Source organism: Phoca vitulina, unplaced genomic scaffold (genome assembly GCF_004348235.1).
Source record: "Phoca vitulina isolate PV1807 unplaced genomic scaffold, GSC_HSeal_1.0 scaffold81, whole genome shotgun sequence".
NCBI classification, from domain to species: domain Eukaryota; kingdom Metazoa; phylum Chordata; class Mammalia; order Carnivora; family Phocidae; genus Phoca; species Phoca vitulina.
The window spans coordinates 1970239-2031197 of record NW_022589784.1 but is presented as its reverse complement, the minus strand read 5'-3'; the positions used below and the strand labels follow the sequence as shown (position 1 = coordinate 2031197).

Below are 60959 nucleotides of genomic sequence, written 5' to 3'. Positions count from 1 at the left end.
AAAAAGTGGATGGTGGGTCGTGGCAGGTCACCTTCCTTTCCGGGCCGGCAGGGGTCTAGCAGCCGGACGACCTCGCTGCTGCTGACCAGCTCATTCCTGATGGCCGGGCTTAAGATTCCATTGCTGGGAGAGGCCGAAACGGCAATTAAGTTAACTCTTGGTTTGGTGACGAGGAGCTGAGTATGAGGGACTCCATTTTGGTCTTGTCTTATTTTTAACAGCACCCAGGCCCTGGAGCAGGAACTCTTCCGACAACCACAGTCATGAGATGTATCTAAAGTGTTCAAGTAGGACATTTTACACTGGAAAGAAATTTATTTCAGATCACTTTTTTGAGTGTGTCCCTTAAGGACTTTGAAGTGTAAAAGGTATGCTATCCCTGTTAGGTGGGCCGGTGACATGGGTGGCAAAGAACTGTACAGAGAGAGGAGAGAAACACGGAAGAGTTGATTCACTCTGCAAGGGAGGAGAGAGAGGGGCCAGACATCTAGAGAAAGTCAGCCGAGTTCCTGTCGGGCTGGGCCAGGCCTTTTAAGGGTGTGACAGGATTGCAGCTGTGTCCATGGGGGGGGTTGGTTCTTGGCAGGGGGAGCAGGAGGGGGCAGGTTTCCCAGGGGCTCTGAACAGGGCTCCTCTGGGAAGCAGGTGTGCTCAGGCTAGAGAAGAGGAAGTTTTGTAGCTGGGGTCTACTTTCTGACTGAGAATGTCGGGCACCGTGACCTAGAAAAACACAGACTTAGCGCCAAGTGCAGACACCGCAGAGTTTTGCCTGTAAGCGCGGCTGGGGGTGGGGGGAGGGGAGTTTAAATAGATTCCTTTCGGCGCCTTCACTGCAGGTGGTGACATCACTTTTAATGTGTTGGTTTTAAACAAAGATGTTGAGGGAAATCATCCAAAAGACGTGACCTCCAGGGGCACCTGGGTGGCTCTGTGGTTAAGCGTCTGCCTTCGGCTTGGGGTCCTGGGATGCAGGGCTCCCTGCTCAGTGGGGAGTACTTCTCCCTCTCCCTCTGCCCCTCCCCACTGCTTGTGCTCTCTCTCTCAAATAAATAAGTACAATCTTAAAAAAAAAAAAAAAAAGACATGACCTCCAAATGGTCCATGAACCAGACGCAGGCACTCAGGCACCCCTTCTTCTGTCCTTGGAATGTGGGTTCTGCTTGCCTGCCCTGCTCCCAGAGGCTGCTCCAAGGGCCATTCTATAAACTTCTAAGATTTGGTGGGTGGGTGAGGGGACCCATTCACTTTGCTACCGCCCAACATAAGCCTTGTATGTAAGTTCCCTTTGCTTAGGAAAACAGCCACCTACCAAGCTGAGTGGCCTGCCTCTTTCTTGGGTCTCTCTCTGCCCTCTGCACACAGGGGCTGGTTTCAGATTACACCCAGGAAGCTCCCAATAAAAGAGCACAGATCCAGTGGTGGCCTCCCTCCCAGGCCAATCCCTGACCCCCTGGACACCAGGCCCTCCTGTCTCAGCCTGGACTGGCCTGGGTGCCCCTCTGCTCTGGACAAGGGGTTACTCCATAGGGAAACTGAGTCTGAAATTCCTGTGCACAGCTAAAGAACGCTTCTCTGAACCCGGGTGTATAAGTACCTCTCTTCAAAACCCTGTTTTCAGTTCTTTTGGGTATAGACTCAGAAGTGGAATTGCTGGGTCATATGATAAAAATTGTATATTGGTACATGCTTATGTAATTCGCTAAAGGTTATTGTTTTTTTTTTTTTTAAAGATTTTATTTATTTATTCATGAGAGACAGAGAGAGAGAGAGGCAGAGGGAGAAGCAGGGTCCCAAGGAGCAGAGAGCCCGATGCGGGACTCGATCCCAGGACCCTGGGATCATGACCTGAGCCGAAGGCAGATGCTTAACCATCTGAGCCACCCAGGCGCCCTCGCTAAAGGTTATTGTGACCTATGTCACTCTCAGAAAAGAATGTATTAGGTATTTTGTGCTTAATTTAATAAAAGTGGGTAACGTTCTTTAGACTGGGTCCCCCACATTTGTGAACAGACTCAGGCAGTTGTTAGTGTCCTGGTAGTGAGGGATAGAAGCAGAAAAATGTTCACCTATAGCCCAGAAGGCTGATATATGTAGCCTGCATCATTCTGATAAGGATCAAATAAGTGCTGGTTGCTATATTCTTAAAGGGTCTCATGATTACCTATACATCTCGAACTGAATGATAAGCACCATAGTTAATATCTAACTGAATGATAAGCACCAGAGAAATCTTGCAAAAGTAGTTTTAGGAGTAGAAATTCGAAGAAGGCATTCGTAATCTAATACTTCCTGCACATGACCTCCCCCTTGAGCTTTGGCTATATGAGGCTGGTGCCAACCTCATATAGCCAAAGCTCAGCTCTTTCTGCCCACGGGCCCTGTCCCTGTGCTAAAATAAAAGCACCTTTTTGCACTAAACACGCCTCAAGAACTCTTTCTTGACCGTTGGCTCATGGCCCCACATCATTTTGGCACCCAACGTGGGGCCTGTCTTCTCATTGGACTTTGAATCTTGGTGCAAAATTGGTGAGTTACTCCCTCTTCTCTTCTTTTACTCTCACTCCAGGGGCTCTTCAAAGAATACAGTCTTACTGGAACATGCTCATGACGATTGCTTAGCCTGTGATCCTCTAGCCCAGCGCTGTTCTATGGGGAGGAGAAAGCCTACCTTTTGGCTGGAAGTTAGTACCCAGGCTGGAATGGTAATAAGACCCAGAAACTTGACGCCCTCTCTTTATTCCTGTCCTTATACAAAGTTGTCTGTCTTGGGCACGGGACAGCCACCTACGTCACCAGCACGGCTGCCAATCTTAAGACTCCCATCTGAGGTTTCCTCCTCATTGGGCTAAAGTGATCCCCTCCACATCCCTGGTCTAGCCGCGTCTGGCTGGGAGACCTCCACTGAGAGGCAGCCGAAACTGGTACCTGACTGAACTAAAACCCCACTGGGGATGGTTTCCTAGGGAAGTTGGCTGTAAAGACTACATGTGTTGGAACATTGTTTAGACCATGATGGATTTCTTTCTTTACTATTTTTCATCAGTGCCCCCATTGACTACTTAAATTACAACATTGGGTAATTTCCCCTTGTAAAACTTTTCTGGTGTTTTCCATGGGTTAAAAACTGCAGGTTCTTCATGGCAGGGTCTTTCACTCTGTTCACCGGCACCCATTCTCTAGTCTAGAATGCAATAGAGAAACAGAGGGACACCAGCATCCCTCCTACAGGGCAAGGCAGTGTTCACAGCGGCTTCTTAGAGGGACGGCTCTGGTCACTTTGACACCAGGAACCTCTGACGTATCCTGCATGGGTTGCCACCTGGGATTCAGGGGGGATCTTCTTGATAATGGACCTTCTCTCAGTTCCCACAGATCTCCCTTGGAATGCCTTTTAACCCACTGGAAACAACTCAGATTGAAAGAAAGGACTGATTTTCTGTAACACTGCATGGCCTCACTAATCCTTAGGAGACAAGGAAAAATGGCCCATTAATGGAACGTTAAACTTCAATATGACCTATCCGCTAGATCACTTCTGCAGGAAACAGGGCAAATGGATGGAGGTACCTCATGTTCAGCCCAGCATGGCCCTAAATCAGGACCCTGGCCTTTGGGCCTCTTGCAGAATGTGTGCACTAACCAGGGCAGTAGAACCCCTCCTGATTTATTTGATGATTGTCTAAACAGGCCTCCTCCTCCTAATAAACCCAGGTTGCTGTAGAAAACACAGGCCATCCCTAATGAAGGGGACATTGACTCTCTGTTCCTCCTCCTAACAGACCCAGGTTACTCTTGTACATGGGGGCTTCTCCCTCATTCATGTCCTGGGTTAATGGCTATGATATTCAACCTTAGTCCTGACCACACATAAAATTCTTTTCCAAAGCTTTCCCTTCACAAACCTTCTACAACTTTCTTTTTTTTTTTTTTAAAGATTTTATTTATTTATTTGACAGAGAGAGAGATTGCAAGAGCAGGAACACAAGGAGGGGGAGTGGGAGAGGGAGAAGCAGGCTTCCTGCTGAGCAGGGAGCCCCATGCGGGGCTCGATCCCAGGACCCTGGGATCATGACCTGAACCGAAGGCAGATGCTTAACGACTGAGCCATCCAGGCGCCCCTACAACTTTCTTTCTCAATCAGATTTTGTTTATGCCTTTTCTCTCCAGACAACCAGTCTCATTTTAGGACAAAATTACTTTCTTTTTCCCTCAACAAAATGTATTCCAGTTTCTTATACCTTTCCTACACATCTACTTTCCTACATACAGAGTTGTTTTCCTCATCATTTCCATCAGGCTTAATGACATTTATTAGAATTTTAACTCTTGGAAACCTTAGTCTCTGGTGAAACCTAACCAATTGTGAGCAGTCGGTTACACCAGAATTCTTTAGATGGCAATGGCCTTTACAGCCAACTGTATCTGGTTGTTCTATCTGAGGATGGGGGCTTTAAGGAATATTCCCAAGCAGCTGCCAAAACTCCTTTTGTTTCAGGGAAGTTGCCTGTCTTCTCTGGCCTGACGTGGACTGCCTATTTTCACTTTGGGGGAAAAACATGGTGTCTGCTCATCTGTCTGAGCTGAGGAGCTTTGGGACAGGGAATTCTCTTTCTCTGCCCTCTGGGCTTTTAGGCACCTCACCTCTTCTGCCCTGCCCCCCCCCCCCCCCCATTCCCCTCCTGTTTCCGCACTACCCTGGGTGTGGCCTGGCTCTGGGACCATGCTCAGTGCTCCCTGCACCATTGGCTCTTGCTCCTTCCCTCGATGTCAAGGAGCCTAGAGCACCCCTCCCTGGACTTACATCCCCCAATTCAGATTTCCCCACTGGTGCCCCAGGTAAAAAATTGACAATGGGGAGCAGACTGATTTAAACTGATTTAAGTTTCTTAGTTTAATTAAGGTAGACCTGTCCATAGAGTTATCAGCATTAAACATAAAACTTATTCTACCAAGGTTTACTAAAGGTCAAATAAGCTCATGTTATCTCTGTTGCAATTGGTCAGCAAAAAGATGACTTGAAATAATGGTTAATTTTGTCTGTCTCATAGAGTTCTCATGGGTGATTGTTAGGATAGATTTCAAAGTCTTTGGTAACCTGGAACCTTGAAGTTTTGCTACGTTAGATGTCAAATTGGGTTAACTTGACTGGATATCTGCCTTTTCCAAATAACATAAAATACTAAAGCATTGATTATTGAACATAGGTTTGTGCATTTGGCTTCTTATTGTAGAGAACCTGAGTATACTTGGGTCTGTTAGTAAATATGCTTTGTGCTTGACTGAAAGATTGTACTATGGGAAAACATATGTTTTTAGAAATTATGAAATTTATTTATAAATTTGCCATCTAAAGAATTCTGGTGTAACCGACTGCTCACAATTGGTTAGGTTTCACCAGAGACTAAGGTTTCCAAGAGTTAAAATTCTAATAAATGTAATTAAGCCTGATGGAAATGATAAGGAAAACAACTCTGTATGTAGGAAAGTAGATGTGTAGGAAAGGTATAAGAAACTGGAATACATTTTGTTGAGGGAAAAAGAAAGTAATTTTGTCCTAAAATGAGACTGGTTGTCTGGAGAAAAAGGCATAAACAAAATCTGATTGAAAAAGAAAGTTGTAGAAGGTTTGTGAAGGGAAAGCTTTGGAAAAGAATTTTATGTGTGGTCAGGACTAAGGTTGAAATGAATGGATATTAAAAGTACACTGGTCTAGGGGCGCCTGGGTGGCTCAGTCGTTAAGCGTCTGCCTTCGGCTCAGGTCATGATCCCAGAGTCCTGGGATCGAGCCCCACATCGGGCTCCCTGCACCGTGGGAAGCCCGCTTCTCCCTCTCCCACTCCCCCTGCTTGTATTCCTGCTCTCTCTCTCTCTTTCTCTCTCTGTCAAAAATAAATAAATAAAAATAACCACCAGCCTCATACAGCAAAAGCACAGCTCTTCCTGCCCATGGGTCCTGTCCGTGTGCTATAACAAAAGCACCTTTTTTGCACAGAAAATGTCTCAAGAATTCTTTCTTGACCATTCACTTGTGGCCCCACCTCACGGGTGTTTCCCACCCTGAGCCCACCTCCCTCCTGCCGCTACCGGGGAGCACTCCCTTGCGTGTGGTGCCTATTTGTTATATCTTCACCACCTATTGATTATCAGGAAGTGGAGTTTGGTTTAATTTTGACTCTTGAACTCTCAGGAAAAGAGCCGAATTACACAAGGAAGTCTGTTCTGTGGCCCCTCAGCCTGGTCTGTCTTGCTAGTGTCTGAGGCCCTGGTCACCCACTGAACTCCTCCATCCCAGCTCTTTGGAGCATGTGCTCTTTCAAAAACTATTTTCACTTCTTGTGGACTCTTGCTGCGACAATCATTCTTGGTTTTGTCTCCAAGTGTGAACGATTTAAAAATTTTCCACATCCTGGAGAAAAACTGCTGTGCTGCAGGTATTGATAATTGATGAGGGAGCAGAAGGAAAGTTAGGGCAAAGCACAAGCTGACACCCCACAACAACCCTCCCCCACCCCACACCCCAACTCCTGACTCCCTCCCAGGTGGGATAAGTGTGACATTCCTCAGGCATTCCTGCCTGCCCTAAAACTAAGGGAAGGGGAAAAAAACCAAATGGTTAATGGACAGAGATCACAGTCCTGCAAGACATGAGTCTCCACCAGCTTACCAATGTCTTCCGTGACTTACAAGGAAAAAACATTCTTATCAATAGCCTAACTTCCAGAGACCCATAAACTCGATTTCCTGGAGCCCTAGCATCACCTTCCCCTCCGTAGCGATGTGGGAAACAAAAGCAGAGGGAATGTAAATAAAATCAAATTTCTTTATAACTTACAGCCCATTGACAAATACTTGAGATAGGCAGATTATAACATTCCTCCAGGAAGCTGCCAACTGTCTTAACGTTAATGTCTCACTAGAAGGAAAAACAACCTTAGCATGACAATAGTCAGGACTCCAGTATCTTGTGAGTCTTCTTTGGCATATCAAAGTCCTTTCGGAAACCTCCCTTTCTCCTTACCACCCCCAACTCCCAAGTATGTAATCAGTCACCCCTCATACTTATAATGCTGCTCTTTCTGCCCTCAGGTCCTGTCTGTGCTTTAATAAAATCACCTGTTTACCCCAAAGATGTCTCAAGAATTCTTTCTTGGCCGTCAGCTCTGGACCCCAACAACACTCCAAGCCACATCAATAATGTTCACATTTACTAAGAAATACCAATGGAGGGGCACCTGGGTGGCTCAGTCGTTAAGTGTCTGCCTTCGGCTCAGGTCATGATCCCAGGGTCCTGGGATCGAGCCCTGCATCCTCCCTCTCCCACTCCCCCTGCTTGTGTTCCCTCTTTCTCTGTGTCTCTCTCTGTCAAATAAATAAATAAAATCTTAAAAACACACAAAAAAAGAAATACCAATGGAATCTGTGATTTGACACCCTACCATTATGTATATGTCTTCATTAACTTCCTATGACCATCCACTTGCAGAGTTACCTAATTTGTGAATTTTTGCCCATGGAGCATGTGAAAAAGGATCTCTGTGATTTTACATTATTTTTAACTAATTACTAAAAAGATCAAACATTTTTCCTCGGTTGTCTTTCATCATCTGTTAAAGTTTTCAGTCATCTTTCCACCTTCATACTGTGCTTACATTCTCTGGAAGTGGATCCTTCTTCATTCGTTGATTCTGCAAATATCTCCTCTGAAACTGTGGCTTATCTTTTCATTCCTTTTATTCTACACGCTGATGGACTGGTCTTAACTTTAATAGCATTGAGTTGACCAATCTCTTTGTAGCTTACACTTTTTCTTCTTCTAAGAAGGAACTCCCAACTCAAGTTATAAAAGTGTTTCTTATAACTTCTTCTGAAACTATTCCACTTTTGTCTATCACACTTAAATCTGCAATGAAATGATTATCATACAGGACACTGATGATAGGAAGATCCCTTATTCCCCTGTAGTTAATCAGTCCTCACTGCCCCCACGTAAAATGTCATTTCTACCACTGCCTGGCAATGTCTGCTCTAGCATAGATTCACCTTCCAAAAATAGGTGGGCCTTCCAAAATATTCGGGGCTTTCTGTTCTATTCCACTAGCCTATTTGTCCATCCCTCTGACAATACCATCCTGTCCTAATTACAGCATTTTAAAAAGAATTGATGTGTGTTAAGGAAAGTCTACTACCTTGTTCTGTAGAAACGTCTCAGTATTCCTGGGTACTTATTCTGCCATGTAAATTTTAGAGAGTTTTTGTAAAGTACTACAAATCCCTGCTGGGGTTTTGATGAAATTTAATGAAAACTATAGATCTATTTGTTTGGAACTGATATCATGACAGCATTGAGTTCTCTTTTTTAAGAGCATTATTCATGTCTCTTTTTTTTTTTTTTCAGTTGGCTTTGTTGTCACGCATGATGATGCGGGAAACAAAGGCAGAAGAGAAATTATTAAATTTCCTTACTATTTACAGCCCCTTGACAAGTCCCTGAAACCGACAGAGTGACCTTCCTCTAGGGACTCAGCTGCCTCAATGTTAATACTTTGCTAAGGGCAAAAGGCAATCTTAGTCCAATCTCCAGGATATTGTAAGGCTACTTTAACATACTCCTTATTCCTGTCCTTATACAAAATTGTCTGTCTTGGGCAGGGGCAGCCACCTAAGTCACCAGGACGGCTGCCAATCTTAAGACTCCCATGTGAGGTTTCTTCCTCATTGGTCTAATGTGATCCCCTTCACATCCCTGGTCTAGCTGCGTCTGGCCATGGGACCTCCACTCAGAGCTGGCCAAAACCAGTACCTGATTGAATTAAAACCCAACCGTGGGCCATTTCCTAGGGAAGTTGGCTGTAAAGACTACATGTGTTGGAATGTCGCTTAGACCATGATGGATTTCTATCTTTACTACTGTCCATCAATATCCTCTGCTAACTACTTAAGTTAAAACTTAAATTAAAACTGGGTAATTTCCCCTTGTAAAACTTTTTTAGTGTTCTCCATGGGTTAAAAATGGCAAGGCAAAACACGACTTTCAGGGTATGGGACAGCACGATATGGTATTTCATCCCATTTACCAGGCAACCATCTGTAGCCTAGGATGCGGTGGGGAAGGGGAGGGACACCAGCAACCCTCCTACAGGGTCTTTTATGACAGGAATGCCTTCATGGTAAGGCAGGATGGTGATCAATAGTGAATTTTTAAAAAAGATTTTATTTATTTATTTGACAGAGAGAGACACAGCAAGAAAGGAACACAAGCAGGGGGGGTGGCAGAGGGAGAAGCAGGCTTCCCGCGGAGCAGGGAGCCCGATGCGGGGCTTGATCCCAGGACCCTGGGACCATGACCTGAGCCGAAAGCAGACGCTTCACCACCTGAGCCACCCAGGTGCCCCTCAATAGTGAATTTTTGTTTGAGAGACGCCTCTGATCGTTTTTGACATACGGAACCTCTGACATATCCTGTGTGGGATGCCACCCAGGAGTCAGGGGGAATTTTTGGTAAAGGACTTTCTCTACTTTTCCAGGAGCATGGCCTCAGTAGGCTTCTTCTTCAGTCCCCAAGGACCATCCCTTGGGATAACTTTTTAAACACTGGAAACAATTTGGATTGCAAAATTTAGGAAAGGACTGATCTGTAACACTGCATGGCCTCAGTAGGATCCGTCAGCTAGATCTCTTCTGCAGGAAACAGGGCAGAATGTCTTTGCCCGAATGTGTCTGTCTAGTAAACTCTCTCCTGACATATTGGATGATAATTGTCTAAATAGACCTCCTCCAAATAAACCCAGGTTGCCAGAGGAAACACAGGCCCTCCCTAGCAAAGGGGACGCTGACTCACTCTCTCACTGTTCTCTTCCTAAAAGATGTGGGGGCTTCTCCCTCACTCATTTCCCGGGTTAATGGCTATAATTGGAGCCAACTGTGGTTAGTCTACTTCGGGGTGGGGACTTTAAGGACTATTCCCCGAAACTCCATTTGTTTCAGGGAAATTCCCTGTCTTCTCTGGCCTGACATGGACTGCCTATTCCCCCTTGTTGGTGGGAAAACATGGCGTCTGCTCTTCTGTTGGAGCTGATGAGCTCTAGAACTGGGAACCCTTTCTCTGCCTTCTGGCAGCACTTGGCCTCCTCCTGTTTCTGCACCACCTTGGGGGCGGCCGGCATAACTTGCTTTGGTACCATCCTCGGTGCCTCAGGCACCAGGGCTCCTTCTCCCCTCACTGTCAAGGAGCAAGAAGAGCACGCCCTGGACCTAACACCACCACCCACTCCAGATTTCCCCACCAGTGTCTCAGGTAAAAATTGACAACGGGAAGGATCCAGGTGAAACAAAATTCAGTATTTAAACTAAGTTTGTTGGTTTAATTAAGATAGACATGTCTTTAAAGTTAACAGTAGTAAATGTGAAACTTTTATTCTATCAAGGTTTGCTGAGGGTCAAATAAGCTCATATTATCTCTGCTGCAATTTGTTAGCAAAAAGATGACTAAAATGATGGTTAATTGTCCGTCTCATCAAAGTTTTCATGGGTAATTGTTAAGCTAGCTTTCGAAGTCTTTGGTAACCTGAAACCTTAACGTTTTGCTTGGATGATAAGTGGGATCGAATTTGCTGGATAATGTAGGTCTTTTCCAAATAGGATACAGTGCCTAAGCATTGATTACTCATTGTAGGTTTGTGCTTTTGACTTTTTTTTTTTTTTTAGATTTTATTTATTTATTTGACAGGGAGAGACACAGCGAGAGAGGGAACACAAGCAGAGGGAGAGGGAGAGGGAGAAGCAGGCTCCCGGCTGAGCAGGGAGCCCAATGCAGGGCTCGATCCCGGGACCCTGGGATCATGACCTGAGCCGAAGGCAGAGGCTAAACTGACTGAGCCACCCAGGTGCCCAATATTTTATTATATTCTTGCAAGGACTTCTCTGTCTGTTGCAGAATTTCTCAACATTGGCATTATTCACGTTTTGGGTCAAATAATTCTTCTGGTGGGGGGCCGATCCTGTGTATTTTAAGATGTTTACAGCAACCCTGGTGTCTACTTACTAGTTGCTTTTATCACTCGCTCTTCCACATCCCCAGCAGTGACCCAAAAATGCCTCCAGATATTTCCATATGTCCCTGAGGGGCAAAATCAGCCCTGCTTGGGAACTATTGGTCTCTTATAATGGCAACAGACCATTTCAATTATTTGTACTTACTCATTATTTTAATTGGTACATCTGATCAGAAAATTCTTCATTCTTCATTTACAATATTTGCCTAGCTACTCCTTGCATTATTTTTCAGAGATTCTTTTATTTTTAAGATTTTATTTATTTATTTATTTGAGAGAGAGAGAGAATGAGCCAGGGGGAGGGGCAGAGGGAGAGGGAGAAGCAGGTGCAGGACTTGATCCCAGGACCCCAGGATCATGACCTGAGCCAAAGGCAGAGGCTTAACCGACTGAGCCACCCAGGTTCCCACACTTTTCAGAGATTCTTTTAGAATTATTTTATTATGAGGCACAGGGAAGTTCCTGATGAAAATTTCATTGGAAATTTCTCTAAATTTTATGGCTGTGTTTAGAGAGATGTGCATCTTTGCATTGAGAAGTCTTCAATCCCACAAAGTTGCTTATGTATCATGAAAATGACACCTCTGTCACTTCATCGGGAAACACTTGTAATTGTTCTTACACAGATCCTGCACGTGGTTAAGCCTGTTTCTCAATATTTTATACATACATACATATGCGTGTATATATCAGGAAAATGCAATTTTAGTCCAATAATACATCATCTATTGTAAATATTTAACATTATCTACTAAATTGACTTTTTAAAATTTTATTTATTTATTTGAGAGAGTGAGAGAGAGAGAGACCACGAGCAGGGGGAGGGGCAGAGGGAGAAGCAGCCTCCCTGCCGAGCAAGGAGCCCAATATGGGACTCAGTCCCAGGACCCCCGGATCATGACCCGAGCAGAGGACAGACGCTTCACCAACTGAGCCACCCAGACATCCCTACTAAATTGACTCTTTCATCAGTTCTAACAGTTTTTTTTTTAAAGAATTAACTTTTTAATTTTTAAAAAAAAATTTATTCATTTGAGACACAGAGATACAGAGAGAGAGAGAAAGAGGGACAGAGCATGAGCAGGGGTAGAGGCAGAGGGAGAGGGAGAGGGAGAAGCAGGCTCCCCGCTGAGCCAGGAGCCGGATGTGGGGCTCGATCCCAGGATCCTGGGATCATGACCTGAGCCGAAGGCAGACGCTTAACCGACTGAGCCACCCAGGCGCCCCAGTTCTAACAGTTTTATAGTTGTTTGAAAACTCTTTAGTTTCCTCAAGAAAGCAAAGCTATCACCTCTAACCCCCACACCTGCTTCAGTCCTATCGTTTATATTGATCATCCCTATGGATGCAGAGGCTTGGGAACCGAGGTGCCGCTACCCAGACTGTCCACAAAGCCACCGAGGGAAGGACAAAGAATATAAATGGAACATTGGCAGGAAAAACCCTGATCACATATTAAAACGACAGAAATGAAATCTTAAAGCAGCACATCAGATTCAGATGTTTTAAGTGTAGTTAATACAAATTTTTAAAAACCAACAGATTTTGGGGCGCCTGGGTGGCTCAGTCGGTTAAGCGTCTGCCTTCCACTCAGGTCAGGATCCCGGGGTCCTGGGATCGAGCCCCGCATCGGGCTCCCTGCTCAGCGGGGAGTCTGCTTCTCCCTCTGCTGCTCCCCCTGCTTGTGCTCTCTCTCTGACAAAAACATAAATCTTTAAAAATAAATAAAAAATAAAAAAATAAAAACCAACAGATTTCGAGATCAAACTAGCACAACTGTTTCCCCCGACAATTCGGCCCTGAAACCAGTTTTCAGGGTAGGCGCTGGTATACTAGTGGTGGCGGCCCCCAAGGCCGCGGGGCGACCCCTGACTCCGGAGATGGCGGCCCCCAAGGCCGCGGGGCCGACCCCTGACTCCGGAGATGGCGGCCCCCAAGGCCGCGGGGCCGACCCCTGACTCCGGAGACCCCGAGCCCTCCCGTCCTGTCCCACTCCGGGCAGCGGGCGCTCCGCGAGGACACCGAGTCAGGACCTCCCGGCCCAGGAGGAAGACGCAGGCGGGGCGCCGCCCTGCGGACAGACGCCGGGCGCAAAGCGGGGCGAGCGGTGTCGGTTCCGAGCGCGGACCCCGGGGAGGAGTCCAGGCAGGGAAAGAGCCGAGGGCCAGAACAGCGTTTCCGCCCAGCTCGGCCACGTGACCTCCACCCCGCCCGTCACTCAGACTGCGGGGCGGTGCAGACGGGAAAATTGCCCAATCAGAGGCGCTGCGACGAGGGGCAGTGTCGAATCCGGAGCCGCGGGAGAGGGAGCGCCCGGAGCACTGTCCAATCAGCACTGTCCAATCGCGCCCGCGTGGGACGTCGCTCCTCGCGCGCCGCGGGCCCCTGAGCACCTGCCCCGCGCGGCCCCGGCTGTCCGGTGCACGCCGCTCTCACCCGCCCGAGCCGCCGAGGCGCGGGCAGGGCGCCCGGGAGCCTGGATCGGGGCCGCGAGATGGTGAGTGTGCGGGGCCCGGCCGGGATCCGGAGGGGCTGGCTCGAACCGGCTGGAGGCGGCCCGAGGCTCCGCGGTCCCGGGTGTGTCCGCCCCCGGCCGGGGGGTGGGGTCCCGGCGCCCTGGCAGGTCCCTTACACGGAGAGAGGGTCTGGCACACTGCGTACCCAAGGGACGTTTCATGAGGTGGATGGATTCCGGTGCCCGCGGACTGAGTTTCTCCCATGTGGAAAGCTAGGATTAGGGTCAGCACTTGAAGTTCAAGGACAGAGAATGAGTCGGGATCGCATCGAATCTGTAGATGAATTCGAGGTCGGATTTACATCCTTACCGAATTGAGCTTTCCGATCCATGGACTTGGTATGTCTCTGTTTGGATTGAAAAGCAAACCTCTGTTGGGTTTATTACTAGGCATCCAGTATTGGTGCTGATTTAAATGGTATCTTTTAAAATACTGTTACTGGTACATAGAAGTAAATTCATGTTTGAGCATTATTCGTTTAACCGGTGTCCCTGTGAAGTGCAGGTAGAGATTTTAATTACTAACCATCTGTAAATTATTTGAATATTTATATGCAGTATCTTATCTGCACATAATGATAGTTCAATCTTTTTCTTCTCCTATCATTTTGCCTTTCATTTCTTGTTCTTTACTGATTCACCAGGGCTTCCATCCAGTTCAGTGTACAATAAGGAACACTGTGTGTCTTGCCTTCTTGACAAGGGAACTGTTTTTACTACTTCAAATTTTTCACTCAACATTGCAGTAGGTGTTTTCATGCACCATCTTTCACAATTAGCCATGTCCTTCTAGTTCCAGGGTATTAAATGTTGCTATATATTAATAATAGTAATATATCGCTCATTGCTTAAGATGTAAGGACATGAATTTTGATTTTTCTATATTTTCTATTAATGGAGTAAAATGTACTAATTGATGGATCAATTTTTAGACATTCTTGCATTCCTGAAATAAAATGAGTTTGCAGCTTGGTTTTGATTTATTATGCACATTATTCATTACTCTATTTAGGGTAGTAATGTGTGTATATATATATTTCGGATTCCAGCTTTTTAAATTTTTCCTCTTCAAAATGATTCCATGCTGGTTTAATCCAGGAAGCAACAGTAAGAAAGTCACTATCAGATAGGTGAGCAGCAGGCTGTGGACTTGCTGTCCCACCCAAGCAACCGCAGCAAGAGAAACAATCATGGTCATGAAGTACATTTTAGGCTTTTCTTCCTTTAGTGTAGAGGCGTTTCCACCAGCCCACAGCTCTGCGTCGTTTTTTTTTTTTTTTAAAGATTTTATTTATTTATTTGACAGAGAGAGACAGCGAGAGAGGGAACATAAGCAGGGGAAGTGGGAAAGCGAGAAGCAGGCTTCCCGCTGAGCGGGGAGCCTGATGCGGGGCTTGATCCCAGGACCCTGAGATCATGACCTGAGCTGAAGGCAGTCGCTTAACCAGCTGAGCCACCCAGGCGCCCCTCTGCGTCGAGTTTTTACCAGATTGCTACAAATTTCATGGAATCTTTGCTGTTGCTCAGGGTCCATTTATTGGAGCCAAAAATTCTAGGAGCGAGAATGGGAACAAGGTAGTCAGCCAAGCACAAAAACATAACAAAACAGGAAACACCGGACAGAACAGATGGTTCTAGATATTAGATAGAGAAACACCAAAGAAACCACACCCATGATGGCAGGTGAAAACCAGGCTCTTTCCCATCTGAGGACTTTATCAGCAATCAGCATCATCCCTGCAGCTGCTCTTCCAGACTTGGAGTCTCTGCAGCCAGCTGGATGGTGTTGCGATTATCTCCTTCCACCATCGTCCCTGAGGTGCTGCCCTAGTGAGTGCAAGCCACCCACCAAAGGAGCTTGCCACCGAAACCCACCCACACAGCGACCCTAGCACCTCAGGAGATAGATCTTCAGCCTTCTTTTTATATCTTTAATTTTGCCCTGGACATTTCTTTCTACTCTTTCTTCTTTTATGCAGCTGCTCTTTTTTCAAACCCTTCAGCTCATTTGTAGCCCATTGATACAGATGATCTTTCTGCTCTTGGCTCAGGGCACTTTGATTCCAGTGCCCCCTGGACCAGACTTATTTGATTCCAGTGTCTCTCCATTGGGACATGGTGAAGTTGACCAGCACTTGAAATCTTTCCTGAGACTTTGTGAAATTGTGACATTCAGTTTCTAATTCTTAGAGTTGAAAAATGCAGTGGTATTTAAAAACAAATCAAGCCAAAAAACAACAACAGTCAAGTCAAGGTCTCAATTTTTAGTGTTACTTAGATGGTTATTGTTTGGGTTTTTGTTTTGTTTTGTGTTGTTGTTGTTGTTGTTGTTTTTAAAGGTTTTTACTTATTTATTTGAGAGAGAGAGTGAGTGAACAGAGAGAGCACAAGGCGGGGAGGCAGAGGAAACAGACTCCCCTCTGAGCAGGGAGCCCAGTGTGGGGCCCGATCCCAGGACCCCAGGATCACGACCTGAGCTGAAGGCAGACACTTCACTGACTGAGCCACCCAGGCACCCGTTGTTGTTGTTTTTAAAAAATTTTATTTATTTATTTATTTGAGAGAGAGAACAAGCAGGGGGGAGGGGCATAGGGAGAGAGAGAGGCAGACTCCCTGCTGAGCAGAGAGCCTGACGTGGGGCTCAATCCCAGGATCTGGAGATCACGACCTGAGCTGAAGGCAGACATTTAACTGACTGAGCCACCCAGGCGCCCCATGGGTTTTTTTTTTTTTTAAGTATAGTTGACACACATTACATTAATTTGAGGTTACCACATAGTGATTCCACAAGTCTATATGCTGTGCTATGCATTATGTTATGTTCACAAGTGTAGCCACCATCTGTCACCATATGAAGCTATTACAATACCAGTGACGATATTTCCATGCTGTACCTTCTGACCCCATGAGTTATTCTAGAAGCCTGTACCTCCCACTCCTCTTCACCCATCTTCCTACCCCCTTCCCCTCTGGCATCCATGAGTTTGTTTTCTGGATTTATGGATCTGTTGATCTTTTACTGTTTTGATTTTACCCTGTCCCAGTTTGACTCGCTCACCTTCTCATTCCATATGCCTTCACTGTCTGTATTTTATTTACAGCAGTTACCCTTCACCTAGATTATAGCAGATTTCCTTATTTTCCTCCCCCATGAGAATTTAAGACACAAGTGGTTCAGAATTTTCCTTTTTTTTTTTTTTTAAGATTTTATTTATTTATTTGAGAGAGAGGATGAGAGGAGAGAGAGAGGACATGAGAGGGGGGAGGGTCAGAGGGAGAAGCAGACTCCCTGCTGAGCAGGGAGCCTGATGTGGGACTTGATCCGGGGACTCCAGGATCATGACCTGAGCTGAAGGCAGTTGCTCAACCAACTGAGCCACCCAGGCACCCAGAATTTTCCTCTTTTTTAAAAGCACTTTACCTTTGTAGCTGCATGTAGTAGGAATTACCACCTAAACAAAGGCATAGCTGAGCATGTTGCAACAGAAACCACATGGCTGGAAAAGCCTAAATGATGTACTATCTGACCTTTGTATACAGCTTTCTGACCCCCGCTCTAGGTCGTTACTCATGTTGAGTAACAGCCATAATCATATTATCGTAAGGTGTATGTATGTCCAGAAATGCAACTACTAGGACTTTAGGCTTTGAAGGCAAGCCGACTTACAGCATTCAAATTGGGTAACATTGAGTGTGTTCTTGACTGTCCTTTTAGCTTTCCCCTGTTATATACTGATTATAATATCTACTTGGGAGATTTTTATGAGAAACAAATAAGCTAATGGTTGGAAATCTCTGTGTAAAGTATTTCACACATCAGGGATGCTCAGTAGTACACTGTATTGTTAAGATTGACTTGAGGCTGTTGTGGGCTTTGGTGGCTTTAAAATATCACCTGACACACAGCAGTGGAAGAGTTGATTGAATTTGTCTGTGGATGAAAATTTGTTGTGAGACATTAGACAGTAGTGTACTGAGAAACTAGGAGACCCAGTGCAGCTTTACTTACTGACCTCACAAGAAGTGTGTTCCCATTCTGGAGGCTTCTAGTTGTGCTGCTGTTTATTATTCAGGCAAATTGCAGCCCCTGTATGGCAGTGAGGTAGCCTATATTCACACCTCTGCACGCGGAAGCCAGTGAAATGATGCACTTTCTCAAAGGCCAGGCTTCCTGGGGATCCTGCAGGCCAGTGGAATCCATGTTCAGGGGCTGGGCAGTTATGCTTGTCTGCATGCCAAAGGGTGTGGAATGCTTATTGTGTGTAGAGACCCAAGAGGCTGGTGTATAAATCCGTGCCTCTGGATTTTCAGACAGTGGGAACAAATTTCTGGAGGAAGGTGCTGCCTGATCCTTTATGAATTTTATGATCTCAGCAAATTCACAGGCAAACCCTTCCGGACTTCACTTAATTCACTTCTACATGGAACTCATAACTGCTTCTTCACAGGCAGAAAGAACCAGGGCACACTTTTCTGGGACAGACAAGGCTGTTCTGGCATCTTGGGATGTCAGTCTGTGTGTTGAGGAAGAGCCATCACCCAGAACTGGTGGTTGTCAGCACCCACACCATGAATGCAGGCCCTGTGGTGAGGTCTGAACTCCTGCCTAGCTCCAGTTTGTCAGTACACTGCCTGTCTCCTAGAGAGAACGTAGGAAGGGAAGGATTGCTGTTTCATAGAAAAACAGGCGACAGATAAGTAAATAGTAATGCCTCTCATAAAGAATATTATTCCACTAGATGGACCTGCCAGTTTATAGTGCATTGGAGTTCAAGGAAATATATCTATCTCAGGGCCTGGGTTGAAGGTTGGGCATAAGCAGGCCCCTTAAGAATCAAATTGTTGGTGAGCAGAAAAGCAGGAAATGCTCTCAGACCCTCAACATGTTTTCATTCGTTAAAACCTCATCTAGGTCCAACGTTGGCTTCATGTGCTGAGGCCTGTAGTGGACAGTGAAGAAAGAGAAGAAATCCTTTTCATCACAGGAACTGATGTTTTTAAAGAGGAAGTCCTTGTTTTATTTGTATAGTATTTCTTTCATATCTCCAATATATTGTGGACTGTTCTGGACCCTTCGGATGGAGGGAAAGAGTGAAAATAGTCACAAACTGTGGCAGGATGAAATCATTAGAGATGCTGTTAAATCTATAAGGCCAGCTGGCATCCCTGAGGATGTGAGTGTTTAATACAGGGGAGGAGATAGGATGACAAAGCCCAAGAGTAGATGGGGGGCCACAGAACTATGTGTCAGCTTGCTGTGAATCAAGTCCTGGTTCCCCAGTTAGGGGAACACACTGGTGGTGAATGGTACCTTGTTGAACCAGAATTTGTGGGATGTTTCAGGACTCAGTGGTTTTTGAGGATGTGGTTGTGGACTTCACCCCGGAGGAGTGGGCTTTGCTGGATCGTGGTCAGAGGAGGCTCTACAGAGATGTGATGCTGGAGACCTGCAGGAACCTGGCCTCACTGGGTAAGCATGGCTCCACCCCTTCACTTACCTGCAAGCTATTGAGCTCGTTCCAAAACTTGAGCTGAACAATGGGAATTAATTGCTAAGGAAGACAGACATGGTCACAGTACTAGAGCATATAGTCTAATAACTTTCTACTGTACATATTTGAACCGCTACTTTCTCTCTTAAATGCTTTTAGCCTCTGTAAGGATTATAACTCTGTGCCTTAAGAGGAACAAGCATTACAATTGGAAATATTAATAAAAAAAATTACTCTTCTTCCTGAGGAAGTTGAATTTTGTCAATACCTTAGTGTCTTTTTTTTTTTACTTTTCATCCATCCTCACAAAGGTCCTTGTTCACACTGAAAAACCTTCCATATTTTCTCTTTTAAAGTTATTATTGAGCATGTGCATTTTGTCCAATTCCTTCCCATGTTGCTTTTCTGACAATAGGGCATTTATGTCACCATAAGTCTCAATCTTCATGGAAGCATTTCCAGTAAATTGCCCACCATTTTGGCCTCTTGTCCTTATTGTTGTCAATGTCCTGACATAGACAAAACTCTTCAAAGTTTGTTGTGTTTTTTTGCTCAAAAGTACATTCTTCCTTATAATATTTGTTTAATTTTTGGATCACTATTTGAAAAGAAATGAATGTTTCCAATTTATTTTTTTTGCCTTCATCTCACCAGTTCTTTCCAAAGAAAGTAAGTAAATTTTGTTGCTATTTTTCATATTATGACACTGAAAATCAGTAGGTCGAATCCTCTATAGCATATGTTTAGGGAAGAAATATGACATGAATGGAATATAGTAAGATTCAGAAGAAATATTCCTGGTTCTTCATTGTAGGTGAAAACTGGAAATGCCCTGGCATTGAACATCAGCACAAGAACGAGGGGACATGTACGAGGTGAGTGGCATAGACTTGAGAGAAACCAGGTCTCAGGAGAGAGTCTGAGTATGCCATGATAGTAATGTATGTGTCTGTGTGTACATATGTAGGTATACATCAGATGTTAGGTATTCAGAGCATTTTTACCAATTTTATAAAAGTGGTGCACATGTTGATTATTTGAGACAGTTCCACTGTAAACAGCTATCAGGAAACAAAATCCAGTATGTAAAAAACACTGAAATGGTACAAGGGATTGAGCCCTCAGTCAGAGCATTCAGCTTATATACCACTTTAGAACAGTTCTGACAGGGCAGAAAATGTACACATTCACTGTAAATGGTAAAAATGTAATCCTATTAATCATTAAAAGCCATCAATGAATTGTTAGCTAATCATTGGTAACATGATGCCTATTTTTAACAGGTGTCATGTGGTGGGGATACCCTCAGAAAATAATGGAAGTAATCAATGTGGAGAAACCAATCCGATTTCAAATTTTATTGTGCATAAGAGACTTCCTACTGGAGTAAATTCCTGTGAATACATTAAGTTTGAAAAAGCCATCATGGATACTACACCCCTAAAGAGTCCCATAACATCATCTCAACATGGACAGAAACCCCATCAATGTAGGGAATGTGGGAGAACTTTTATTTGTTACTCATCATTTAGAGCACACATAAGAGCTCACAGTGAAGAGAAACCCTATACATGTGAAGAATGTGGAAAAGCCTTTATATACTTCTCCAAACTTAGGGTCCATATAAGAATCCACACTGGAGAGAAGCCTTATGAATGTGAAAAGTGTGGGAAAACCTTCAGATCTCCCTCAAACCTCTGGACACATAGGGAGACTCATACTGTTGAGAAACTCTATGCCTGTAGAGAATGTGAGAAATCCTTCTCTTCTCCCTCGTCTCTTAGAAAACATGCGAAGGTTCACAGCGCAGAGAAAGCCTATGAATGTAAGGAATGTGGGAAAGCCTTTCTTCATTCTTTTTACTTGATCATACATGCAAGAATGCACACTGGAGAGAAAGCCTATAAATGTGTGGAATGTGGGAAGGCCTACAGTTGGCCCTCTGACCTTAGGATTCACATGAGAACACACTCTGGAGAAAAGCCTTATGAATGTAAACAGTGCCAGAAATCCTTCAGTTCCCCCTCATCCTTTAAGGGACATTTGCGAACTCACACAGGAGAAAAACCGTATGCATGTAATGAATGTGGGAAAGCCTTCAGCAGTCTCTCATACTTTAGAACACATGTGAGAATTCACACTGGAGAGAAACCCTATATATGTAAGCAATGTGGGAAAGCTTTCAGTTGGTCATCATCATTTCGAGGACATTTGAGAACTCATAGTAGAGAGAAACCCTGTAAGTGTAAGGAATGTGGTAAAGTCTTCAGTAGACTCTCATCCCTACAAAGACATGTGAGAAATCACAGTGGGGAGAAACTCTAAATGTAAGCAGTGTGGGAAAGACTTCTGTAATCCCCTATCCTTAAAAAAAAAAGACAGGAACTCCCACAGGAGGGAAACCCTATGTCAGTAAATGTGGCAAAACCATGTAAATTAGTATCACTTATTGTGTACAAAAAATTGCATACTATTAGAAAATTTTTATAAGCATCTTATATTGTTGGCTTTATTAGTGCCTTATTCTTAAAATAGGCTCCTATCACATTATTTACAATTTTTTTTAAAGATTTTATATATTTGACAGAGAGAGAGAAAGCACAAGAAGGGGGAGCAGGAGAGGGAGAAGCAGGCTCCCCGCTGAGCAGGGAGCCCGATGCGGGGCTCGATCCCAGGACCCTGGGATCATGACCTGAGCCGAAGGCAGACACTTAATCGACTGAACCACCCAGGTGCCACACATTATTTACAATTCTTTCTGAGAAATACATTTAGGAGATAAATACTCCTTTAAGTATTACTTTGCCAAGGCAGCCCCAACAAATTGCCACAAAGTTGATAAAGAAACAGAAATTTATTCTCTTTCAGATCTGGAGGCTAGAAGTTGGAAATCAAGGTGTCATTAAGATTGGTTCCTTCTGGGGCTCCTGGGTGGCTAAGTTGGTTAAGCGTCCGACTCTTGATTTTGGCTCAGGTCATGATCTCAAGAGTTGTGAGATTGAGCCCCATGTGGAGCTCCATGCTGGGCATGGAGCCTGCTTAAGATTCCTTAAGATTCTCTCCCTCTCCCTCTGTTTCCCTACCCCTCCTCCCGCTCATGCTCTATTTAAAAAAATATATATATATGTGTATATATATATATGTGTATATATATATATACACACATACACACACACACAGGCACCTGGGTGGCTCAGTCGTTAAACGTCTGCCTTTGCCTCAGGTCATGGTTCCAGGGTCCTGGGATCAAGCCCCACATCGGGCTCCCTGCTTGACAGGAAGCCTGCTTCTCCCTCTCCCACTCCCCCTGCTTGTGTTCCCCCTCTCCCTGTCTGTCAAATAAAATCTTAAAAAATATATATATATGTATATATAAAATATATTTCCTTCTGAGGGTTCTGAGGAGGAACTTGATCCATGCCACTTTACAAGCTTCTGGTGGCTACCACAACACTTAGTGTTCTTTGGCTTACAGACATTCCAATTTCTGCCCTGTCTTAACATCACCATTTCTACCTGCTTTATCCCTTTTTTTTTGTAAGGACATGTGTCATAGAATTCAGTGCCCACCCTAATCCAGGGTGATCTCATCTTGAGATCCTTATTACATCTGCAAGGACTCTTCAAGTAAAGTCACATTCACAGATTCAGAGTGGACATATCTTTTGGGGGGGCCACCATTTTACCCACTATATACCCTGTCAGCCAAGTTACATACCTTTTGATATACAGTGTTTTAATTATGAATTGTTTACATAGAAATTATTTATCCTATAAGTCTTTTGGACCAGTAGATCTTTTGAAGTTATTTTTAAATATGTAATCTTTGGGATTTTAGATCCATTTTATTTCTAATTTTCATTAGGTTTCAAGCATGTGGTTATTATTATTATTATTATTATTACTTTTTAGATTTTATTTATTTATTTGAGAGAGAGAGAGAGAGCACGAGAGGGAAGAGGGTCAGAGGGAGAAGCAGACTCCCTGCTCAGCAGGGAGCCTGATGTGGGACTCGATCCTGGGACTCCAGGATCATGACCTGAGCCGAAGGCAGTTGCTTAACCAACTGAGCCACCCAGGCGCCCAAGCATGTGGTTATTATGATAATGATACTTTGGTGTCATTGGAATTTTGTTTCTTGCACATACTGGGATTTATATACCAGACATCTATTCTCTCTTTTCTCCTTTCTAAGAAAAACAGTATTTTTGAGGTTCTCAGTCTTTTGTATTTAAAAAAAAAAAATGTATGTTTGGCATTTCTTCTAGTTAATGGACACAATATTTTATTTCCTGGCAGAGATTCCTCAGTGTAAAGCTGTTGAATGAAGACACCTTCATCTGACTTACTTTCCTCTTTGTTGCTCACCTTAGCTCTTGGCGGGAATTGGATACAGAGCTTTGACTATGATAAAAGCTAGAGTAGCTATTTTGTGATAGATTGTGATGTATCAATGTGGGTAAGCCTGGGAACATTTCCCAGAATCTTTTCCCCATATTGTCCCAGATTAGAGATGGTAAAGATGGCAAGCTTTGCATGAGATCAGAAAGGCAGAAATGAACATGTCATACTTAGTTTTGCGAACTATTGTACAGTAAAATGTATGCATCAGAGCGTGGTGAGCACCAGTTTCCAGCAGATTTTCCTGCCTTCTGGGCCCATTAATCAGGAGTGTCTACAAACCAAAAATCAGTTATTTGACTTCATCAGAGTTGGTGTCATCCACAGGCATCTCCCATAGCTCTCCTGTCATGTATCCACTTCCATTCTCACATATCCATAATTTAGATCTTTCCTGCAAGCTCCAATACATCCACCCAGGCCACTGATTTGTTTGTTTCTTGGTTGGTGACCTTTCCTGACACTCCATTTCTCCAATTTTACCATATTTGTGTTAGGTTGGATTTGTGTTGTACACATCTTCCTATAATATGTCCAGTGGCCCTGTGTACCTGACTCCACAGGAACTTCTGAAATTTATAATTGTGTCAGAAAACACAAAGGACTTTGTTTCCTCATTGCATTGTCAAGTGGTTGCATTTACCCTGTACTTTTTGTTTCTGGACAATTCTATATGAGAAATAGGTACCTTGTAAATACACGAAGCAGATTGTGGGAGTTTTCTGTTACAGCTGAATGCGATCTCTAAATGATAATATGTGTTCAATTATAATTTTTATGTTTGCAAAATAATTTGTGCTCTGTGGTCAAACAATTTTTTGGTACTTAATTCTTGGAAGAATCCTAGTAAAACTGATTTTATATTTTCTGTATATTTAAAACATTATCTTTCCTGTACTGAAAGGATATGTTCCAGTATTCCAATACAATTATGGATTGTCAAAACAATACTGTAAATTTGTCTTTTTAAACATACATTCTGAGGCCCTAAGACACATTTTAGTTTTTTGGGTTTTTTAAAAAGGATTATTTATTTATTTGTCGGGGGGGGAGAGAGAGAGAGAGAGGGATCAAGAAGGGGGAGAGGCAGGAAGAGGGCGAGGGAGAAGCAGGCCTCCCACTGAGCAAGGAGCCTGATGCAGACTTGATTCCAGGACTCTGGGATCATGACCTGAGCCGAAGGCAGACGCTAAACCAACTGAGCCACCCAGGCATCCCCATATTTTAGTTTTTTTATGTGAATTTTCATATTCTTATAATGTTAAGCAATTTCCCCTTTAAAACAACTTAATCCATTTGTAAGGGTAAAAACTTGTATCTTGGCTAGGTCAATGCCCACCAGCCAGAACTCATGAGAAACACGTGCAGTTGAACAAAATTCCTGCAATAGGGTGACTGCTTAGCATGAGGAACAATGGAACATCTCAGAAATTGCATAGTTGAAAGAACCTACAGGAAGTGGATTTATTTCAGTTGATCTGGGGGAGGGCATCACAAAAGCAGACTTTGCACTGGGTTGGACACTGTCAGGAAGTGTAGAGTAGAATGTTAATTCAGCAGGCTTTGGTTACTCAAATTCTGCACTTTACAAAGAAAACACTAGCCCTTGACCAGCTCCTGGGAGATAAATTCTGAGTCCTTGGAACATTCTGCCTAATGAGAGTGTTTTGTAAGTCTACATTCTCGGACCACACTGTATCAGTTTGGGTAGTTTATGCTAACAATGTGACTTAGAGTGAATGCCTGCTTTTGTATGCATGAGGCTACAGATGATGCTGTACCAGTTTGACCTCTGAGGAAGGGAGCTGGAGGTTAAGTAGCTAAGCTCAGTTATGTGGATGTTACATGGCTACATGACTGACCCCCAGTAAAAACCCTGGAGACCAAGGTCGGGTGAGCTCTGATTGTCAACACTTCACATGTGTAGTCATACATCATGGCTGAGAGTGCTGTCTGTGTCACTACTGAGAGAGGACAACTGAAAGTTTGCACCTGATTTCTCCTAGGCTTCATTCACCCTATGTGCTATTTCCCTTTGCTTATTTTAATCTATCCTTTTACCATAATTATGGTATAATGGCTCTTCTGAATCCTGTTGGTCCTTTGAGAGAATCATGAAGCCTGAGAAAGCTCTTGGGGACTTTTGATACAAGAAGTGAATGTAATTGTATGATTGAGAATTTCAACAGTCACCAGAGTCCACATGTATCTGGGCTAGAGAATGTGGCCGTTTATAATCCTTTTCAAAGAATTGTAGGGGCGCCTGGGTGGCTCAGTCAGTAAAGTGTCTGCCTTCGGCTCAGGTCATGATTGCAGGGTCCTGGGACTGAGCCCCGTGTTGGGCTCCCTGCTCCGCGGGGAGTCTGCTTCTCCCTCTCCCTCTGCCTGCCGCTCCTCCCTGCTTGTACTTTCTCTCTCTCTTTCTCTGTTAAATAAATAAAATCTAAAAAAAAAAAAAGAATTGTAAATTGCATTATATGTTTGGCATTATCATTTTGATGCTATTATAGTCCAAATAACAGAACTTGTATCCTGGAAATCATAAGAGTTGTCCCTAGTTTGTCATCTGCATAGTTTTACCCCAGCCTATGTCCTTTCCTATAAGCAGAATGATATCTATGCAAGCTTTTGGTGATCCAGTAGATGCAAGGAAAAGAACTGTAGCTGGCGAGGTGATTTTTCCTAGGAAAAATGAAGGTGAGCGGCAAATACAGTATGTCCTTTTGAGTACTATCTCCCCCCCATCCCCGCTCTCTCTCACTCTCTCCTAAATAAATAAAGTCTTAAAAAAAAAAAAAAAAGAAAACAAACACCAGAATCTTAATTTTTAGGTAAGCAAAACGATTCTGTCCACCTCCTGGACAATGTTACAAAGAATGGCAATAAAGGAAAGAAGGAATCTTGAGCCATCAGGCCTTTCTTGGAATCCAGTTGGAAAATAGTTACACCCCCCTGGGCCATGCTTGCCCTCACCTCAGGTACTTAGCCAGAGGGAGGTGATGGCAGAAAAGGGTGCAAAGGACAGACTTTGCTGTGTCTCAGAGTCTCCAGGCAGGATTCTTTAGGCATAAAGACTGCAACACTCCTACACCTCCCTCAAGGACTTCCTTCAATGTTTTACCACTATAGCTTTGCTCTGGTTATTGTAACTTCACCCCCTGACACCCAGAAGGTATGTTAGCAGTCATCCTTCAAATATATGGCCCACTAAGACACATCTGAAGTGTCTCATGACTAATGTTTTATTAGACAGTAGTAAATAACCTTATCATAACAGCAGCTAGCCCCTCAAGGTCCTGGAAGCCTTGCTTCCAAATTCCTTAGAGACTTAACGCTATCCTTAAACCCCACTAACTAAAAAGTACATAATCAGTCACTCCTCGCAATCCCAGTGCAGCTTTCTGCCAACAGGTCCTTTCCCCGTGCTTAATAAAAAACTCCTTTATGCACTGAAAATTCATGCAAATTCTCAAGAATTCTTGACTGTCCACTCCATGGCCCCACATCATAAAGGACCCGGCATTTGTCCTACAGAGTCCTGGGCATCTGAGCTCTGGGAGAACCGTGGGTCTGAGACAAAGGCAGACCTAGTATTCTCAAGGGGGCTGTCCTGGGCAGGATTCCAATCTTTGGCCATCTGCATCATAATCCAGGGTCTGCCTTGAGGCCACCGCAGCTCTGGCATCCCCATCCCAAACCCAGTTCTGTGCTTTTTACTGTAAGAATTCACTAGGAGATCCACATCTCTCCCCATCTAGGAAATACCTCCCTGGAGCAGCACCACATAGAGTGAGGTTAGAGGGAGCAGAAAAGGGTCAGTGAAAGCTGACCCCTTTGTCCACACCCCTTGGTGGGAGAAACCGGCTCTCCAGCTCCAGCAGCTCAGCAGCCCAACCCGCAGCTGCCACACCCACTTCACGGGCTCCCCCGCCTCACCCCTCCGCGCAGATGCGCACATGCGCAGCCACAGCCCTGCGCCACAGCCCGCGCTCTCCCGGCCGGGCTCTCGCCCGGAGACTCAGGGCCGCACATGTGCAGTCCACGCCCGGAAGCACAGCACCGTCATCTGGTTCCCTAGTCGTGTCCAGACTCCAGGCCAGGTCAGCAGAGCCCACTCCTTAGTGCCCCTGGTCTCTCACTTCCTGAGACACACCCCGGGGGTCCCCAGCCCCTTAGGAAAAGCAGTTCAAAGAAAGACGGGCCTCCAAGGCCCGGATCTGGCCCTCGGGTTGCGCCCAGCACACACCGCGCCGCTCCAGACCAGCCGTTCCCGGAGGCAGCTGCCAGCTCAGACCTTGGCCGAGCGTTCCCGCGCAGGGGTACCTCCTTCCCGCCGCCGAAGCGGCGTCCGCGGGTCTCCCGGAAGAGACGGAGGGCCGGAAGTGGCAGAAAGCCCCGCCCCGGGGAACTCGCCGCCGCTTCCGGTCGGTGCCCAGCAAGGGCTCCGGGCCATTGCTCAGCTTCAACCTTCTCCCTTCCTCTGAATGGCTGCCGGGGGGAGGCCGCTGAAGAGCGCACAGCCCGCCAGGTGCGAAGGGAACCGCAGCCAAGTGGACTCGGAGAGACCTAGAGGAGGACATGACGGCTGAAGAGGCGACAGACTCCGCAGCCTGCCGGCGGTTCGCTGCTAGAAACAAAAGGGACATCCAAAACTGTCAGATAGTGAGCGGCGCATCAGTGGAAGAAACTTAAAACAGAGTGTCCGGCTGGAGCATTCCTCACAAGGGATCCTGGCCCTTGACTTTCTGGACCTCGGGCTCCTGCCATGCAGTGGTGATGCCCCCTTGACAGTTTCTTAGGGATGGGGCTGGTTCAGTCAAATTTCATGCACAATGGGAACTCAATAGTGTGAGGTCCCTTCCCACCAGGCCAGCTAAAAGACACTCACTTGTGATTTGTCTTGGGTGCCACATGGGAAGGGGGTGAGAACTGTCCACTTTTAAAGCGCAAGTAGATATGCATCTTTTATGAGGTTTGAACAAAAGCCCCATTATTTGTGTGTGAATGTGTAAGTATCCCAAACCTGATCATCTAACAAGTATTTCTTGATCACCTGTGTGCCACATCCTGGGCTATGGGCTGGAGATGCATCAATGAATACACACACACACACACACACCCTAAGTCATAGGGACGTACTGTACACCATGATGACTATAGTTAATAATACTGTACTGTAAATTTAAAAGTTGCTGAGAGTAGATCTTAAAAGTTCTCATCACAAGAAAAAAATGTTTGATTCCAATCTATGTGTGGAGATGGATGTTAGACTTATTTTAGTGATTTTATATACATATATAAAATCATTATGTTGTACACCTAAACAAATACAATGTTACATGTCAATTATATTTCAATAAAATAAAATAAAGAATAATACCACGAGGGGCGCCTGGGTGGCTCAGTCGTTAAAGCGTCTGCCTTCGGCTCAGGTCATGATCCCAGGGTCCTGGGATCGAGCCCCGCATCGGGCTCCCTGCTCGGCGGGAAGCCTGCTTCTCCCTCTCCCACTCCCCCTGCTTGTGTTCCCTCTCTCACTGTGTCTCTCTCTGTCAAATAAATAAATAAATAAAATCTTTGAAAAGAAAAAAAAAAAAAGAATAATACCACGATGTTCACTATAATTACTTCTATTGAATGGGTATTGAAAGTTCTAGATAGTGTAATAACATAAAGAAATTACAGACATAAGCTCTTTAAAAGAAGAAATGAAATTTATTATTTGCAGGTGATATCATGATTTAGATTGAAAACACAAAAATTCTACAGACAATAATTAGAAAAAACAAAGTTTGGCAATTTGGTTATAAAATTAATATACTTTAAAAGTCAGTTGTGTTTTCATTATACTATCAGTTAACAACTGAAAAGCTTAAATAAAGAGAAGGCACCACTGTAAATTAAGAAATACCAAGTACCTAGAGATAAATATAACAAAAAATATGCAACACTCAAAGTCACAAAACTTATTAAGATGTGTTTAAAAGACTTATATAAATGGATATATATACCATATTCATGACTAGAAAGACTCAATATCATAAAGATGTCAGTTCTTTAATCTATAGATTAAGGATTAATCTATAGATCAAAGAAATTTCATACAAAATGCAATAGGATTTTTTATGGGAATTGAAAAAATGACTGCAAAATATATATAAGGCAGTAACGCAATAAAGAAAAAGCAATAAGGCACTTCTGAAAAAGAAAATCAAAGACAAGGGACTTATCCTATCAAATATCAGCAATTATACAAAATCATAATAATTAAGACAGTGCACATGGATACGGTATGGGTGCAAGGATAGGCATATCAAATAGGCATTGGCTAGTGGACTAGAATAATAAGCCCCAAATCAAACCTACACGTGTATATAACTTTGGTATTTCACAGTTTATATAAAAATCAACTCCAAAAACATGGTATTGTTGGAGGAGGTCATCAAGAGAATGTGACCACTGGCTGATCCTCAAGCTGGACCTGGGCAACTGGACAACTGGCAATGTAAAGGACACAGCCTTGAGAGAATAAGATGTTGTTGAGACCATCTGGACTGAGTATGTAACTGAGCCCAGGTAAGGCCTCTATAAAGACTTTTAAGGATGGATGTGGAGACCTACTTATTTTGTGGCCACCCAAGACAAGCCTCATATGTAAGTTCCCTTGTTTATTTAACCTGACAACCAATCTAGAGTGATCTGCCTCTTTCTTTGGTCTCTCCTTGCCCTCTATATGGGGCCCAGTTTTAAATTTCACCTGGGGAATGCTCAAGGTTTCAAATAACAGAATAAAATAGAATGTCATTCAGCCTTTAAAAGAAAGGAAATGCTGGCACATGCTACAACAAGGATGAACCTTAAGGATATTGTGATAAATAAAATAATATTTTATTATTTTACTGTTACTGAGTTGCGGGGTGCCTGGGTGGCTCAGTTGGTTAAGCATCTGCCTTCAGATCAGGTCATGATCTCAGGGTCCTGGAATCAAGCCCCACATTGAGCTCCCTGCTCAGTGGAGAGTCTGATTCTTCCTCTCCCTCTGCCTCTGCCCCCCACTTGTGCTCGTGCTTTCTCTCTCTCTCTCTCTCAAATCAACCAATCTTTTTAAAAAATAAGCCAGTCACAAAAGGACAAATATTGTAAGATTCTATATATATATTTTTAAAAATTGCTATCATCTCTAGTAACAATATTTGCTTCTTCCTTCCAATTATATTGATCATTGTGTTTTCTGACATCACATCATGGATTAATGTACTGATAAATATTTGGGGTAAAAATAAAAATAGTTGGTTTTCCATTGATTTGGTTTGGTTCTTCCTTTCAACGGGAAGTCTCTCAGGCCCTGGTTTGAGTACTTAAGCTGGCCCAGCAGTCACTATGTCTCAAAGTGGCCAAATGACTTTTAAGACCTGAAAATGACTTTTAAAAAGAAACCAATTGGTGGCACCTGCTTAAGATTTCATCCAAGGGTAGAGCACAATCTATTCCCCAATTGGGACCTTACTATAGCGAATGGGTAAGAATAAAGTTGTTTCTCTTTTTGAGAAAGCCCTGGATGGGCTCTGATTCCTAACGCACTTCCCTCAATGCAGGGGGATTCAACAACAATGTTCTGGCCTTTGTGTCTGCCATTGAGGAGATCAATAGGAATCCCCTTTGGTTAAACCACACAATTTTAGGATATCATGACTACAATGCCTACCACGGTAATCAAAGCAACTTGGAGAGCACCCTGATGTGGCTTACAGGAAGGGGCAAGACTGTACCCAATTTTACCTGTGAGAAATAGAATAGGTTCATGGCCATCACTTTAGGAATGCCATCAGCCATTTTTGCACAGATTTGGGGTAGGTGGAGGAAAGACACTATTGGAATTGGACAAATCCCCACAGGTGCACTTGAAGGTAGGCTGGAGAGAGGAAGGGATGAAGTGTTTCCTCAGTACTATGCTCTTTTTTTTTTCATTGTTCTCAATTCTTTTTTTTTTTTTTTTAATTTTATTATGTTATGTTAGTCACCATACAATACATCATTGGTTTTTGATGTGGTGATCCACGGTCATTTGTTTTCGTATAACACCCAGTGCTCCATGCAGTACGTGCCCTCCTTAATACCCATCACCAGGCTAACCAATCCCCCCTCCTCCCCTCTAAAACGCTGTTTGTTTCTCAGAGGCCATAGTCTCTCATAGTTCATCTCTCCCTCCAACCCCCCCCATTTTTCCCTTCCTTCTCCTAATGTCCTCCATGCTATTCCTTATGTTCCACAAATAAGTGAAACCATATGATAATTGACTTTCTCTGCTTGACTTATTTCACTTAGCATAATCTCCTCCAGTCCCATCCATGTTGATGTAAAAGTTGGGTATTCATCTTTTCTTTTTTTTTAAAGATTTTTTATTTATTTATTTGAGAGAGAGAATGAGATAGAGAGAGAGAGCACGAGCAGGGGGAGGGTCAGAGGGAGAAGCAGACTCCCTGCTGAGCAGGGAGCCCGATGCGGGACTTGATCCCGGGACTCCAGGATCATGACCTGAGCCGAAGGCAGTCGCTTAACCAACTGAGCCACCCAGGCACCCCGGGTATTCATCTTTTCTGATGGCTGAGTAATATTCCATTGTATATATGGACCACATCTTCTTTATCCATTCATCTGTTGAAGGGCATCTCAGCTCTTTCCACAGTTTGGCTATTGCGGACATTGCTGCCATGAACACTGGGGTGCATATGGCCCTTCTTTTCACTACATCTGTGTCTTTGGGGTAAATACCCAGGAGTGCAATTGCTGGGTCATAGGGTAGCTCTATTTTTAAATTTTTGAGGAACCTCCACACTGTTTTCCAAAGTGGCTGTACCAACTTGCATTCCCACCAACAGTGTAAGAGGGTTCCCCTTTCTCCACAACCTCTCCAACATTTGTTGTTTCTTTCCCTGTCCATTTTTGCCATTCTAACTGGTGTAAGGTGGTGTCTCAATGTGGTTTTGATTTGGATTTCCCTGATGGCTAATGATGATGAATATTTTTTCATGCGTCTGTTAGCCATTTGTATGTCTTCTTCAGAGAAGTGTCTTTTCATATCTTCTGCCTACTTTTTGACTTGATTATTTGTTTTTTGGGTGTTGAGTTTGAGAAGTTCTTTATAGATCTTGGATACTAGCCCTTTTATCTGTAGTGTCATTTGCAAATATCTTCTCCCATTCTGTGGGTTGCCTCTTTGTTTTGTTGACTGTTTCCTTTGCTGTGCAGAAGCTTTTTATCTTGATGAAGTCCCAAAAGTTCACTTTTGCTTTTGTTTCACTAGCTTTTGGAGATGTATCTTGAAAGAAGTTGCTGTGGCTGATTTCAAAGAGGTTACTGCCTATGTTCTCCTCTAGGATTTTGATGGATTCCTGTCTCATATTGAGGTCTTTCATCCACTTTGAGTTTATCTTTGTGATGGTATTAGAGAATGGTTGAGTTTCATTCTTCTGCATGTGGCTGTCCAATTTTCCCAGCACCATTTATTGAAGAGACTGTCTTTTTTCCATTGCATGTTTTTTCCTGTTTTGTCAAAGATTATTTGACCATAGAGTTGAGGGTCCATATCTGGGTTCTCTATTTTGTTCCATTGGTCTATATGTCTGTTTTTGTGCCAGTACCATGCTGTCTTGGTGATCACAGCTTTGTAATATAGCTTGAAATCGGGCAACGTGATGCCCCCAGCTTTGTTTTTCTTTTTCAACATTTCCTTGGCGATTTGGGGTCTTTTCTGATTCCATACAAATTTTAGGATTGTTTGTTCCAGCACTTTGAAAAATGGCATTGGAATTTTGATCGGGATGGCATTGAAGGTATAGATTGCTCTGGGTAGCATAGACATTTTAACAATGTTTATTCTTCCGATCCATGAGCATGGAATATTTTTCCATCTTTTTGTGTCTTCTTCAATTTCTTTCATGAGTGTTTTGTAGTTCCTAGAGTATAGATCCTTTACCTCTTTGGTTAGGTTTATTCCGAGGTATCTTATGGTTTTTGGTGCTATTGTAAATGGAATCGTTTCTCTAATTTCTCTTTCTACAGTTGCGTTGTTAGTGTATAAGAAAGCAACTGATTTCTGTGCATTGATTTTGTATCCTGCCACATTACTGAATTGCTGGATGAGTTCCAGCAACTTGGGGGTGGAGTCTTTTGGGTTTTCCACATAAGGTATCATGTCGTCTGCGAAAAGAGAGAGTTTGACTTCTTCTTTGCCAATTTGAATACCTTTTATTTCTTTTTGTTGTCTGATTGCTGTTGCTAGGACTTCTAGTACTATGTTGAACAATAGTGGTGAGAGTGGGCATCCTTGACATGTTCCTGATCTTAAGGGAAAGGCTCTCAGCTTTTCCCCATTGAGGATGATATTCACTGTGGGTTTTTCATAGATGGATTTTTATGAACTTGAGGAATGTTCCCTCTATCCCTATACTCTGGAGAGTTTTAATCAGGAAAGGATGTTGTATTTTGTCAAATGCTTTTTCTGCATCAATTGAGAGGACCATATGGTTCTTCTCCCTCCTCTTATTAATGTATTCTAACACACTGATTGATTTGCAAATGTTGAACCACCCTTGCATCCCGGGGATAAATCCCACTTGGTCGTGGTGGATGATCCTTTTAATGTATTGTTGGATCCTATTAGCTAGGATTTTGTTGAGGATTTTGGAATCCATATTCATCAGGGATATCGGTCTGAAATTCTCCTTTTTGATGGGGTCTTTGCCTGGTTTGGGGATTAAGGTAATGCTGGCCTCATAGAATGAGTTTGGAAGTTTTCCTTCTGTTTCTATTTTTTGAAACAGCTTCAGTAGAATAGGTATTATTTCTTCTTTGAATGTTTGGTAGAATTCCCCAGGGAATCCATCAGGCCCTGGACTCTTGTTTTTTGGGAGGTTTTTGATCACTGCTTCAATCTTGTTACTGGTTATTGGCCTATTCAGGTTGTCAATTTCTTCCTGTTTCAGTCTTGGCAGCTTATAGGTTTCCAGGAAGGCCTCCATTTCATCCAGATTGCTCAGTTTATTGGCATATAGTTGTTGATAATCATTTCTAATAATTGTTTCTATTTCCTTGGTGTTAGTCGTGATCTCTCCCCTTTCATTCATAATTTTATTAATTTGGGTCCTTTCTCTTTTCTTTTGGATAAGTCTGGCCAGTGGTTTATCGATCTTTTTCTTTCAAAGAACCAACTTCTAGTTTCGTTGATCTGATCTACTGTGTTTCTGGTTTCTAATTCATTGATTTCTGCTCTAATTTTAATTATTTCTCTTCTAATGCATGGCTTAGGCATCGTTTGTTGCTTTTTCTCTAGTTCTTTAAGGTGTAGAGTTAGTTGGTGAATTCGGGATTTTCCTATTTTTTTGAGTGAGGCTTGGATGGCTACGTATTTCCTCCTTAGGACCGCCTTTGCAGTATCCCATAGGTTTTGGACCAATGTGTTTTCGTTCTCATTGATTTCCATGAATTGTTTAAGTTCTTCTTTGATTTCTTGGTTGACCCAAACATTCTTGAGCAGAGTGGTCTTTAGCTTCCAAGTGTTTGAATTTCTGCCAAATTTTTTCTTGTGATTGAGTTCCAGTTTTAGAGCATTGTGGTCTGAGAATATGCGGGGAATAATCTCAATCTTTTGGTATCGGTTGAGACCTGATTTGTGACCCAGTATATGGTCTATTCTGGAGAAAGTTCCATGTGCGCTCGAGAAGAATGAGTATTCTGTTGTTTTATAGGGTGGAATGTTCTGTAAATATCTATGAGGTCCATCTGGTCCAATGTATCATTCAAGGCTCTTGTTTCCTTGTTGATTTTCTGCTTAGATGATCTGTCCATTGCTGAGAGTGGAGTATTGAGGTCTCCTACAATTAACATATTGTTATCAATATGACTCTTTATTTTGGTTAACAGTTGGCTTATATAGATGGCTGCTCCCATGTTGGGGGCATAGATATTTACAATTGTTAGATCTTCTTGTTGGATAGACCCTTTAAGAGTGATATAGTGTCCTTCTGTGTCTCTTATTAGAGACTTTAGTTTAAAATCGAATTTGTCTGATATAAGAATTGCTACCCCAGCTTTCTTTTGAGGTCCGCTGGCATGGAAGATGGATCTCCATCCCTTCACTTTCAGTCTGGATGTATCTTTAGGTTCAAAATGAGTCTCTTGTAGACAGCATATGGATGGGTCCTGTTTTTTATCCAATCTGCAACCCTGTGCCGTTTTATGGGAGTGTTTAGGCCATTCATGTTGAGAGTGATTATTGAAAGATATGAATTGTCATCATGTTGCCTGTGAAGACGTTGTTTTTATAGATTGTCCCTGTAAATTTCTGTTGTAGATCACTCTTGGGGTCTTTCTCCTTTTATAGAACCCCCCTTAATATTTCTTGCAGGGCCGGCTTAGTGGTCACATATTCTTTCAGTTTCTGCCAGTCGTGGAACCTCTGCATCTCTCCATCCATTCTAAATGAAAGCCTTGCTGGATAAAGTATTCTTGGCTGCATGTTCTTCTCATTTAGTACCCTGAATATGTCTTGCCAGGCCTTTCTGGCTTGCCAGGTCTCTGTGGATAGGTCTGACATTATTCTGATGTTCCTCCCTCTGTACGTAAGGAATCTCTTCCCCCTAACTGTCCTTAAGATGGTTTCCTTGGTTCTAAGATTTGCAAGTTTTACTATTACATGCCGGGGTGTTGGCCTGTTTTCCTTGATCTTAGGAGGGGTCCTCTCTGCCTCTAGGACTCAAATGTTTGTTTCATTCCCCAGATTAGGAAAGTTCTCAGCTATGATTTGCTCAAATACATCTTCTAGTCCTCTCTCTCTCTCCACTCCCTCCGGGATTCCAATTATTCTGACATTGGAACGCTTCATGGTGTCACTTATTTCTCTGATTCTATTTTCATGGATTCTGAGTTGTTTTTCCCTGGCCTCCTCTTTTCCCTTTTTATCTACTATATTGCCTTCCAGGTTGCTTATTCTCTCTTCTGCCTCAGTTACCCTAGCTGTTAGATTATCTAGATTGGATTGGATCTCACTGATAGCATTTTTAAGTTCTGCCAATTCACTTTTTATTTCTGCCCTTAGAGACTCTATGTTGCCATTAATTGATTTCTCCATTCTAGCCATTGTCCTCACAATTGCTAGCCTGAATTCCATCTCCAACATCTTGGTTATATCTGCATCCATTTGTAAATCTGCAGCATAAGTCATAATCTCTGAGTCTTTTCTATTTTGGGGGCTCCTCCTAGTCATTCTGTTGATGGGTGTTTGAGGGAATGTATAGAGTCCAAATTATTGACCAGAACCCAAGCAAGATGCACCTGTTTTCTTGGGACCTTAGGGTTGCTGGCCTCTTGTTTTCCCAGCCTGTCTTCTGCAGGAGGGGCCTGCTGCGCTGTTACTCAGGCAACCCTGTTCGGGCGGAATTGCCCTGCACCCCTGTGGTGGGGGATGGGCTCAGTGGGAATCAGTTTTGGGGGCTTTTGTTCTCTGGCGGCTTTCCCTGGCAGCTTTCTGTGTCTCTTCTGTGAGTCAGAGCAGAAGAGACTGTTTCCAACCCTCTGCCTCAGAGCAGAGAGATCGCAGTCTGTTCTTCAGTGAGCTCTCCAGGCCACACTGTCTCCGTTTCTGTCCGTGCTGCTATAAACTGCAGCGTCCTGGGTTGTGCACCCCTCCGCAGCACTCCCAGTTCTGCCTCCAGGTCGGAGCACGTCTCTGCCCTTTGTGCTTCTAAAACCACCAGCTGCTCCCAGTTCGCGTGCGCGACCCCGCCGGTCTGGTTTTCCACCCTGGAGGCTGCCCTAAAGTCCCTTCCCCGCCGCTACGGGTCTGCGAGTCTGCACCCTGTCTGCAGCGCGCGAGGCTGTCGCTCACCGGCGGTGTAGGATCCCCACGGCCAGGCACCCTCCCACTGCCGTTTATCCTCCGATATCTGCCCGCGGAATCACGGCTCCCTGCTTCGTACCTCAAAACCAACCGCCTGCGATATTCTGTTTGTAGAGATCCAGATCTTCTTACATCTCAGGCTGGTTTCGTGGGTGCTCAGAGTGGTCTGGTAGATATCCAGCTCAATTCCGGGGACCAGCTGAAATAGGGTCCCCTACTCCTCTGCCATCTTTCCCCCCCTCCATCCTCAGTACTATGCTCTTGCAGCTCAACAGTGTATGGAGGAACTAGACCTATGCACTTTTCCCAGGGAACAACTAGAAAACACCGTATTCTTGATGTGGGGAGCCCTTTATGTAAGCTAGAGATGAGATGTTAGGAGATAAAACAGAAAAAGCAAGCGTTACTGATTTAAATAAGTAACAATGACTTCCAGGAAACTGCTTTCCTGGAGTTACCTGAGTTTTTCGGGTAACTCTTAGAAAAAAAACAGATAATGAAATAGGAACATTTCCTCCCTTAATTCTTTTTGCTAATCACCTTCCTGAACTTCTATAAATTTTTTCCTGGAGTTCTTATGGGTGATTGTCCAATGATGTTACTACCTATAATGTTCCCCACTGCATTAACAGTAGTTGAAAAATGGACCCTGCTTTTCCCTTTTCATTCAGATCACCTGTGATTTTTGTCACTTTCTGATTGCTAAAGGTCAGTTTTCATCTCTGTATTTGATAGCTTTCACGGGTGTTTCTTTGGCCCTGGGCATGATGGCATTATCACTGCATTTTAGCTGTACCTGGCTGGGCTGTTTGCCTCAGATGTTATGAAAGATGAGCAGGTTCTCTTGATTTAAGGGAGGAAATGGTTAGGAGCGATATCTGTACAGCTTTACCAAGTATGCCTGAATTACTGAGTGATTCCAATCATTGTTATAATGAACTTCACTTCCAGAGTCAGATTCACCAACCAATGTTGGTTGTTTATGGGGACATTAGTACACTAATAAGCTCCATACAGCTGCATTGAACACTATCACAATATGAGAGGTGTAGATTATGACTGCATTGTGGGATTTCCCTACCAGCAAGAAAGAGTTCATGCCATTTTCAAAGGGACTTTTTTTCATGTCTGAACAATGACACTCCTGGTTTAAACATTTCTATAGACAGCTGATCCTTCTAAATACCCAGATTTTTTTCCTTGGGGGAATTATGGCCTTTCTGTTTCCAGTGCTATTTTTTTCTGGTTTTGACCGTGAAGCTTTAGAGCAATGTTCACTGGCTGCTTCCTTGAGGATTATGCCTTTGTACCCTTTACACAGGACCATTGTGGATGCCAGTTACACGGTCTACAATGTCCTTCATTAGATGCTCCTCATTGAAACAGAAGTAGAATATGTGGAGAATGCTGAGAGTTTACAGTTTGTTCCCTGATAGGTAATGATTCCCATTCTTTTCTGTAGCCCCAAGTCTATAATTTATTGGGTACATGATCCTCACTGAAGTCCTGAAAAGTTCAAAGAGCTCAGGTAAAAATAGGTTGATGTCCTCTCTCCAGTGTTACAGTTGTATCCATACATGTTTCACAATGTAAAAAGTTCCCAAGAACATGAGTAGCATTAACTTAATTTCATTTATGTTGGAATTTTCATCAAACAGAAGGTATCACTGGTTGGAGCAATTTTTGTAATGGAGGAGTCATTGCCCAGTATAGCCAAAACTTCTTTTCCCAATGTCATTAATTTCCCAATCCTACCTATAATGTCTTTAAATGACTCTACAAAAAAGTTGAGTCCTTTGAACTCTTCTGTGAAACAACTCTGTGGATCAATTTCCATAATTTACCTCACTATACCATCAGTGATAGTTATGGCCTTCTCCATTATAGATGATGAAACTGAAACTAAAAGGAGTAATTCAACTAACTCAAGATCATAGGCCCAAGTCACAGGTTTGCCTGGGTTTCAAATACAGGTTTTTAATGAAGCCACACTACATTCATAGATTACACATGGTCCTGGAGCATTAGAGTACATGGCATTTCTTTTTTTTTTTTTTAAAGATTTTATTTATTTATTTGACAGAAACACACCAAGAGAGGGAAGACAAGCAGGGGGAGTGGGAGAGGGAGAAGCAGGCCTCCTGCTGAGCAGGGAGCCCGATGCGGGGCTCGATCCCAGGACCCTGGGATCATGACCTGAGCCGAAGGCAGACGCTTAACGACTGAGCCACCCAGGCGCCCCGAGTACATGGCATTTCAATTAACACACAGATATAAATTTAATGTCTCATTTTCATGTGTTGATATGTACCATTTTAGTTTACCATGCATTTATTGTTGTCTCATTTGACTTTCACAAAATTGTAATAGACATTGTAGATATTATGGATATTAGATATTTTTACAGTTCAGTCTGCTGGAAGTAAGTGATCATGAATTTGTGTATCAAATAAAATATTACAAAGCTATGTCTCAATCTTAAATGTTTTGCTTTCCTCAGTTCATTTTCCTCTACAAATTATGCATTTCTTTTTAGCTCCTCTTCCTCTGAGGAAGAACTATTTTAATAACAGCACTGGTCACCTGGCTCCTTAGAAGAAAAACGTATATGGAACAGTAGGATATTCTGAACAATAAGAATTTTCCTGCTGGACTGACTTGTTTACTGAAAGTAGGACAGTCTGTACTCCAGGCTCTTCATAGGCAAGATTTTGTATTCCAGTGGGGAGGACAGAGTGAGCTGTTGGGTTTACTGGAGTTGGATAGCGTTTTAACATTTAAATGATATTTTACATAGGTACTGGAACTGAGTTTTGCCATTAAGTATAATTTTATTCCCTTTTGCCACATTCCAAGGTCCATAATTTTGCCTCTGTGGGCTTCAACCTTGACATTTTCTTCTATGCTATCTTACTTTTTTTTTTTTTTTTTAAGATTTTTTATTTATTTATTTGACAGAGAGAGAAACAGTGAGAGAGGGAACACAAGCAGGGGGAGTGGGAAAGGGAGAAGCAGGCTTCCTGCTGAGCAGAGAGCCCGATGCGGGCTCGATCCCTGGGATCATGACCTGAGCTGAAGGCAGACGCTTAACGACTGAGCCACCCAGGTGCCCCTATCTTACTTTCCACTAAGTATCTCTTCAGGTGTATGTAAATTGCTGGTACTTCATCCTTGGAGTTCTTAATTTTGCTGATATATTCAGTCATGTTTTCCATTTGTTCCTTTTAACTTTTTATATAAATGCAACAGGCATACAGAAAAATGAACATATTATAAAACAGCTCACTGAACTGTTATAAAGTTAATGCACCCACATAATCAGCACCAGATCAAGAAACAGAAAATTGCCAGCACCTGAAGTTCTATTTGTGCTCCCTTCTGGTCACTATCCTCAAAAGATAAAAGCATGAATGAGTTTCACCTAGTTTGTATTTTCTTTTTTTTAAATTTTTATTATTTATTAATTTTTTAAATTTAAATTCAATGAATTAACATATAAAGTATTATTCGTTTCAGGAGGTCTGTGATTCATCAGTCTTATATAATACCCAGTGCTCATTACAACACATACCCTTTCCAATGTCCATCACCCAGTTACCCCACACCCCACCCCCCTCCCCTCCAGCAACCCTAAGTTTGTTTCCTAAGATTAAGAGTCTCTTATGTTTTGTCTCCCTCTCTGGTTTCGTCTTGTTTCATTTTTTCCTCTCTTCCCCTATGATCCTCTGCCTTGTTTCTTAAATTCCACATAATAGTGAGATCATAAATGCCAACATCTGTTGTTTCCTGACTTGTTAATTTTAGCCATTCTGACTGGTGTGAGGTGGTATCTCATTGTCGTTTTGATTTGTATTTCCCTGATGCCGAGTGATGTGGAGCACTTTATCATATGTCTGTTGGCCATTTGTGTGTCTTCTCTGCAGAAATGTCTGTTCATGTCTTCTGCCCATTTCTTGATTGGATTATTTGTTCTTTGGGTGTTGAGTTTAATAATTTCTTTATAGATTTTGGACACTAACCCTTTATCTGCTACGTCATTTGCAAATATCTTCTCCCATTCTGTCAGTTGTCTTTTGGTTTTGTTGACTACTTCCTTTGCTGTGCAAAAGCTTTTTATCTTGATGAAGTCCCAATAGTTCATTTTTGCCTTTGTTTCCCTTGCCTTTGGAGACGTGTCTAGCAAGAAGCTGCTATGACCAAGGTCGAAGAGGTTGCTGCTTGTGTTCTCCTCAAGGATTTTGATGGATTCCTGTCTCACATTTAGGTCTTTCATCCATTTTGAGTCTACTTTTGTGTATGGTGTAAGGAAATGGTCCAGTTTCATTCTTCTGCATGTGGCTAGTTTGTATTTTCTTTAATTAGAATTGCACAACATGTATTTTTGTGTATCTGGGTTTCCAAGCAACACTGTAAATCAGTCTCTGGTTGTTTTTTTGTTTGTTTGTTTTGATTCTCATTCTGTTATTACCCCACAATATCCATTCTATTGTTGATGGATATCTGAGTAGTTCCCAATTTAGGGCTATTATAAAATAGTAATGCATTGGCCATTCTAGCAAGCACCTTTTTGGTAAAAGTATATATGCATTTCTATTTAAGATATATACCTATATATACACATGGGACATAGGGAATGCATGTTCTCAGCATTAGTAGATAGTGGAAACACTTTTCCAAAGTGGTTATATCAACTTACACTCCACAAGTGTGGGAGAATTCCAGTTGCTCTACATCTTCACTGGCATTCTCCTACCTGTATTTTATATATATTCATGTTATCAACTCTGGTTGGGATGTACTAGTATCTCACTGTGCTTTTTTTTTTTTTAAGATTTTATTTATTTATTTGAGAGAGAGAGAGAGAGAGAGCACAAGAGGGGGGAGCGGGAGAGGGAGAAGCAGACTCCCTGCTGAGCAGGGAGCCCGATGCGGGACTCGATCCCGGGACTCCAGGATCATGACCTGAGCCGAAGGCAGTCGCTTAACCAACTGAGCCACCCAGGTGCCCTCTCACTGTGCTTTTAATTTGCATTTTCCTGATGACTAACCAAATTGAACATCCCTATTCTAGTTATACATCTATATTATTATTATTATTAATTATAGCTTAGTTAAATCTATATTAGCTATTTGAATATCTTCCTTTGTGAATGATTCATTTTCTTTTGCATTGCCTCTACTTTTCTTATTAACTTGTAGGGGTATGTAAATTTTCTGGGTACAAGTCCTTTGCCAGATATATAAATTGAAAGTTCCTCTTTCCATTCTATGGGCTGCTCTTTTATTCTACTAATGTTGTCTTTTTTTATATATATACTTCTTACCTATAGCACAGTCTATTCTCCACGATTATTTTTGTGTTCTGTTTAAGAAATTTTTGCCTATTCCAAATTCATGAAGATGATCTCTATGGTTTCTTCTTCAATTGTTTAAGTTTTCACATTTATCTTTAGTTTGTTTGGAAAGAAGTTATATGTAGGGCATTATATGGCAATTTAGATATATTTCACTTCCACATAAAATTCCTAAGGGACAGAGATAAACAGACGACCTAGCAGACCCATGTTTATGGCTAGAAATGCTCTCAGAAAAATGGAATGAAGCCACCAAGTTGACTTGGCTCAGGTCCACATACAGACAGGAATGTAAAAGTGGGAAAACTGCTGTGATCCCAAAGCCAGATGGCACAAAATAGTAGCCTGTTGTCCAAAAGAGCATTAGGCACACTAGCAGACATTTGGCAGAACCCAAGGGTCATAGGTAGAGGCTTTTGTAGGGGCACACAAGTCCCTTATGTGTGCAAAGGGGAGGTGTTTCTCAGCAGCAGCCTTGGCCTAAGCAGCATCCTAAAGCCTCCAAAAACATATGCTGCCTGGAGATACCTGAACTGGCTTCATCCTCTACTGAAATCTGACTGATGCCCTCTGCCATCTAGGAGTACTGATAACGCATATCCTCAAACCCCAGAAAATGAAACTAAAGAAACACTGTTTTATAAGATAGGAAAAGACAATGAATGGTGATTTTCAGAGTCCAACCAATGATAATAACCTTGTCTTTTATGACTTGGTTTTGATTTTCTTTCAGAATAAAGACCAGATTTACCAATGGTGAACTAAAAAGGGCACTTTTGCTAAAAGGGATAAAAATTGATACTGTAATGTTTTATGTGTCAACACTGCTATTTGCTGTGAAGTTCCCCATGATCTCCAAGATAAAAAGAGATGGTAGGAACCGTAAAAACTAGTTGGCCAAAAGTATACTCCAACTACTTCTAGTGTGGTGGTGAAGTGGAACAGGTCAATACCCAGTCCTGGTCAAATAGCAGATTTGTTAGCAAAATAAATGTTTTTTAATCTGTAGGTTTTAAAGTAATATTATGCAGCAGCAGATAACAAATACTCTAGCATAAGATGACATGCCCTTTCCTCCATTCCTGAGGAGTCTATTATTGTATGAAGCATGAATTTGGTTCTTAAATTCAGATACTTACGTATTTTTAAAATTGTAAAATACACAACATAAAATTTACTCTCTTAACCATTTTTAAGGGTGCAGTTCAGGGTCACCAAGTACATTCACACTGTTGTGCAACTATCAGCACCATCCACCTCCAGAACTGTTTTCATCTTGCAAAACTGAGACTCTACACCCATTTAACAAGAACTCCCCATCACCCCCCATCACCACCCCACCACTGGCACCCACTATGCACCAGTCCTTTTATGACTGGCTTATTTCACTTAGCATAATGTTTTCAAGACATATCCATTTTGTAGCATGTATTAGAATTTCCTTCCTTAAGGCTGAATAATATTCCACAGTATATACACACCACATTTCATTTATCCATCCATCCATTGATGGACACCTGGGTTGCTTCCATCCTTTAGCTATTATGAATAATGCTGCTATAAGCATGCACGTACAAATACCTCTCTTAGTCCCTGCTTTCAGTTCTTTTGGGTATATACTCAGAAGTACAATTGCTGCATGATATGGTAATTCTATTTTTAATATTTTGAGGACAGCCATACTACTTTCCTTAGCAACTGCACATCACCTTCCTACACACAGTGCACAAGACTTCCCATTTCTCCACATCTTCACTTGTTATTTTCTGGGTTTTTTTTTTTTTTTAAAGTAGCCTCCTAATGGGTGTTAGGTGGTTGAGACAGTTGTATTTTTAATTACTGTAAACTTTTCTCCATCAACAAAATGAAAAGGGAACCAACAGAATGGGAGAAAATAATTGCAACTCATGTATCTGATAAAGAACTCACACAACTCAATAGCATAAGAAACAAACAATCTAATTTAAAAATGGGGAGAAGAATTGAATACTTTTTCCAAAGAAATCTAAATGGCCAACATTAGGTTATAACACGCAGAATGCGAAACATACACAGAGACGAAGAACTGTTTTCATCAAAGTAATGCAGGAGACTCACAGACACTCTTGCCTGAACACAACTCCGCCACACGGACAATCCCAGCCATATCCCATGTGGCCCCCGAGACAGACACAATCACCTAGATTTTGAAACCTGGGATAAAGGTACACACACTCAGAAATAACGAACCCTAACTGACCTCCAAGAGACACCACTCAGCCCAGACCCTCTGCACCCTTCCCCTACTTTCTTTTTCCCTTTAGAACTTATCACCGTCCCATACACCTGGTATTTCACGTAGGTGTCCTTAGAATTTCAGCTCCAAGTGGGAAGAGATAATCCCTCTGTCTCGATCACTTCGAAATCAACAGCACCCAGTTCAAAGCCTAAATGCTTACTGAAAGGTCAGGTTCACGCAGACACACACACTTTCCCCAGGGGGCTTTTACAATTGATCCCAACACTCAGGGGCTCACATCCATTGGATCTGCCCGGAGTGAAGGGTTATGTTCCCCATGCCAAACAGTACAGGGTTCCGCTGGTCCCCAAAGGAATTCCCAAAGGATCCTTGGGCTGACCTGCTGGAAAGAGGCGATCACACTGCAGAACCCTCACGGTGCACAAAGCCCGCCTGCACCCACCCTCGCTGGTCTCCACGACCTGCGCTGGGTGGTGGTGTCGTCAGCCTCCGGTACCCAGGAGCCTGCGACCCCGACAGTCAAGAGCCGACAACCTCCAGAGCCTCGCTGTGCTGTGGGGTTCTGCTGGGAGAGGGCTCCTCACCCCCCACCATCTGGAGGGGGGTTCCTACTTCGTTCCTCCGCTTTCCACGCGAAGCCCGGCGGCGAGTAGCTGCGCCCCCGCATTCCCGCTCGGCCGCAGGGTTCTCTGCCGCGCTCCCCTAGGTGTTCGCATCCCGCCCTGATCTCCCCCGGTGGGCTCTCGCCCCCGACGCTGCGGCCTTTCCGTCCGCGGTCGCAGCCCAGCGCACTCACCGCATCCCGCCGGTGAAAGCCAACGTCTCTCAACTTCTGGCATCGGGTTTCCGGGATACAGGCGACGACTTCTGGGACCGAGGAGCCAAACCGGAAGCCGGTGGCTAGGCGTGGGGGCGGGACTTACGGGCGGGCTCCTCAGCGCCCCCGCCCCACCCAGACATCGACTGCGCGTTCTCCGGCTCCCCGAAGACCTTTGGTCTCAGCTCTGCCACAGGAGAGTTCTCGCCGGAGCCTACGCCTGCGCACTCCAGCCAGTTCAGAACTCCCAGGTGTCTCCGCGGCCCCAATGCGACTGCTTCCGCGCTGCATGTTGGGAACTCTGAGGAGGCTATTGCTCTAAACTATTTCCGCCAAGGACGTGGGATCCGCGGTGGCTCGCGGTCAGGAGGTGAATACGGTGTGCAGCGGGAAGGGTTCTGCAGATTCGACCTGGAGCCGTTGAGGCGTTTGGAACCGAGGAAGCCCGCGGCGTTGACAGCGCATGCACGACGCTGCTCGGCTAGTACGTGAGAACAGCGGGTGTGAGGCGTGCGCATGCGCATGGCTGTGGGCGTCGCGTCCGCCTGAGTACATCGCACACGTGGTAGGTGTTGAGGCTGGATCCACTCGAAGTCGAGGTTGCCTGGCTGGCGGTAGTGTGCTGAGTTCACTGGGGAGCCGTTGCTCTGCAGAGTGCGTGTGAGTCACCGTGTCACACTCTCCCCCGGACTCTCGTCGCAGCCATGTGGAATTTCTGCGGGGGAGTGAATGGCGGAGCACCCCCGGTGCACACCAGTAGCGAAGATTTGCAGCGGTGCGGGTCAGAGTTGGGTTTGACCCCGAGATGTCAGGTAGTCTGAGCTGAGTTGCGCATGGCCTCAGGACAGGACTGAATGTGTGCGCCCACTGCGCCCCCACCCCGAGGATCCCCTTGAGAACGCTCTGGAATTACTTTTAAATCTTAAGCCACAGCATTTCCAGAGTTCTGGCCCCAGGAACATGGTGTAAACCTCGAGAGACATTGCTGGCTCCCTCTCACTTCCCTCAGCTAGTGTGACTGAGGTGTGGACAGGTGTGGCCCTGGAGTGTTTGCTAACTTCAGATGAGTTCCAAGAAAGGCCTGATGGGTCACAAGTCTCTAGGAGGTGGAAAGCCCTGTTGTTACTCACCTAAAAATCAAGGTGTGGGTGAGTCTAAATTTCCCTTTAGTTCATAAGGTATTTTTCTTTGTTTTCTAATAATTTATTTTAAAAGGTGAAACTGGCCATTGTAAGTATACTTCTGTGGGTTGTCATAAATTCATACTTGTACCACCATAGTCAAAATACAGAACACTCCATCCTCCCAAGAAAACAACCTCTTAGTGGCCATTTGTAGGCAAACTCCGCCCTCCCCAATCTATTCTAGTTCCTTATACCTTTACTTTTTCCAGAATGTCATAAAAACGTAGTCTCTTGAATACTGTCTTTATTTTTTAAAAGATTTTATTTATTTTGAGGGAGAGAGAGAGAGGAGCAGGGGGAGGGACAGAGGGAGAGGGAGAAACAGACTCCTCCCCGAGCAGGGAGCCCAAGGTGGGGCTTGATCCCAGGACTCTGGGATCATGACCTGAGACAAGCCAGATGCTTAACCAACTGAGTTACCTAGGTGCCCCTTGAATACTGTGTTTAAAATTTAATGTTACATTTTGAAAATCGTGTAATTATATTTGTTCTCCAGAATTGTTGTGAGGTTTCAAATTTCCAACAGTGCCCAGTACAGGTGATGGCACACATTAGGCCTTCAAAATAGAGAGGCTCCATTATCATTATGCGCTATTATTGGGTGCATAAGCTTACACAGAACCTGCTTCCATGCCTAACTTCTGTCACTTGTACAATTGGAAGGATGTTAAGAGAAGTGATCAAATGAAGTAATAAGGATCACGAAATAACACTAATCTCTGCTGTGCTGTGAAAACAAGAGTTAACATGGAGAAACCGATGAAGACCAGACTTCATTTGCTTTTTAATTAAACACAATACTATTATATTTTTCTTTCCTAATATGTATTGGAAGTCTAAGCATGTGGAAAGAATACCTGTAACAAGCAAAATGGACGTTTTGGGCTTTGTGGATTATTAAAACAAAAGCTTACACATTCTCCTGCTATAAGTGGTTATTAAAATTTTCCCTAGGCGCACCTAGGTGGCTCAGTCAGTTAAGCATCTGCCTTCGGCTCAGATCATGATCTCAGCATCCTGGGATGGAGCCCTTCATCAGGCTCCCTGCTCAGCGGGGAGTCTGCTTCCTCCGCCCCCTGCTCTTGGCCTATGGGCTCTCTCTCCCCCTCTCAAATAAATAAAATCTTTAAAAATTTTCCCTATGTGAGGTTGTCTAATAAATTGGGATGTCACACGAAAGGATGTCCATAGTCTGCGCTTACTTCACTTATTCCTTGGGTAGTTTTCCCTTTTACCACCCATACCTCTTCTCTTTGCTTTTATTAGGAAATCATAGGCGACTTGCATAGATATCACTCTGCTCATCGAGGGGTAGAACTGTGTGAATAATCGGGGCGCCTGGGTGGCTCAGTGGTTAAGTGTCTGCCTTCGGCTCAGGTCATGATCCCAGGGTCCTGGGATCGAGCCCCACATTGGACTCCCTACTTGGCAGGAAGCCTGCTTTTCCCTCTCCCACTCCCCCTGCTTGTGTTCCCTCTCTTGCTGTGTCTCTGTCAAATAAATAAATAAAAATCTTAAAAAAAAAAAAAAAACAACGAACTGTGTGGATAACCATAAAGCTTCCTATCACTTCTTGGCCTTTTGGCTAAGATCAAGTGTAGTATCTGTTCTTATCAGTTTAATATCTGGTATGTGCTCTATCTGAGGACAATATATTAAATTGGATTTTTGGAACAGGGAGATGGAATAGGAGCTCGCTCCTTCCACTCCATGTATCGACCTGGTATTGCAGTACTTCCAGGAACGGTGCATCCCAGCCTAATTAAATGTTCAAAAAAGAAAGAGAGAGAGAGAGAGAGAAAGAGAAAAAAGAAAGAGGGAGGGAGGAAGGAAAGAAAGGAAAAGAAAGAAAAGAAACACCACCATAAAGTTTCCTTAAACTATGAGGAACTCTGGTTTTCTGCAGAACAAATCTCAGTCAATGGGTAGGAGCCCCAAAATGATAATGCCAAATACATGGGGCCATTTCAAATTATTTCACGAGGATGTTAAATACAAACACCTATACAATGTGCTCCAAATCCATATGAACTGTCTGATCCCAAATATCCATGTCTAGTCTCATAAACATATATGACATGCCCTAAAATTTTTAACCATTGAAAAATGTGGCTGAACTATATCTTCACTTTTATGGGAAATAATTACTGTTAATTCCATGAGTGGAGGAATGTTTCTGTATCACCACCCACTATTTACTAACACTTTTGAACAGTTCCAGAAGGGATCTAAGACATCCATGAGTGGATGATATCCTCATTAACTGAGGCCTGTTTCATTCTCATCCCCTTTTATCTCTCTTGTCATAGTTTATATTTTACTTCACTCGCTTTTATATTATCCAACGAAGTTTAAAACATTTTCTCATCAGAATCTTTTTATATCATTTGCTAGACTTATTTACTACTTAATAAAATTGCTAAAACTATTACGTTTTTACTATTATGAATAAGAAGTTATATTGACAAAATTGTAACAATATACAAAATAAAGTTTACTAGCATTAAAAATGCCTAAATTTGTATGCACCTGGTAATATTGCCTCAGAATGTATAATTCTTAAATTCACAGTTACAAAGTTGATTTGACAGCTCAGAGTTGCAATATTATATCTTTTCAGTAAATTAAATAGATTGACATTTATTAGTATACATTTGAAAACACAGTTAATAGGATATTTCTCAGAAACATACATTTATAAAGTACATAACTCATATGAAAACAGTTAATAGAATATTTCTCAGAAACACAGCATTTGTTCAACCAAAAATATATACATTGTGTCTAACCACACATACTCAATCTTAATAACAACATATCCTGAGGGATTGTACTCAGTGCTGAATAACAGAATACCCACACAGTCTGCCCAATATGTCAGTAATGCTTATTTATTTCACAGAAATACTGAGGGCAGGGGCTCAATGATGCTGCAGGGAAACACAGTCCCATATGTTGTTATGGATGCACCATTGCCTCTGTTCTAGTGAAATTAGGAACACAGAAGCATGAGAAATAATAAGAGAATGAGGCGTTCACCATACAAATCAGACTTTATTTGAATATGTTAAGATCTAGAGAAAAGCGGTCAGAGCACTAGATAATATCAACAGCCATGACATCCTAATCAGTGGCCTGGTGGACAGTATAGGGCTTTCAGGAAAATGTAAGCTGTGGACATCTAACCATGGAGGTACATCCATGATGGGAAAGCTGGTAGGGTGTCGGTGAAAGCCCACCCCTCTGACAAAATGGAAGTCATGCAGTTGGTATTTGTTTTGAGGATACTTTTGATCAGCAAGACTAGCAGTCAGGAAAATAAGCTGGAGATGGTGCCCACAAAGTCCCTATGCATCTATCTCTTATATAGCGGTGGCTCAATAAACTGAAAATTGCTTCTTCTAGATCTCCTGCAAGCTGGGCTCTTACAGAATTCTATCATGGAACCATATAGAGGAGGCATCCTGGGAAATGTAGTTCCTAGCCTTACCTACGTTGATAGAACACAATCCAACAGAACCATCTCCACCTCTAGATTTCACTCTCTCTTTTTAATTCAAATGTATTGTCCACTTCCTAACCAGAAGCCAGGACAAAGAGTATAGAGCAACAGATGGAAATAATAGTTCATATTAAACTATACTCTTTCAAGACCATTGCATACCTACAAATTTCTGCCAACTTACATACTTACAAAACTGCAAGTGAGCAAAATGGAATAATGAAACTCTGGCCAAAAAAAAAAAAAAAAAAAAAAAAAAGGTGTTGAGAATATATACCTTATGTAAGCAAAGAAGTGCCAACTTTAAAAGTCATAGGTTCTCTCAGGAAGATAGTAAGATGGAATATATGTAATGGTAAAGTGATAGTTTGGAACACACTGGGCCAGTAAGAAAATCTAAACTAATACCAATGTTACATTAGTCTAAAGTCCCCATACTTATAAAACAATTTTAAAAACTATATAAAATTAAACCTGATGCATATTCAAAACACACATCAAATCACCCATGGCTGTATCACACTTCAAAATGGAAACAGAAATATTACCCGAATTCATAAGGGAAAAAAAACCCATAATATATCAAAATTCATGTACTATATATATGTACTTAGAATACTTGAGAATTTTCATGTCAATGTTTAGTTGAAAAAGATATGGAAATTCACTTGCTAGAAGTCCCATTAAGGATGAGATACTGAGCAATACCATCTTTGTAACTTTTGTAAGATTTCTCTTCTGGTGTGGATTTTCCAAACTGTTTTAGATGAGTTAATTTGCATCAGGTTTTCTCACATTACTTATAAGTTTTCTTTTGACTATGAGTTCTCACATGACTATGTAAGGATTTGGGACAACTGAAAGTTTTCCCACATTTTTCACATATATGAGGTTTCTCTCTAGTCTGCATCCTTATTGTTTTGTAAGAATGAGGGCCATTTGAAGGCTTTCCCGCATTGCTTACAATTATAGGCTTCTCTCCACTGTGTTTTTTGACATGTTTGTGTAAGGATGAGGACCAACCAAATGCTTTCCCACATTTTTCACACTTATAAGGTTTTTCTCTAGTCTGCATTCTTACATTTTTGGAAGCATGAGGGCCAACTGAAAGTTTTCCCACATTGCTTGCATTTATGGGTTTCTCTCCAGTGTGCTTTCTGTTATGTTTGTGTAAGGATGAAGACCAACCAAATGTTTTCCCACACTTTTCACACTTATAGGGTTTCTCTCCAGTCTGAATTCTTACATTTTTGGAAGCATGAGGGCCAACTGAAAGTTTTCCCACATTGCTTGCATTTATGGGTTTCTCTTCAGTGTGCGTTCTGACATGTTTATGTAAGGATGAGGGCCAACCAAATGCTTTCCCACATTTTTCACATTTATAGGGTTTCTCTCCATTGTGAATTCTCACATGTCTCTGAAAGGATGTGAGCCAACAGTAGGCTTTCCCACACTGCTTACATTCATAAGGTTTCTCTCCAGTGTGCATTATCATATGTACTCGAAAGGATTTGGGACAGCTAAAGCCTTTTCCACACTGCTTACATTCATAGGGTTTCCCACCATTATGCATCATCACATGTACTCGAAAGGATTTAGGACAACTGAAGGCTTTCCCACATTGCTTACACTCATAGGGTTTCTCTCCAGTGTGACTCCTTATATGTCCAGTGAGGGAATGGGAACGAATAAATGTTTTCCCACAAAGTTTACATGCATAGGGTTTCTCTCCACTGTGAGTTTTCACATGATTCCTTAGGTATGAAGAACAACTGAAGGCTTTCCCACATTCCTCACACTGATATAGTTTGCGTCCAGTGTGACTCCTTTTGTGCCTCTTAAGGGATGAACGATGCCTGAAGACTTTTCCACACTGACTGCATTCATACAGTTTTACTCCACTAGGAGTTTTCTTATACAGCTTAATATTTGGAATACGGCTGACAGTTTCTCCACATGTATTACCTTTGCTACTTTCACAGAGTCTCTCCACTATATGACTTCTGCAAAAAAAAGGGGGGGGAGCACAATATTAATGGTTTGTATATTCATAATTTATTACTATTTGTTAATGAGTGCTCGGATTATATTTCTACCATTTTCTGTATAAATGTAGGCTTTCTTTTTCTAAAGATTTTATTGATTTTTTTGAGAGAGAGAGAGTATCATAGTGGGGAGGGGCAGAGAGAGAAGGAGAAGCAGACTCCCCGCTGAGCAGGGAGCCTGATGTGAGGCTTGATCCCAGGACCCCGGGATTATGATCTGAGCTGAAGGCAGATGCTTAACCAACTGAGCCCACCCAGGTGCCCCATAAATGTAGGTTTTCTGTCCTGTTTGAATTATTTCAAAGTGTAATAAACTAGCTGCTTTGGGAATGGGCTTAAAGCATAGCCCATTACTACAACAGCGTTTCTCATACAGGGTTCCCTGATCATTGTTTCCCACTGAACTATCTTTCAAATGCTCAATGTCTGAGTCACATGAAGGAAAAAAAGGAGGAAATGATTTGTGAATAAACAAATTCTGGAACAAGGTTTATCAGTTTTTTGTTTTTGTTTTTTAATTTCATGAAATAGTAAGATTCTCTACTGGAATATTGTGTTTTCTCCTAAGTGCAACTCACCTCAAATGTCTCCACTCATTGTTGTGCTTATCTTCAATGCACTGGTCTTCCCAATTTTCTTGAAAAAGGGAGGTCCAGAAATCATTTTTTGTGAACATTGCTATTTTCTGTTCATTAGATAATTTTTCTCCAAAAATATCCTGCTGAGAAATGGACCCATTGGTTTTAAGTTGAGTCTCATCATCTAAAACAGAACAGTGAATAAATCTTATAAGGAAGGCACCTGTGAGCAAAGAAATACAGTTTAGCTGTTTCAAAACTTCATTATTAAGAGGCACAAGAGGTCAAAATGGAGGCGATTTTTTTTTTTAAGATTTTATTTATTTATTTGACAGAGAGAGAGTCCACATGTGCACAAGCAGGGGGAGCAGCAGGCAGAGGGAGAGGGAGAAGCAGGCCCCTTGTGGATCAGGGAGCCCAGTGCAGGGGCTTGATCCCAGGACTGTATCATGACCTGAGACAAAGGCAGACACTTAACCAACTGAGCTGCCCAGTTGCCCCTGGAGGCGATTTAATATGAACAGAAAAACCACAAGATTTCAAACAAACTGCTCCATGTCCACAAAGTGACACATGGATATATACCCAGACTGATGACACTGAAGGACCCTAAGTATTTTAAAGAAGACAGAAAGAAAAACACAGGTTAATATTTGGACTTTTACTGTCACAGAGAAACTGTTAGATTCTAGATCCATGACAGCTGTGATCATGCCTGTTTTATTTATCAGTGTGTTTTCCTTCTTATTCCAAATCTTGAAGTAGGCTTAATGAATAAGAAATACTTACTCTCTAAATAACTAAGTGAAGGATTGCTGCCTCCTTACCTACTGAGACCAGGTTCCTGAAGGTTTCCAGCATCACATCTTTGTAGAGCTTCCTCTGAGCAGGATTCAGCAGGGCCCGCTCCTCTTGGGTGAAGTCCACAACCACATCCTCGAAGACCACTGAGTCCTAAAACAAACCACATCATTGTAGGAGAGTGGGCAACACTGACAACACAGGGAAAGTGGACTCAAATTCACAGGAAGTTCAAACAAGATTCTTTGGTCTCTTCACATCTAATCTATGTCCACACTCATTTTCTGTATCATTGTCTTTTTTTAAAGATTTTATTTATTATTTGAGAGAGTGTGCGCACGAGAGAAAGCACGAGCAGGGGGGAGTGGCAGAGGGAGAGGGAGAAGCAGACTCCCTCCTGAGCAAGGAGCCTGATGTGGGGCTTGATCCCAGGACCCCGAGATCATGACCTGAGCCAAAGGCAGACACTTAACCAACCTGAACCACCCAGGCGCCCTCTGTATCATAGTCTTAACACATTAACACATTGAACTTATCTCTCTCTCCATTTTTACTGTGGCCCTTCCTGTGTGATCCCTGCCTTTTCACAGAGTCTAGAATGGTCCAAAACACTTGGAGAAATTAGAGAAATGCTATATAAATGAAACAAATACTGTTGTTTTGTGAGTATCAATTCCTTATGACAAAAATGATTTCATCTCTTTCCTTATTGCCCACCACATCTCTCAGCACTGCATAAACCACAAGTTCAAATCTTGATGAGATTCTGATAAATAAAAACACAATGAAGGAGCTTTTCCTTCATTTCCTCTCACCAACAGTGAGAGGCCCAAGGTAGAAACCCAACTCACAATGTGGGCCAACTGACCCTTTGTCTTGATGTACTCCATTCGAAATACACAAATCCAACTGGGTGCCGGAAGACATTTTTCTGGAGAAATGCTAATTTTAACTTATATGTGTATTATTTACATATATTATTTATCACAGAATCAGTTGCTACTCTTTCTTACTTTATGTCCCCTTAATTTGAGACAGAAGCGGTATTGAGAAAGACGAGGAAAGAGGAAGACATGAGAATTCAGAAGGTGGGAAGAAGACATGAGAACTTAGACCTTTCCATAATATCCACATTCATAAACCTTGGTGTTGGTGTGCATTAATTTTGAGTACACACACATACACACTGAGGTTATAAGATGCCAAAACAGCTCATTCCATCCAAGGCATGCTGTTGCCTTGATCTTGGACTTCCCAGCCTCCGTACCTGTGAGAAATAAATTTCTGTTGTTTATAGGCCACTCTTTGGTATTTTATTATAGCAGCCTGAATGGGCTAAGACACACTGCCAGAGACTGGAGCAAACTGAGATGGGAAATAACAGTCAAGGATGGTGGAGAGTGATGGGAGGTGGAGCATATCATCTTGTGGGGAACTAGTCAGATCTGACTCTGTGAGAAATGCAGAACTACTTCAGGCTTTTGCACAGAGGAGTGATGTCCTCTGATAGCTTTAATGACCCATCACTTGTGTTGAGACTAGACTGCAGGGGATGGATGTAGAGACGAGAACACCTGATAGGAAAATAAAGCCATTGGGTGCCTGGGTGGCTCAGTGATTAAGCATCTGCCTTCGGCTCAGGTCATGATCTCAGGGTCCTGGGATCGAGCCCCACATCGGGCTCCCTGCTCCACGGGATGCCTGCTTCTCCCTCTCCCACTCCCCCTACTGGTGTTCCCTCTCTCACTGTGTCTCTCTCTGTCAAATAAATAAATAAAATCTTTTTTTTTTTTTTTAAAAAAAAGGAAAATAAAGCCATAACCAAGTGAGAAGAAGGTGGGTCAACCTGGGTGCTCACAGTGGAATGTGCAGGGAAAGCATAGATAAGAGCTACAGATTCCTGATGGACTGAAGTTGGGGCAAGACAGAATGAGGAGATTTAATGACTGATCACTTCTCACCATAGAAACTGGAATAATGGAGTTTCCATCAACTGAGATGTAGGAGGCCTTATGTGGATTAAGTTCTTGGGGAGAGAAAGAGAAATTCACCATAGAGTATACCAAGATGGGAATAAGAATAAGACATCCAAGTAAATACATGTATAATAATGTTTTTAGGAGCACTAGTCATAATGGCAAAAATTTGAAAACACCCAAATCACCACTAGTAATAGAGTTAATAAATAATAATTGCATATCCTTACAAGTGAATACAAGAGAGCAGTAAAGGTTTATTATTACTCCACAGAAGACCATGAAATAACTTTAAAAGAAGTCTGACATAAAGTAGCATATACACTGTGGTTCCATTTACATGCATTAGAAAACATCCAAAGTTAGAGTGTCTTTATTTAATGATGCATACACAGGCGATAAAAGCATGGATAGTTGGGCGCCTGGGTGGCTCAGTCGTTAAGCGTCTGCCTTCGGCTCAGGTCATGATCCCAGGGTCCTGGGATCGAGTCCCACATCGGGCTCCCTGCTCTGCGGGAGGCCTGCTTCTCTCTCTCCCACTCCCCCTGCTTGTGTTCCTGCTCTCGCTATGTCTCTCTCTGTCAAATAAATAAATAAAATCTTAAAAAAAAAAAAAAAAAAAAAACATGGATAGTACATCACAGGATTCAAGATATTGGTTACATCTGGAGAGGAGGGAATCACTTCCAGTGGAGTGTCTAATGTCAAGAACTGTTATACATCTAGGGCTGGATTTTCTTTCATAGGTGTTTATTTTTTATGATTTCCATGGACTGTTCAATATGTCTTATGTACTTTTCTGCATGTATGTTATACTTTACAATGAAACTCTATAATCAACTAATACAATTTACCTGAAATCATCTTAAGAATCATAGAAAGCAATATAGAAAACACATGAAAAAAACTCATACTGTAGGGGAATCAATGGTAAGATGCATAGCCCAATAAAGGGAATAGTTAAAAAAAGATTATTCAAAAAGGAACATACAAATGGAGTGAAGTTCATTATTTTCTATCAAGAAAAGTACAAAACTAGGTTCCCATTGCCTCACTCCTAGTCAACACTATACTACAGATCCAATCCAGGGCCACCCGAAAATAAACAAATATGCAGAATTACAAAAGAATAGAAAGATCATTGTTATCCTTAGCACTAACAAGCATATGCATAGGACCAAAACAGAACAAAAAGAACCAAAAAGATTTAGCAAGATTCTAAAATAAAAACACAAGATGAAAATAAAACTCATTACCTTTCCATTTAATAACAACACTAAGTTGGAAAACTCACATTAAAAAGTGAACACAACTGTATGGCAATATGAGGTACCCTGTGGACCTGCTCCCCAGTGAAACTGGTGAAATTACTTTTTTAAAAAAGATTTTATTTATTTATTTATTTGAGAGAGAGAATGAGAGAGAGAGAGAGCATGGGAGGGGGCAGGGTCAGAGGAAGAAGCAGACTCCCTGCTGAGCAGGGAGCCCGATGCGGGACTCGATCCAGGGACTCCAGGATCATGACCTGAGCCGAAGGCAGTCGCCCAACCAACTGAGCCACCCAGGTGCCCTGAAATTACTTTTAAAACCATCATTTCAAGCCTCTGGAAATAGTCCTCAGGGCATAACAGCTGAGGAACCAGGTACTCAAGAAACTCTATGAGAATTCAGTAAGAAAAGTTGACAATCTGGTATTTGAACCAAGACTACTCTCTCTCTCTCCCTAGACTTCTTTTTCAGACTGCAGCCACAGGTTCCCCATCCCCACAGCTCCTAGCCAGAGGAGGATGTCAGCATTTCTCATCCTGCCCCAGTTAGTTGTTACTGAGTTTAAGCTCCAAGCAAGAGCAATTGACAGGTGAGGGCTCTCTACTTACACCAGCCCCCACTTGTGGAATGTGGGATCTACAGCGGGTGCAGGGCTGATGAGAATACTGGGGACCTGACTGCTCTTGTTATGCCTCATAAGGCAGAGGTTCCACATCCAAGAGAGGCAAGCTGAGAAGACATCAGGCAACTGCCCTTCCTCCACTTAATGCTCAGCTCTTAAAGTGGGGTGTCACTCAGAAAGAAGTGTACCATTGTCCCCAGCTCACTGCAGTTCCCTGGCTCAGAGATTTTGACAAGGAGGAAAAGCAGGCTGTAAAAGAGGTCCTGACCTTTTGCCAAAGAACTGACTTCATTTACAACAGAAGATGGAGAATCTTAAGCCTAAGGGTGCTCTCAAAAACAGTGCAAGTTGTAGTGAAAGGCAACAAGGAAGAGATTCAGGGTACAGGCAAAATTGTAGTCCACCTTGTTTGCAGGGGAGAAACAGGAAAAGAGGAGGGTGGGAGGAAACCTCCAAGGGTCTGAACAACTAACAAACATTGACCTGTGAAACTATTCCTTCAAAGGAGTCCAAATTTGACTGGATTATTCTATAGAGCAATGTATGCACCACGGCAGGTTCAAAACAATAAAGCAGTCAGCGGACAATTAGTGGAGCTTAAGAGCACTGAAGGGGTTGGGAGGAGAGTGAAATAGATTTGACTAAAATAATCCGGCCAGTCACCAAGCAGACATAAACAACAGTCACAGGCCCCAGAGGATAGGGGCTAGTACCCAAAGTTGCTAAAATATATTACCTATAGTGTCCAGTTTCCAACAAAAAATTACAAGGCATGAAAAAAAAAAGGACATTGTGATCCTTACAGCAGAAAAATAAGCAGGCAACAGAAACTGAGAGCAAATAGATACTGGATTTAACAGAAGAAGGCTTCAAAGTAACTATTATAAATATGTTCAAAGAACTAAAGGAAATCATGATTAAAGATGTAAAGTAATATATGATGACAATGATGCACCAAATAATGTCAATAAAGAGAAGTTATTCTAATGAACCAAGTGAAAATTCTGGAGTCAAAAAGCACAATAACTGAAAAAAGTCCCTAGAGGGACTCAACCATAGATTTGAACTTGTAGGAGAAAGAAGAATTACAAAGTATGTTACTCCATTCTCATGAAATGTCCAGAATAAGAAATTCTCAAGAGGCAAAAAGTACATTAGTGGTTATTTATGGCTGGAAGCAGGATGGAGAGTGATAGATAAAGGGTATGAGGTTTCTTTCAAAGTGATGAAAATGAACTAAAGTTGACTCTGGTGATGGTTGCATATATCTGTGAATAAACAGAAAGCACTGAATTGTACACTTTAAACTGGTGAATTGTACAGTATGTAAATTATATCTCAATAAAGCTTTTTTTTAAAAAAAGCTAACACATAATAAAGAATTCTAATGAAGGGTATAAAAATATTCTAATGGACCAAAACCTCAACTTTATTGGATAATATCAAAGTAGAATTAAATAAATAGAAAGATGGGACATGTTCTTAGAAAGAACTCAGTGTCACCAAGATGTCAGCTCCCCAAAAAGAAACCTGTAGTCTTTATAAAATCCCAGTAAATCCTCAGACCTGATTTTCCAGGACTTCACAAAAACAACTTCTCCTAACCTAATAGAAAGAACAAATGTCCAAAAAAGACAAAAAATTTTTAAGAACAAAGTAGGGGGGCTCTTCAAATACATCAAGGAATTTGAAACCACAGTAATCTGAGCAATATGTTATTAGTATAGGGATAAACAAATAGATTCATGGAAAGGAAAAGACTCCTAAAGAGACCCCCATGTAATGGAAATTTGATAAATGACAGAACAAGCATCACAGAGCAGTGGCAGAAATGATGTACACTGTAATATATGGGGCAGGGAGAAATTGGTATCCAACTGGGAAAAATGCACTGTATTCCCATCTAATCCACAAACAATAACCACTTTATTCTATATTTAAATGTGAAAGACAGGAGCACCTGGGTGGTACAGTTGGTTAAGCGCCCAACTCTTGGTTTCAGCACAGGTCATGATCTCAGGGTTGTGAGATGGAGCCAGGGTCAGGCTCTGTGGTCAGCGGGGAGTGTGCTGAGATTCTCTCTCTCTCCCTCTGACCCTACCTCCACTCTCTCTCTCTCAAATAAATAAATAAATCTTTAAAGATTTCACTCATTTATTTGAGAGAGAGAGAGAGCACAAGCAGGGGAAGAGGCAGAAGGAGAAGCAGACTCCCCACTGGGCAGGGAGCCTGACATTGGGCTCAATCCCAGGACCCCGCAATCATGACCCCAGCTAAAACCAAGAATCAGATGCTTAACTGACTTAGCCACCCAGGCACCCCTCAAATAAATAAAGAAATCTTTAAAAAAATAAAATTAAGAAACCAAAAAGGTAAACGACAATTTGAGATAAAGATATTTGCAACACATACAAATATAAAAATATGTGTGCAGAATAAAAATGAATGGTCAAACAAATAAAAAATAGGAAAATGACTAAAACATGTATCACAAAAGATGTAAGACCACATATGAAAAAAGAGTCAACCTCATTGGTAATGAGCAAATAGAAAAATAAAATCTCAAACAGATCCTATTTCAAACCAAGAAGGGCAAAATTACTAAATTAGATAATCTCAGGTGTTGATGGCCACATGGAACACATAAGCAGTTATGCACACATGTTTGGAGAATCAACTGGTACACTTCATTGGAATTGTCTCATAAATTTGAACTTGGCCATGATCTACAATCTAGAGATTTTCCTCCAATATGTGGGCAAATGTACTACACATCTGACCTTGGACACTGAAACAAGACTCATAGGAGTGGCACTTCTCGCAAAAGCAGAAAAACAAACTTGAAAAACCCAAACCCCATAAGCACTGGAGTGGAAGAATTTAATGAATGTAGCTTTCAGATAGTAGCATGTACAAAACACGCTATGGCAAAGAACCATAGGAAAGCCTTTTCAGTGTAATTCCATTAATATTTATTTACTGAACGTCCCAAAGAAGTAAAACAAAGCAGAACACTGCTTAGTAAAAACAACAACAACAACAAAAACAAAAACATAAAAGGTAAAGGTATGAAGATTAAGCAAAGAAGCAAACAGTGGTCATCGATGAGACAAGACAGTGGTGAGTTCTGGGAGGATCATGTCAGGAGACTCTTACAGCTACCCAAAGCCCATTTATGAATCTAGGTGGTGAATTCACAGATGTTTACACCGTGAT

At 42.6% G+C, this 60959-nt stretch overlaps 2 protein-coding genes and 1 non-coding gene across 3 annotated transcripts; 2 read left to right on the top strand and 1 right to left on the bottom strand.

Annotated features, from left to right (window-relative positions):
* The first annotated feature begins 13566 nt into the window (after positions 1–13566).
* On the top strand, positions 13567–21645 carry LOC116625690 (zinc finger protein 77-like). The gene is made up of 4 exons (XM_032394466.1): positions 13567–13905; positions 18910–19036; positions 19873–19933; positions 20342–21645. Exons 1-4 carry the CDS (start codon positions 13897–13899, stop codon positions 21381–21383), a joined length of 1239 nt encoding a protein of 412 aa, XP_032250357.1. The 5' UTR covers positions 13567–13896; the 3' UTR covers positions 21384–21645.
* A 23700-nt stretch (positions 21646–45345) lies between these two features.
* ZNF556 (zinc finger protein 556) lies at positions 45346–54766 on the bottom strand. Its single transcript, XM_032394564.1, is given in 11 exon segments — positions 45346–45453; positions 45746–45849; positions 46128–46413; positions 51285–51372; positions 51374–51425; positions 51428–51540; positions 51542–51587; positions 51590–52455; positions 53076–53259; positions 53903–54029; positions 54728–54766. Coding segments are annotated over 11 exon segments (2013 nt in total).
* Positions 48516–48707, top strand: LOC116625960. Its single transcript, XR_004298139.1, has one exon. It is a non-coding gene; the product is annotated as a U2 spliceosomal RNA (small nuclear RNA).
* Positions 54767–60959: the final 6193 nt, after the last annotated feature.

Coding starts and splice junctions, on each gene's coding strand:
- LOC116625690 (XM_032394466.1), top strand. Junction 19,037..19,872: donor CAGGAACCTGGCCTCACTGG/GTAAGCATGGCT, acceptor TCTTCATTGTAG/GTGAAAACTGGAAATGCCCT. Junction 19,934..20,341: donor AACGAGGGGACATGTACGAG/GTGAGTGGCATA, acceptor TATTTTTAACAG/GTGTCATGTGGTGGGGATAC.